General features: G+C 44.1%; 1 protein-coding gene across 1 annotated transcript; it reads right to left on the bottom strand.

Moving 5' to 3' along the window:
* Window positions 1-2,725: 2,725 nt before the first annotated feature.
* Window positions 2,726-31,136, bottom strand: runx3 (RUNX family transcription factor 3). Its single transcript, XM_085343644.1, has 6 exons — window positions 30,009-31,136; window positions 29,152-29,308; window positions 27,582-27,686; window positions 15,426-15,572; window positions 9,046-9,120; window positions 2,726-4,299 (listed from the first exon to the last, which is right to left on the bottom strand). The coding sequence occupies exons 1-6, from the start codon at window positions 30,264-30,266 to the stop codon at window positions 3,818-3,820; spliced, it is 1,224 nt and encodes a 407-aa protein (XP_085199770.1). The 5' UTR covers window positions 30,267-31,136; the 3' UTR covers window positions 2,726-3,817.
* Between the last annotated feature and the right edge of the window lie 40,953 nt (window positions 31,137-72,089).

Genomic DNA, 72,089 nt, shown 5'->3' on the forward strand with positions numbered 1-72,089 from the left:
TCTGCCAGCCATAGAAGGCCTGACACAGACACACGCATGCAGCAGAAGCCACACAAAGGCGAAGAAAGGTGAGAGCTGAACGAGAAGAAAGGATGAAAGAGGCAAAGAAAGAGAAAATGCAAGCGTCTAAACACAGGAAACAAAAGAGTGAAAAATTAGTGAAAAACAAAGTGAAAGCCTTTCATGGCACATCAACAGGTGGCATTAGTTAAAGAGCGAAGAATTGTGGGTATTTGGTGTCAGGATAACCACATCTGAAATCAGACCACCCCGCAAGGTGGCATCTCAAGTGTTTAATCTTATGGCTCGGCTTCAAATGGGGCAAACAGATGGCATCGGCGCGGTGTAAATTAACGACCGCGCCGTCGGTTAAAAAAGGCCGCCGACATTCCAAACTTCTGTATTGTTTTTAACAAGTGACGACTTGCCGACGTGCGCTAACATGGAGGCTGCCAGGGTGGTGTCGGATTCCTGAGCAGCGTTTTATTTACGCTCAGGGTACCACCGCGCTGACAGCTGAGGCATTTTCAAACCTCTGGGAAGCGAGAGGAATTGCCAGCGAGAGTTTCGCTAATGGGAGAGAGGAGGAGAATTATTAGAGGGTTACTGGGCACAACCCAGCAAATGTAAGGTTATGAGATGAAAACAGTGGCATTCGTGGTATTTTTTCTGTGTGAGCCGAAGAAGTTAGAAGTACAGAAATGTGCTGGCGTGGAATCGGGTCCCATGGATGTTTATGAGGGTTTTCTTTTTCCTTCTTCATTTCTCAGCTGATGTGATGGTGTGTTGGATTCTGGAGATGATTTAAAAATGTACCCCCCCCCCCCCGTGTTTTAACTCTCAACACCTCGCCCTGTTAAACTACAACACCTCACAAGCCTAGGAGTACTGCTACACTGTGCTATTGTTTTTATAATTAAGCAAATAAATTCAAAGAATGTGGCCATAAATCTGCAACTTTAATCTAACCTAGGTGTGATTTATTCATTTCACTCCAAGAGTTCCTTTGAAGGGGCTATAAGGGTTCATTCCTGGACTCTGCTGAAGTAGCTGTAGCCTGTCGGCTCTATTTTTATGTTCTCTTTGAGCCTTTTTTCTGATTGGCTGCTCCCTGTAAACAAAAGGTTTCACAAGTGGGTGGGCGGAGCCGTGAGCATGAAGTGTGGCCATGTTTTACAAATCTTATCCTTCAAAAGAAAACAGCTTTGGAGACAAAAGTGAGACACATTTTTTTTTAATTAAAATGAATAAAAACTACATTATCGCAAACTTTACAAGCACTCAGTATAGAAGCATTATCGATATCATTACATACATGGTGAAATTTTTTTTAAATTAACATACCAGTTTCAGATGTACATGCTTTGAGCATCAAAGAGATGGAGAGAGCAAGATGAAGGAACATTTTGCTGGAAAGGGATTGTTTAAAAAAAAGTAACATTGTGCTCTTTAATTAACACACAATAAAAATACGATTTACTCGCACACTTGGGCTTGTTTGCAGAAGAAAAACAAAAACAATATTTTTTGCCACACATTTTCTCCATCGAAAACATCCAAACAGTATTACAGGCAGTTGTGAAGATCTTTGGTTTTTTGTGTTTGAAGGAACCACACAAATCTCAGTACGTAGGTGGTTTCTCTAGCTGCATGATGTTTGCCTATAATGCAGTAAGGTTTTCAGGCACATCCAGGCCAAAGGGAGATGGGAATGAGACGCTGTCATTTAGAAAAAAACTAGGAATAAGGCAGAGGGCATACAAAACAGCTTGCATACTTTTTTTTCTTTACCTGAGCTGCAAATGCTAGCTTCTTTGGATCACTTCTCACTTTGACATTAAAGCTTACTTATTTATCACATGAGCCGCCAACTTTCAAAGTCATGAATCCTAATCATCTTCATTCTTGTGAAAGAGTTTCCTGGTAAATACTGGATACCTGATACTTCTTGTAGATATCTTTAGCACACCTCGTGCCAAGGTGATGTGTGCAGGCAGAGCTGGCGGAGCTACGACCCCCTGGCACTGACAGTAAATTAGACTGGGAGCCATAAAAGGTTTCAAAGCACTCACTGATTATTTAGAACAAAAGGACCGGTGCACAACAACAGAGGGTTTTTTTTCAACTGCCTCTGGTTTTGTAAGAAGATACCCCTTTTGACCCCACCTGTCTTCCTCCATCCCTTCATCCTCTCCTCCTAATTTATGGAAACACGGGATCACATGTGTAGCTAAAGGGGAAAGGCCCTCCCAGGACAGGGGGAATGCGCACACACACCTGTGGTGCAGGAATGTGTTTGTGTGTCTGATCACGAAATTATTTGGCGACTTAAGTTGATGTCTATATATCTATCCATGTTTAGTTCGGCACGCTTCTGGATATTTGTAAATGTATAAACCCAAAAATAAAGAGAGAAATGAAAGTTCAAACATAGTGCAAAAAATTCAGCAAATGGCTTTTTTGGTTTTTTTAAGCGCAGAAAGGCAATTTTGGAACTTTTTAAAAAGCTTACAGCTCTAGAAGATGCTGTTGGGCACTGTTCACTCAGGAATAAAAGTTTTAGTGCATCAAAGCTACATTGGAAGGCAAAAAATTACATTAAAGGTTTTGGTTTTTTTTATAATTTAGTAGCAATATATTACACAAATTCCAAATTTATACTTAACAACAAAACATGGTATATATACTGTATATATATTTATATAAAAAAAAAAGGAAAGGCAGAGAGAAATGCTTAAGGATTTGGGGTATATGCATACATTTCCTCAAATTTTGGCTCAAATAAATATGAAAGGTAAACTGTCTCATCCAGTTTAAAAATACCAGACTAGGACTTTTTTTTCTTTAGAAAAGGGCTTGAATAAGAACATCAAAGGAAAAGTAAAGAGTAGAGACAACAGGACTCCTACAGAAAAACAAAAAAACCAAGAAACCCTCCTCTGCTTTAGTCTTTATACATTCCTTGAAATATCAGCCACTGTCCTGTTGAAGCGTGATTGACTGATGACGCGGCAGAGGAGGAGTCATATCTAAAAACGTGACATGTAAAATGCTTTTGTTTCTCAATAATGCAGCAGTTGTGTCGAAACGTCCACTGCGCAGTGTGGCTCCAAACACTAATGTGTCCATTTGGATAATAAATTAGGCAATAAGGTACTGCATAACCACCGTGAGCGCACGAAACAGCCTTGGGTGCAACTGACAATGTTTTCACAACTGACTCAATAATTTTTTACAATGTTGAAATTTGACAGAAATTAAAGCTTTAAAAAGGAAGGATTGCTACAGCAGTGCAGCCATGCCTCGCAGGAGTCCAGCCCGACTTCTCTCCTCCACCCGCCGAGTGAGCTGGATCGGTCTGTTTGAGGGATTTCTGCTGCGGTTTTTCAGTTCGTCAGCTGTGCTGATTGATCACACCTCCGCCGCCTTTTGTTCATTTGTCTTTGATGAGTACCTGTTTGCACAAGACAAATGAGGCCGGCACATTACTGCGGCTTCACTCGTTTTACTCTCTCTTCTGTTTACAGTCTCTGCCAAGTAACGCGTCAGCTCGTATGGCTTTTCCGGTTCTTTGACGGTACCTCGGTACAGTGCAGGAGTTCAAGAATTTACAAAACAAATAGAAGTCTTGGGGGATTTGGTAAAAGCAGAAGGTCTTTAAAGCGAGTGCCGGAGAAATAAAAGACAAACATGCAGCATTTCTCTTTTTTTGTTTTTTTTTCTTCTTCTTTTCTTTCAGTGTTCAGCTTCTTTTTTCTTTGTTCATCATCCTCTTTACTTTGTTTTCTCCTTCTCTTCTTGTCTAGCTGTCTGTCAGTCAGTAAGGCCTCCAGACAGATTCATCCAAGCGACCCGAAGCGCTCATGGCTGTGGGGGAGTTGCTGTGGCTGCCGTCGGCTTCCACGCCCTCGCTCTGGGTGTTTAGGCCCGGGTTCATCAGGCTGTTGGTCCCGCCAGTGCCTGTAGCCCCCGAGCAGGACAGTAGGCGGGTGGGAGAGCGCTCGCCCCCGGTATTCCCTGGAGCCACCATGGAGAACTGGTAGGATCCAGAGCCTGTGCCATAATACAGGTAAGAGTTGGACTGGAAGTTTTGGGATTGGTTGTTTGAGTAGGGTGGTGGCAGGTAGGTGTGGTATCTAGTAGAGGCTGACATGCTAAGGCCACTAATGCCGGTGCTGGAGGTGTTGGTGGAGTAGGGGAAGGCCCCGGGGTAGTGCATGCGGGGATCTGAGAAGCGAGGGTCGGTCAGCGGTGACAGAGACGGGAAGGTGGTCCTCTGCGGGAAGAGCTCTGTAGTCGCTGTTATAAAAACAGAGAAACAAAAGGTTGGAAAGAGCCAGAAAACATTCAAACTGCTCTTGCAATTATGAAACCAGCGACTCAGAGATCTCTCTTTTCTATTATTCGCAAGAAAAAAAAGACCCACATTTCCAGAGCAGCAAATCTCCCCAGACCCCCAATTCTGAGCTCAAGTTTCTTGCGATATACCGGTCCATGGAAATGTTTGCTCAAAGTAATGAACTGAGACATTTCTTTGCTTAATAACAGTCATCAAGCACTGACAGCACATCATCCCACAGCCCCGTGCACAAGACTGAAGTTATGAAAAGGCCCCCTTGCCACAGCCCTCCCACCACTGCTTCAAAAGACGCAACGCACAGTTTTCTATCTTTTTCAGAGCAATGAAAAGAGGCATTGTCTGTAGTGAGGGGTGCTTTGTATAAACACAGACAGCTCGCTGCACTGTTGTGCGGCTTGTCATAAATCATATTTAGGTGGCAGAGGCAGACGGTCGCACTCGGAGACGGTCAGAGAGAAAGAGAAGGGGAGGGGACGCAGGAAGAGAAATTGTGTTTCTGTGTATATCTAAACTAATGTGTATCACAGTGAATGACCTGTCAGAGTCGCTGCCAAGTGTAATCTCACAGGTAACGAAGCACAGTGGAACCAGGCTGCTATGTCTGCCATTTCACTGCACACCTTCTCATTTATTCAGCTGGCAAAAGGGAAATAGAAATATTGCTGAAGGGTTCGGCTTGGCGGTTTGCTGCTCTGAGATTTGATGCCACTACTGTCACCAAGGAACTCAAACACCATATTTCCCTCCTCGCTCAGCTAAGGAGTGCTATTGGCTGATCTTACACCACCCGAGCTTGGGAAACGAACCCATTCACAGATTTATGAAAGCTGCCGACTGACACCTCCGATAGTATTTGTGTTTCAGTCCAAGTACAGCACCAGTTATTTTCCAAGTTTCTGCTTAATGTACTTACGATACCTTTGATTTATTTTCACTTTGTTTTAATTGCATGTAAGCTAAATGCTAACACTGGGAAAATTACCTGCTACTGTTGTGGTTTTACTGGCTTCAGACACACTTTTAAATTCCCAGGTAAAGGTGTGAAATATTAAGTGTTGCTTGGCAAGTTGACCGCGCCGAGTCTTTGTGTTCATGATACTCCGATATTTTCCAAAGCAATAAGGTGGCCTTCAGCCAGAACAAACGCCCTTGACCTGGTTGTATGCCATAAAGACTAGTGAGTGTTCCTCACACCTGATGTCAGCCTACAGTATGCGCTCAGCCCACGCCTGTGTACGCCCGTGGTTATTTGTTTGTCTGCGTGTGGCTTCCATGGGTCCAGTGTGCCCACATGACTTCAAGTGTAAAATGTGGATTTGGATGGCAGAGAAAAGAAAGCTTGTATTTGTCAAATAGCAAGCGCTTGCACGCCACAGCCCCGAGGGGGGAGAATGCCAAACTTGCGTGCCACGGTCTTGTTGAAATGTCTTTTCCCTGTGTCTGGAGAAGAGGGTCCATTTTCAGCTGCAAAAAAATCAGTTCCTTTGCAATTTCCATGGCCCCAGCTTTACTCTTTGTTTTTTTTTCAGCAACACATTGCTGCTGTTGAATTTCCTTTTTTTTGGGAGGGGATGAGGGAGTTAGTAGTGGTGGTGGTGGTAGGGGGGGCTGTTTCTTTTTCCAGAGTCTACCAGGCACAGGAGTCGAGCTCCGTATCTGATTTCACGCGAGGAAAATCCAAGCCCTCAGCTGCTGTTGATTCGGGTGAAGTGGAGTCAGCCTACTAATTCCTACCGGACTCTCAAAAAGCTTTTGCTCCCTCTCTCTCTCTCTCTGTCTGTCCCTTCATCTGTCCCACTCTGTGCTAAATTTAGGCTTCGGGGTGAAACCGGGGAGGCGTTCTGTGGCTTGGGGACACGACAGCTCTTGCTGCTGCCGCCTACGCCGCCCACGCCGCCCACGATCTCCGCTTAATTGAAGTCGGTGGAAATGTGTGGGCCAAACTGCGGTGGGGATCGACTCCTGTGTTCCGTCAGGGGAAACTGGACTGGACGCTTATCACAACACCTTAATGGGCTTATGCAGTCTCAGGTTTTTGGCTGGGAGCCCTGAGGAGTCTGGTACAGTACAGTAGCTCCCTCTGGAGGAGAGGGCTAAACAAAGTGTCCTGTAATTGAGAAGCAAAGTTTGCAGTCTGCTTTTTCTCCCTCTTGACTGCGTTGCATACCTTCCTGCATCCCCACCCTCCCCCACCCAACATAAGTGCAGGGTTTGCTGCTGCGGCTGTGGTAACGGTGGTGTATCTTTGGCAGAGAGGGTCTTCCTAACTGAGCCGAGTACTCGCTGCCTGTAACCTCTACGGCACAAAACCACACATGATCTCCATTAGGCTCATCTGAAACGTGTTGACTAAATTGCAGGGACAGGATAAAGGATGGACCCCAGAGGCCTAGCTAGCACAGTGTGTGATGTTCTGAGTGTATGAAGCGGGTAGCTGGGAATCGGGGCTTTTATAGAGAACACGGTGTTCCAGCATGAGCTCTGAAGTGCAGCGCCATGCTCTTTTTGAATTCTGCAGTGCCAAGGGTGGAGCCCTCCTCCTTTCTGCTTAGGTCAAGAAGTCCTCTAGTCCACACTCAAGCGTGTAACCCAGATATGACAGGAGGTTTGTCTCGTTTGCATACGGGAGAAACTGATTTTGGTTGTTAACACAAGGGCAGGTTTGAGGCGGTCACGTCTCTGTGTGTAATTGTGCACGGGCTTATGTGTGTGTGTGTATGCACGTGTGCCTGAATGTGGTGGCTGACAATGGGGGGGATGCAAATCCAGGCGTTCACCTGTGAAATGTTTACTCAGGCTTGATGCAAACTGTGACAGCCAGCACCCAGGGAAGGGTGTCTCAGGCAAATACGTGAAAGGAGGAAAAAGAGAGAAGCCCGGGCTGGTGCGGCTACGTGGAAAGAGCCACTGTGCTGTGTAATAAGAATGTTTTCTAATCTTTTTCTCTGATATAATCCCTGAAAAGGCCCAGCTGCTCTGCATTGTGGACTCCCGAGAAGGGATTTAAGTCCTTTCACAAGCAGAAAGCGTCCGGTTGATTTATTGACTGGTTTGAACAGTGGATGCCATTAGCTTGAGAAGGCGCTGTTGATAATTGGCCGACGAGTACAGGGTAACGTAACGCCACGGCAGGGCCGGTGCTGCAGAATAGGAGACCCAAATGAACACAAATGATCTCCAGGTGTTTATTTAAGCGCCGAGGCTGTGGAGCCGGAGCATCATGTCGGATGCAAATACCGATCACCTCTGTACTGTGGCAACACGGTCGGCAGCCCCAAAGCCTCATCCACGTTAGCACTTTATCATGTGAGCGCGGAGGATTTTGCATGTTCTCAACTCGTGACATGCAACACAAGCAAGGGAAAAAGAAGTTTGTGATTATAAAAACCCTGAGATTTCCCTAATGCGTCGACACACGAGGTGACGCGATTAAAATATTTTTTTGTTAAGTAAATCTTTTTCTGCGAGAGATACGATACTCACTTGTAAAGTGACTGGTGTGATGTATTTGTTAACCAGTCATTGGGATTGTAGCTACATGAGAATCGCTGTTGTTAATTTTTTTTTCTCACTGCTGTTTCCAGTCTCTCACACAGCCCCGAGTGCCTTTGCACAGACGCCAACAAACACGTATAATTCTGCTGTGTCAGTGCTTAGACACATTTCTTTAGACATTGCGTTGTATCTGATAAAATGCAGAAAAGAGAGCAAGAGCGCAGTGCTAAATCTAAAAGTCATTTTGTGTCTGAATGCGGGACTTCGTCACAGCGTGAGCGTATGAGTCAGCACGTCCGGTGTGGAGTGGTGGGTTGTGCGTAGGAGAATGCAAGACTGAGAGGGCTTTTAATCAAAATCGCCAAGATACAAATGAAACAAAGGAGAAGGGGGAAAGGCAGCGGAAGACAATGAAGAAAAAAAAAGCGAGAAGGATGGTGGCATTACGGGAACGCCGTGTGATGTAGTTGGGCCCTACAGGCAAAATGAAACAGACTCTAATATCATTGGTACGCTGGCGCACCCTTTCCAGCTTGTTTCTTTCAGTTTGGAAAAACTACGTTTACTAATTAAAACAAAGCAGTGCGAGATGTTTTTAAAGACTTATATTCAAAGCGATCTTCATTGTGTTTTGCACGCTTGCTCACACAAGTCCTTACTAGTGACTTCACCCTTCAGGCTGTTTTTTCGCAACTAGCGAACACCCTCGGTTTCAAATTGAAACACACACACAAAGACACCGTCATGCATAAACAACATCCTAAAATAAATACAGAGTCTCATGCTTAGTTAAATTAGTTCTTTTATCAAGTATGAAGTGTAATAGTGAGACTTCTTGCAAGAACCAACCATGACCTACTAAACACATCAAAACGTCTCTCCCCTTACCAACCAGTCTGCAGTCTGAGACACTCAGACAGGTTTCTGATTTGATTTTGACTTAAATATGTTTAATTTAATTTGCTTATATTTTATCTATAACTGTTGATTGCCTTTTAGTATTTCAGAGACTGCACGAACTGTTCTCGTATAATTTTCTGTATGACGGCATTTTATTGCATATAATGTGTTTTTAGAAACCTCCTTGTCAAGCTGGTTTTTGATGAGCGCTATAAAAATAACCTTGAAAGCCAAGAGACAAAAAGAGTGTGTGGGGTAAAAAAAAAAAGCAGTGCATTGCAGTGTCTCACCTGGCCATGGTCTCAGGTCCTCCTCCACCTTGCAGGTCTTCAGGGTGGGGGTGTCCATCTGCTCCTGCCACAGGGCTGCAAGAACACACACAAATACAAGCAATATGTGAGGATGTGGGCTTTATAAACAATCCAGTAGAGCAATTCTGGGAATTAATACGAGTTGTGTGCGTGTACAGGGTGAGGAGGTCACTGCCTGCGCCTTAGCAATCTAAAACACAATCCAAAAACGCCTTCTCGACAGACTGGGCAGAACCGTCTTGACATCTGGACATTTGGAGATGTTTTCCTGTCACAGGTCGGTCTCTGCTGACTGAGCAGTGAAGGCTGGGAAGAGGAGGGGTGGTTTTCTCACCACAGTGAGACCAAGCTTGGAAAAACATGCTCGATGGGTGCATATGAGATATTTTTGGGACTTTCAGGCGAGACACCGGAGAGACCTGTGAAGCTTATCCAGCCAAGCTGTCAGGAAGCCGAGGAGGGTCGAGGAGCTACTGGCCCAACGCGTGGGACCCTGCTTCACACTGGACGGTCACACCGCAGCACAAACAGCTGGCTGTTTGCTCTCGGTCTGAGACGGCGCAGTTGTTACACGACAACGTGCACGAAGCTGCGTGGAGCGCCTCGGCACATGTGCTGCGTGACAGCCCAGTCTGCGCGCCTCCGGATAGTGCTACGTCTCGTTTAAAACTTTTTCATCAAATGTGCGTAAATATTTTCAACATGCAGGCAGAAAAACGTGTATTACATTTTTCTCGTGTCGTCTCCCTTTAACGACAGCATCAATCAGCCGTCTAACCTCAGCGTGACTCTGCACACCCTCCCTCTCCCAGCCTCCTGTAGCGGCAATTAGGATGGAGAGGGGATGCCAGAGGCAGAGAGGAGGGCGGTGCTGGGTTGTTCACCTATAGCCACACTGGGCTTAACTAGTGTACGATCTCTGCTTCCCCTGGAGCTCCTCCACTTCCTTTGCAAAGACCCAAATCAGCACTCAGTCACTGAGAGGTCCTGCACTATGCCTCACAATGGCAAATTCTTAAACATAAATGGCCTTATTCAGAAAGGCTTGCAAGCAGCTGGTGCGATTCGCTCAAGAAAATAAACATTTCCTTCAAATATTTTGATTGGCCAGCAGACAACGTCAATACCAGAGGCACAGATTACCCCTGTTAATAAGACGGCCGGCCGCCCCTCAGCCCTGGGCGGAGCCGAGGAGTGAGGAAGGCGGTGGCTGAGCAGGGAAGAAGCGGCGACCGCGTCACTAATGAGAAGCTTTTGGGGTGGTGCCAGTGTAGTTTTGGAGAGGACTCGCATATAAACACACACATGTGCTGCTTTTTGAAGTGCATGTGTACATGAAAGGAGGAGGCTGAGAAGATGTTAGAGCCAAAATGGCGTCCATCCTCGTGACTCCGGATCTAGCGACGCCTCTGAGACATGTAACGCGCCTGCCGTAATGAAGCGTGTCATTGAGACACAGTGAATGCTGGTCCTTGTGCTGGCTTCCTGTTTCGCTCAGGCCTTAGGCGTCGCAGCAGGGAGAGAATGTGAGAGAGCGAGCAAGACAGAAAGAAAGACGCCAGCGAGGGAAGGGGAGAGAAAGAGAGCGTGTTAGAGAGGGGAGGAACACGGCCTTGGCTCAGCTATGTGGGACATTTGATATGTCTTTTGAGCCCTCACTTATAACGTGAGCAAAAACAAACACATGGGCTGAAAAATCCTATGTTCTCCTTCAGGGCTCGTTGTCCGCCCGCCCTTCCCCTCTCCCCAGACTCAATAGAGACTGTTCATGGCACACATGTAGTTTCTGTAATTGCTGAAATGTAAAACTGGGTCCGGCTCTGATGTGAAATTATAACTTACACAAACAGTTGAGTCTGGTAAAAAACATCTCGCTCTCACTTCTCCTTTTCTTTGTTTTTTTTTTTTGTGTTTTTTTCCCCACCAGGGCTTCAAAAGAGCTTTTTTTTTCTCAGTTGAAGAAAAGAAACATTTTCAGTTTGAATTATTCATCTCAGGGTCACAAAAAGAGACTAACCACAAGTGAAGCTTTCAGGCACCATAACAAATAAACTCTGTGGTGGCCATTGACATATTATGTAAATAGTGGAGTGCAGAAGTAAAACAGAGTGTCTAAAGGACTGTTCCAGTTCCTGCTCGTTTTAGTTGCATTTACCTCAGAGGGCCAGCTTCCTGCTCGGGTTTGGCACAAGTCTGCATGAAACCCAACGAGCGCGGTGGCTATACTCTAAAGCCTACACCACAGCTACCTGACGGCGCTAATTTCCTGTCTCGCTCTTGCTTCTAATTGGCTGATCGTGTCGTTCGGGATGTGTGAATTAGCTCGAGCCTCTCAGTTTGCGGCAGTAGCAGAGCGCTGCCTCGAATCTGGGGGGCCGGCCGGCTTGTTTATGTGGAGTAAACAGTGTGGTCACTGTGGACGAGGCAGGAGGGGCTGAATCAGGCCGGTCCTCCATCAAATGGGACTTTTTCGAGTCAATTCCAACTCAGAGGCCACAGCCTGAACGCACTGAGCGAGCGCGCCAGAGCCGAGCTGCAGCAGATGTGCGCCAGTTGTGCAGCGTGACGCCAGCGGTACCAACATTTGTAGAAGAGTTATTAACGGGCAAGAGCTTTCCGGGTAAAAGCTGAATACGGCAAAAAAAAAAAAAAAAAATTTAGTGAGTAATATAGTAGATCTGAAAGATTACGCCGAGTTTTTCAGCAACATCACCACATGACTCAGACACACACACACGCACACACTTTTGGGCCGTCATCAAAGCCCTGAGCACTTGACTTGATGGTGGAACGTTATGCTAGTATCTGATATTCATCTTCAGAGAGGAACACACAGGTGTTGGAACAAATAACATGTTAAGTGATACCACCTCAAAAGTGCCAGGACTTTCTTTTTGGATGATTAAATTGGTGCTCCATTTCTTTTCTCCCCCTCCTGCCTCTCTAACTGTTAAAACACATTTAAAGTTAAAAGAGCGTCTTTCTTCTCGGCTGTCTGTTAGAGGCTCTGCCAAGGGCTTGTTGAGTTTTGTCCGCTTTTAAAACGGATTAGGGTAAAACTGGAATCTGTTTTCCACTTTTAACTTTGATATAAATCAAATTTTCAATCAGCTGCTTGCTTCCCTTAAGACTGTAAATGCTGTCGAATACATTGTGTATCAGAGGAAGGGAAGAAAAAAAACTGCCACCCACAGATACACATAGTATACACATGTAGCTCACTTGAGGTTTTGAAAACCAGAATAACAATTTAGTACTTGATTGTCTGAGTGTCAGATTTGCTTGACTGCACGAGTTGAACCATGCATTTTTCAACCACACACACGCGCACACACACACACACACACACACACACACACACACACACACACACACACACACACACACACACACACACACACAGTCCCTCCACCCTAGCTGAGAATCATTCCACATGTCTATAGGCTTACCTGTGGACACAGAAGAACAAAAACAAGCAGCGAGTGTAGCGTCTGCCAGCGCGCAGGAATCCTGTCACTGCATGCACTGTAATGAGCTCTTAATTACCCTGTCTGTCTGGGACACTAGCGGAGAACTTGCAACACTAGAATGAAACTACGTGTGTGCGTGTGCGTGTTTTATTTTCAGTGTGCTTATGGTGCAATCATCTTTGTCTCGGTGTGATTTAAGAATCCAGCGGTAGCTGATGTCTGCAGACGTGTCCTGTTGACGAGCAAACTGAGACAGAATTTCACGGCTCAGACAACAATATGAAGCAAGGAGGCTTTAGGAGGAGGAGGAGGGTGACACTATGCTTTCCTTTTTGTAGCCATCTTCAGAGGGGACGGGGTTGGAGGGGGGGGGAGGTTCCAGCCTCGGATAATGGAAAACATCTTTTGTAACAGCAAGAAGGGAATCCATTTAATTATAACATGTTGATGGGCGATCTATCACCCGGCAATTCTCAAACAAACAGGCTTCGGGACTTAAAGTATCTGCAAAGTACAACAGCGTCTGGCAGGGATTGTCAAAAGCAGAGACGTGTGTGTTGTTGATATGTAAACACCTCCCTGTGTCTCTGGATGGGATTTATTACAACAAGTCTATTTTTGTTTGAGCTTTGCTCGTAATGCTGTTGTGCTGTTGTCTGTGCGCGATTCCTGCGCATACGGGACCGCTCTGCGGGACCCGTGCCACAACATACATCCACGGGCTGCCGCTCAGCCAGCGGATAGACGAGGTGGGAGGGAGAAAGGCTCTCTCCTCTGTTATTTAATTATTTTACCACTCTTGCCCTGCGGTGTGCCGTCACGATGGTAATACCACAGATTAAGGTGTGTGGTTTTTACAGCCCTTCCCCTCGTCTGTCTCACTCACATGCGCTTCTTATAGACAGCCTCGAGTCACCGGCAGCTGTAACTTGAAGCTCAAGGCCTTTAACTTATCTTGACACTTCCAAGAGATGTTAGCGTGTTATGTCTGCTCTCCGACTACATGTGTGTGTTGCCACATTGCAGGCCTTTGAAGCCAGGCAAGTCTAATTCCTGCCCTAATCCTGCGTGAGGCAGACGAGAGCCGAGCGCTTCGTCTGCTGTCTGGACCGTGTCTGTACACCTCCCCGCCGATTGGCGTGCATCCCCACCGGCCCGCCCATGCGCTCCCCCCGCCCACTTTTCAAGTCAGAAACCTAAAGTGTGAGCTTTGCTGCAGGGGTCTTTTTATTGGCAGGCAGCCTGCGGTGCGCACGGCAAACCCTGAGCCGTCAAAAAATGATCATCACAGTGACTGTATTGTGTCGAAGAGCCGCACCGTTTAGTTTCAGCATAACCTGTCGCTGGTGTTTCTAAAATGGCTGACGTGTTTTCATCTGGGTACACGCCGTACAGGGGAACAAAAGCGATATCAACAGTAAGTAAGGACAGGGGAGAGAAGGGTGAAAGACCCCGTGTTCTCTGCAGTCAGCTGTAAGATAGCCCCATACTGGTGAGTCAGCGCTGGCTAAGCTAAGCACAAGGCCAAACAGTGTGCACACTGATAGTGTTCCACCCACACACGGCTCAGAGGTTCCAAACAAGCCCTCCTGTACACAGCAGCATGCTGATACAAAGGTAATGAGATTCATTAGCCAGCATGAGAACCAGAGAGTGGGCCGAAGTTTGCGTTCAGGCATGTGTGCTTCCTGTTAAAGAGGCTCCAACAGAGAGGGAAGAGTCATCCTCACCCACGCAGCTGTCCACAGCTGACACACAGCCTCCTCCCCTCCAGTCGCACCACCTCTGTCTGACTCTCAGCTCTCCCCCCAGCTTCCCCCGCACCCCTACACATTCGGACAGTCTCAGACTGACGTGATTGCCAAGGTAGCGGAAGGCTGCTACATTCCTGAGGCTGTAGTTGCACGGTGTGCGGAGGCCAGCTTCGGCAACTTGGCCAAGCTCGGCTGGCAGCGGCGGCCGTGCCACCTGGCTGCAGATTCTACCCCGCGCACTGTGGGGCCCAGACCCACCAGCGCAGGGCATCCGGGGACAAAGCTGACATGAGCTTCCCCTCGAACGGCCAACACATAACAGCTCTCAGATTAGTGGAACAGACCTCAGGAAAGTTTGCGGAGAACATGAAAGTCTCTTGGCTTAGCTCAGGGTGAGGTGAACAGCGTGTGCTGTGCTGACATATGAACAGATTCAATTACTTCAGCCAAATTAAACCAAATATGTTCGGCTTATTAAAGGAGATTTTCAGTTCTAAGTCATTAAAGGGCCAAATTAAAGTGTACATATTCTTCCTTCTAACTCATTTTTGAAAATATGGGCTGTAGATGACTTTCTTCTCTTAAATATGTTTGTGGAAAATTAGATAAACACGGTTAAAAATATGCACACTTTGTTTTGTCTACAGTATCGCGATAGTAGGAGCAGGAAGTCGTTTCTTTCAGCTGATCTAAGTCTGTCATGAAGCTAAATAATGTGGGTCGCCATTAATGTTTACGAGCTTCCCGTCACAGGTAGATGCACAGTGATGCTTTGTGGGTGTAGCTCAGTAGAAGAAAATGGCTCCAACAAATAAAATTACTCACAACAACATTTGTGTATTTTTAGATGTAGCCATGTTGAGTTTTTCAGATGTGTGTGTGTGTGTGTGTGTGTGTGTGTGTGTGTGTGTGTGTGTGTGTGTGTGTGCTCAGAGTCAAGCAAAGGCCTAAAACTATCAATAAAAAGGGTCAAAGTTGAATCATAAATAAAGGTCAGCACGAAAGTAACAGCAAATTACGTTTGTGAATTTTCCCTACACACACTCATTCAGCGTCACAGTTTCACAACTAGTACTTTCGAAAGAGATGTGAAAGTTTGCTGGTTGTACTCGTATATGTCAGTGGACCTCCTTACCTGGTGTGGTGCCAAGGTGGGGTTGGTGGATTTGGCGAGGATTGGTGTTTCCTGGGCCTATCCTCATACTCCGCTGGTAGCGTTCGATCTCTGACAGCCTGTCTGAGAACTGCATCTTCTGGGTGTCTTCTAACTTCACCCTGTGCCCTGAAAGAAAGACATGAGGAGGAGAGAAAGTCAAGCACTTGCACATTTTACCTCCTACACAACCTGGAAAACTGGCACTTGTTGCCAGGCTTGTACAAAAATAGCAAACACAATAACAAGAGTCCTATTAGAAAATTCCCCTTCTCCCTAATTTCTTTCTGGAGCACAGCGGTTTGACACATCCTGGCAAAACAACTTTTCCTGTCTAAACTGTAATTAGTGTAAAATTAGTTTGGACTGTGACGAGCATCAGTATGCTTCAGTGCAATTCATTTATATATATATATATGTATATATATATATTCATATTTAAAAAAGAGAGAGAGAGCAAGAGACCGTCACCGTGTTTTCAGCTTCCACATACAAAAATATTATTAGAATGTCAGCAGACCTTGAAATACATTGGCTAGACACTAAATGTTATACAAGCTGCACCTGCTGCCACGTCATCCGCAGATAACGATAGCGTAAGTGGTCAAAAATAATTACTGGAGGAATTTTGTTTCCCTGAACCTAAAGTCTAAGAAACAACACACTACCAACTGCTGCAGGAGTGCAGCAGTGGACAAAAGTGCTTTTGTTGGTCTTTTTAACAAGATTAAAAGAAAAGAAAAAAAGTGAGTGCATCTATCCCCAATAACCACTCGTCTCTCACACCCACACCCACGCAAATTCAGGTCTGACTGACACAGCACTTAGTCAGAAGGAAACACCCAGACGAGGTTAGCAGACCATACAGTCATCGCTGTTAAACATAACGAAGAGAAGGGAAAGAGAAAGAGACTTTAGCGCGTGTCTGTGTGCAGGAGGTGAGACTTAACTCTAAGAAGCGAAGCAGCGCTTCTTTAATCCAACCGAGTACCTAACCCGCACACACTTAGCCCCCATATCACTTTGATGCCCTGTTCAGGGAAACGATGAGATGAGAAAAAACCTCTGATCATGCCTTTTATGCAGACGCACTCATGTACAAATACACATGTGAACACACCTTAAATGTCAGACGTGAGTGCGGATGAGGGCTGTGCCTCTAATGGGAGGAAGACATTTTAATGTAACTATCAATGCACCAAAACTGTGTGTGAACCGGCATGTATACATTCTGTGGTTTTCTCCCTGGCATCTCTACAGAGTGGCCTAATGTGAAGTAATGGCTGGATTTGAATATTTTATCACTATATAAACGGGGCAAGGCAGACGGACCAATATGGATTTTGCCCGTCCTTTCTCTGCACTGACCCATGGGCAATATATCTTCCCTCCGAGGCTGACCCATGGGTAAAGTTTCCTCTCGTTTACCGCTCTGTCCATTTGTTTGTGCCCACCGCCTCGCTTCCGGCCTCTCTTTACAAACTATATAGAAATATCAAGCTTTGAAGCCCCCTCCCCGTACGCACACGCAGGCAGCCACATACACGGAGGGGTGATGTTCCGACATAATGTGAACACAAGCAGGCACTCAAATCAAAATTGTCGCTCTTCATTCACTCATTAGGAGTTGGATGAAACTTTAAATGTGTGAGAAGAAAAAGAGTCAGTCATGACTAATCTGTAGGAGCAGAGACAGGAGTCGTGTTGCTGCTCTGCAGCTGTTTGTGTGAGTGTGTGTGACTGAGTCCACCCTCTGGCCTGCCACTTTGCTCTGTGCTGTTACTCAGAACAAATCCCGGATAGACTCGTATGCTCTTGCACACTCTGTAATATCATTTTTATTCACATGTGGCCTTCTTTTTAAACTTTGATGGAAGGTAGAAGCCAGAATACTTCTCTCTCTCTGCACACACACACACACACACACACACACACAGCGCCTGGTACAGGCTCCATAACCCACATAGACACTGTGGCTACTGTCTGTTCCAAGCCAGAGCAGGGGCGGCCAGGGGAAGCAGTCCTCCAAATATAGCCCCTATATGTGTCCTTGTGTAGTTATTAAGAGATTTACACCACCTCAAACGGCTGAGGTCGGGGAAATGATACATCCCACTGCTCTCTGGTTGGAAAAAAAGACAGGCAGCACGGGGGAAAAAAATGATAATTGGTCAGTTTTTCTGTGGCCACTGGTGGTCTGAGATGAATTGGCTGACTCTTTAGGGATGAAAGTGATCATTCAGTTACCCACAAACATGCACATGAACACACTTGAGCTGTGGATCCCGTGGCCCAGTTCCAGTTGGCAGGGATGCTTTAGCGACACACTGTTCGCAGCTTCCAGCAGGGGGTTTAGTGGCTTGTGAGAGGGCGATGTTTGGAAGGAGTGAGCGAGCGGTGGCATCATTAGAACAAGACCTGGCGCTCATTAACCCTGGCCTTGCAGTTGCTCTAAACATTGCACGTCGACTGGGAGGTGGCTTGAAGCTTTCGGCACCTCCTCTCAGTTTTACTCCTCGTCCCTTTTGTCTGTGTGAGCCTGTAAGCCTTACTGGGAAATTGTGATCAGAGGTGGTAGGGCATGAGCTTCGGACTGCCCGTGTAGCTTGAAGCAGGAATTTTGCCATTTCTGCACATGGCAAGTGTCTTAAAAAGAAAACTGTTGCTCCCTGTAGAAAAGTTTTAATAGCTGTCTAAATGATCCGCATAAGAGTCTCTTTGGCCAGCTGACCCCGGCTATAGCTGCTTTGTGTCAAGTCCAACCGCCAACATTTGACTTCTACTCTGCAGGGCTTGGAGGGCCAGAGGGGTGCCGGTGCTCCACACCAGCCCCATTTCAGAGGGGTTTCTGTGGTCAGATGAATATTTAATGTGTTAGTGTGCACTTAGGAAAGAATGCCTTTGTTTTTCTCTCTATGATATCATAACCACAAGATAGAGCTGGGAGATGGGAGGCAATGCACACATGAGGCCTAAACAGCAGCGCTCAATATGCATCCAGAGCTGAAAATGGATGCTAAAGGTTGTAGATTTACTAGCCTCCTCTCAGAGTAGTGGTCGCATCATCTGAAAGCATTATGGAAGTCTATGAAGAACAAATAAAATGCTTGATATAAAATGTCTGGTATTAACAATGTAGTGAAAGGCGATGGCTGTGTTTTGAAGAGATGGGTGTGCCGTTCCCAGCCCTGCTTTGTTTCGCGTGTGTATGTGTGTGTGTGTGCTTTTATTTCCTGATAGTGTTTTATCTTCACTGCAGCATTGCTTTGCTCTTTTGTGTCTGTGCTTTGAAGCATTTTGAGGTAAGTTCAGGTGTAAAACGTGCGAAAAGTGTAAAGTTATGTTCTTCCTCACACTGCACGTGGGCGTTTCGAAGACCAGACCGCACGAACAATCTCCACCGAGCGTTGCCCAGCCTTCCCTTCACAAAACCCGTATCAGCTCAACAGGGAGGCAGTGTTTGCTCAGCGAGGTGACTGCCAGGACTTTAACACGATGCCACAGCTGAACGATCACCCAGTGCGACCTGTTTCCTTCCTTCACCCTCGCACTTTTCTCTACTTCTCCTCTCGTTTTCTGTCTGTCTGTCTGTCTCTGCCTCCTTTAAAAGAAAGAAACATATGTTGCCGTCCAAAGGGAGACACATTAAACACAAGCCCTTTTTAGTTAAGGGCTGGGTTCTTTTTCAGGGACAAAGTGAAACTCTATCTGAACAGCAAAGGCCAATACGTGCTTTGGCTGTGACCCAGCTCTGCAGTGAATATATTTGAAGTGTAAATATTTGTTTTCGTCGTATAAATGGACTTGATAGGCCCCTGATAACAGACAAGAATTAATGTGGAGTGCATGTATCACAGTGAAAACTATGTCTGGACTGTCTATGTATGCATGGTATTGAATTGCATAAAAAAACAATGTTTGGGTAGTGTAAGGAGCACTCCCGAGTCCAGCGCAAAGTACACAAAATGGCAGCTGGGTGAGCTTTTTTTGTTGCATTATTGAATCATTTTAATAATACCACAAGTTTTAGGTCAGGGAAGCCCTTGTTTTTTGTGCTAGCGCACTGAAACTAAAGTCTTGAAAAGATATGAAAACAAGCTGCATCCTTATCTAACTTCTGAAACTCGACAGTGTACCGGGGTGACAGTTGAACACATGTTGCAGTGGGGCCTACTTGCCTGCGAGCAAACTTCCGTTTGCCCTCAACAGACACTGGGGACGTTTCAACATGTGTTGAGCAAAACCTTGTACACCTGTCTTCCTCTTCCTCCTCTCTAGTGGACCTGAACCCCCCCCCCCGTCACGTTCCCACCCTGCTTCTTTCTGCCACCCTTTTCGTTTACTTCCCTTTTCGTTCTATTATGAGCACAGCCCAAAACACTTTTCTGCAGCAGTGCATTTGGCTCTGTGCTTCCCAAGGCCACCAATCACACCATTGGGTATTTACAGTGGGGCAAATCAAAGTTCTTGTTTTGAGGCTGACCCTGAAGGATGTGGGTTTTACCCTTGGCTGGTGATTGTGGCTGTCTCGTCTGGGCCTAAATGAGTCGATGCTTGCCACACTCAGACATTACACTGCTTTAAACTCATTTACATAACGCTCCCGTACGTCCTTATGAATAAATGCGTAAAGTTTTACAACTCTGTGCGCTCACTTCATGATAATGACAAACTGTATCTCTGGATATAAGTGTGAGCTAAAGTGTCTATCATAAACACAGCAGCCCTTTTAGTTTTTTTTTTTTCTTTTTTTTTTTGCGGAAACATTATTTAGGCTTTCAGGGGGACGTCAACAAAAGTTGTGGCATGCTTTTATCATCCTCTACGGCCACAGCTGGGGGACCGTCTGGTCCCTGAGGCAGATGCATCAGCCTGTCTCTGGGGACATCAGCACTGTGAAAATCCCCCTCGTAGGCCTAACACAAGCTGCTCACAACGGAAGTTGCTACATGAGACTGTTTGAGCAAAGAGCGAAGCCTTCCTTTTCTGATAAGGGGATAAAGTGCTTTGCGTGTGTGTGTGTGTGTGTGTGTGTGTGTGTGTGTGTGTGTGGAACAGAAGCAGTGCCACACAAGGACAGCCCTGCAGCGAGGCAGGTTGAGGCAGGCAAAGAGGGTGAGGGGGTGCCAAAATAGTACCCAGATTCTAGAACAATACAGCAAGGCCCGTAGCACATTGAGAGCAATCATCCCTCTTTTGTCTGGCCTTTCTGTACTTTTGTGTGTGTGTGTGTGTGTGTAACTGTCTTCTGAGGCGTGTTGGGGGGTGATATGAGTGGAGCTGTTTTGCAGGCCTTTTGGCTGAATGCCTGCAGACTTTGCAGTGCTGCTGCTGCTTTGGCCTTGTTGTGCACAGAAGGCCTATTTGGCTCGGGTGACAGATCATATTAAAGCAATAAGCTGCTCTGAGTGTGTTATTTTAGCTCAAACGGTGAATGAGGTTGTTGTGCACATCTGTGTGTGTGTTTACGCTCGCGTCTGCGTGGTAGTCAGGTCGCTCTAAGTAGCGAGGTGCTGGGTGAAAGGTGGGGGCCTCGCAGAGCTGTGGGAAAGGAAGACAAGCTGCTGCTGTCACATACATCAATGCAACGCCAGCAGATGTGTCAAACGGCTATGGGTTCACACCTCCGTGCATAGTAGCTCACACACAATTATGTGCAAAAATGAGTGCATTTGCCCCTAAACACACACGCAAACACACAGAGTTCCACTGAATGACAAGATTAAGATTCCAGGTGGGTCAGAGCAAATGTGTGAAATGTAAAATGTGTGAATTTTCCATCATGTAGGCACGCATAAATTTTTTTATTTATTTTTTTTACTTTCAGTTCTTTCTCTGTGTGTCTGTTTTTTTTTTTTCTTTTTTTTTTTTTTTAATGCTCTTGGTGGACTGTTGCAGAAGTGTCAAGGTTACAAGACTGACCTCTCCTTTGCTCTGATGATTCCAGTCTGTGTTTACCTACAGAATTACAACTTTCTCCACTGCTGGAAGCAAAAGAAAAGTTCTTGCTGCACCTATTATTTGCTCACTGTTCCTAACCATTAAGGCCTGAAGAAATAAATATCCAAACCGCAGGGTGGTGGTACACAGCGTCTTTTCCAGTAACCAGCAGGTGCCTTCTTCCCACAAACCGCCCCCCCACCCACCCCTCGCACTCTTTGCCCCAACGCAGAAAACGGTTTATTGTCATAATCCAGCGGGGGAGAAAAATATTCCTCCACTCATGGGCCATTTATTTTTCTAAATGCAGATCGGAACTTTTATTGAATTACAGCTGAAAGGTCGTAATGGCTCCCTCCTGTATGGGTCAGTGTAAATAAGGAAGAGTGAGCACACACAGAGTGGGCATTTTACTTCAAGTCATAGGTAAGTAAACAGGAAAGACGCTTGGCTGCTGAGTTTGCAGGGGAGTGGGTAGGTGGAGAGAGCTGAGTGGAGATGTTGGCCCGACTTCTTATTTGATTATGAGAATGTGTCTTCTGCTTGCATCATAAGACTGAATTAAAAGTGCCGTCTGGGACCTCTGTAAATAATTTGGTAATTCCTGGGACGTCCTGCTGTTCTATTCGCCGTCAGTGAATATGGGGAGGAAATTTGTGTCTGAGTGGAAAAAGAAAGGGCATTTTACCCCAAAGCTTGTGTGTGTGTGTGTGTGTGTGTGTGTGTGTGTGTGTGTGCGTGCCTCCAACAGTCATCAGCAGGCCTGAAGGAGGAGGATTCACTGCACTGTTTCAAAATGTGGACAATGTTCTTCTTTTTCCTCATACAGCTGAAACTTGTGCATTGACACTGCAGCAACATGCCGAACAACAAACAGAGGCAGCAAAGGGAGAAGAGGAGAAAAAATGGTGCCCGTGATTGGCTAATGGCTGCAATTTCTTTGTTTATATCACAATTCGGCCGAGGTATTTAAACTAATTAGCTCTGCTTTCACAGGAAAGCCTAAGTGCAAAAGCTTAAGCAGGATTACCTACAACTGTGTGTGAATGCACGAGTGCGCGTCTCGTCCTCAAAGAGAATTGGCCTCAAAGCTTCTAGATGTGGTTAAGGTGGCAACAGTGGTCAGAGAGCTTCCATCTCAGTCCTTTATTTATCCTCCCACGACAAAATTTGATCATGTTACACTCACAACGAAAAAAGACATGAGAAAATAATTAGCAGCTGAGTGGCTGCTTCTAAAGCTTACGGATATGCATGATATGGCCCTCATCTGCTTCCCGTCACAAGTCTGAAAGCTCAAAATGCGGTGGATGGTTTGTCCCAGTACACGAGTTCCTCTCTGAAATCAGTTCAGAACTATTCAATATGTACCACTGCATTCCAGTGGATTTATCAGTTAGCCAATATTTGTTCTACGTCTAATCACTGAAGCCAAGTATGATGCATTTGGAGTGACCCCGGGGGGGAGAAAGACCACAGTCGACAGGCTCCAGTCAGTGCAGACGCCACTGAGTGTCATTTCTTCGAAAAGATATAAAATCTGCCCTTTATCAGTTCCCATCTGTCTCTGTGTGGTGTTGAGGCAGACTCTCGTCTCAACCAAATCATAAATTAGGTGGTCATGAGGTTGATCGTTGAGGCTCGCCACTATTTGTCTGTGTATGTGTGACTGTGTGCATGAGCAGGCTGCTATGTCTCCAGGTTATAACATCTCGTAGTCAGGAAAGCACCCGGCATCACGCATGCCGCTTCCCCCCCCTCCCGTGGCACTGATACACCTGTAGGCCTTTCTTTCAAAGACACCCATCTCCATTTTCAAACATCAAAGTTTTCTTTGAGAGAGCAATTCGCACCGAGGGGGATCCTTTCATGTGATCTGCGGAGCATGGGCGTGGCTGCACTTAAAGAGATGCACCTGGCAGGTGCATAAGCTGGGCACCCGCACACGCAAATGCATACGCAGCAGCATTCATGCTATCTCTTTGTTTACTTTGCAGAGCGACTGCAATATCACAGGAAAAATAACACAGCAAATGTCATTGTTTGTCTATTTGCATACTTTGTACAGTCTGTGTGCCAAATGCAAATAAAATCAACCCGCCAACTCTAACATGCACCCGACCCCCTCCCCTCCCTCCCTGACTACCTCCCTACGCCCACCATTCTCCTCATGGAGCTGTAGGAACACACCCAACCGAGTAAACACAGGCAACAAAACACGACAGTACTTGTGTGATTTTGGATGCGTGGGCCTGTGTTGGTGGGAAAGTGTGTCAGCTCTGGCTGTATGTATACAGGTACTGCACGTATGCTGTGTAATTCTGTTAGTGGTTACGATGTTTTCACGTGTATCATTCTCAAGTATCACAAGACAAATGAGCACTTTGACGTCGCTCAGGTATAACGAGCTGCCGCATCTTCAGCATTCAGCAAACAACAGTCTGTGCAAATCTCATCACCTCATACGTGCACAAAAAATAATGAGCCAATCTATCTAACAGTTCATATTCATCGTTTCGCTTCTAGTGTTATTTATCCGTCTTGATTATATTACTCTGATTAAATGAGATGGCACTCGAAAATTCATTTGAAAAACTCAACAGCAACCACGACACGGTTACTCAAAAAAAAAAATCCACAAACCTCATTGGGAGCGGTTTCACATAGGAACTATTTTGTTTCTACCGAAGCGCACCCGCCAACCAAAGGAAACACGCAGCTAGATAATATTACAGCTCAGTTGAGTTACAGCATTAATGTTTACACGCTGTCACAAGCGTGACCCTCCTATTGCAGGTAGAGAAGCATTTTCTTCTGCATACTGACATAGTTGGCAGGTGCAGTTCAGTTAAAGAGGAAATAGTTCCCACGTGAAACTGCTCACATCAAGGTTTTATGGATCATTTTGTTTGGTTTTAGTTTTTTAATATCTTGGTTATGATGTGCTACTAATAACGAAACATGGGGCACAGCACATATCTCCAAAAAATAGGGCGGGGGGGATCTCCACAGCAGGGCAAAGAGGCAGAGGCAGAGTTAAAACTAGATATTTAAGATTCAGCTGAAAATGTGTGGAAGCTATTTTCTAGTTAGTGACATTACAAACACACACTCATAGCTGAACTGATTTCTCACACACAGACAAGTCTCTAATCTGCTGTCAGATATTAAATTTATATAATTTTTTTGACACCATATACTTGTTATTTGTCAGCCTTAACGAAAGAGCTTTATTTTGTCTGAACTCTCTGCCTTGACCCACAGCAAGGTCTTTCGGGGAACTGATTCATTTCAGGTTGAGAGATACAGAAATACAAACGGGCCCTTCCCCCGGGGCTAAATAGGCAGCAGTTGATGTCATGTATAAGCGAGGTGGTGAGAAGGGCAACAAAAATATAGCTGAGGGATTAATCGGTGAGAATAACCCTGCTCGGGCGTATGAGCTGTTGTGTGGAGGCATCTGATAGCAGCGACAAACAGGGGAGGGACTCGACACTTCAGTCATCTGCTTTCCTTTTTTGCCTTTCTGTCTTTTTCTAGCTCAGCATGCCCTCTCTTGTTGCTGGATGTGATATTTTGTTAGAGCTCAGACGAAACTGGAGGGAGAGCTTTCATCAACAGTTGTGCTTCCAGTTTGGGCTCAGCAGAAGTTTGATATTAAAGTCTGACAGATAGATTGGGGGGTGGGGGTGGATTAGGATGACAAATGCCGGATGTTTGATGAGGAAATCAGCAGCAAGGGAGACAAAAATACTGTTCAGGAACAGAATTCTGTCTGTGTGCATTCATGACCGTGATGCTGTGTGTCTGGGCATGTGGATATACATTAGTGTACACAACTGTACTCATAGCGTAAGTGTTTCCTTTACTGCTCGAGCGCTTTCAAGCATAGCATTCTTTGTTACATTGCCGCAGGCGAGCCACCGCTGCAGTCCTGTCCATCAGGTTCTCTCGACTAGATCCGTAAACATTAAAATCCCTCCTTCCCTTCGCTGCCAGCTCCTGCCATGGCTCGACAGGCAGCAATGCAAATGCAGGCCGTACACAAACAGCCTGCAAAGCCCCGCACGGCCGGGCCTAGCGGCCTGCCAGCCTGCAGACAGGTGAGCCCGGCACTGACCAAGATGTACAGGCATCGTTGTGTGTAATCGTTGACTAACAACAACCAAAAGAAAAGCAGTTTTTGCATGTAAAACTGTCTCTGAGATGACATTCATAATTTTTAAAAAATGCAGTTTTGTGTGTTGGCAGAAGCGCCTCGCAACATTTGGCTCGACACGTTGCACAGTTGCAATGTGCTGCCCTGTGGTTAGAAAATGATCTGATTAATTTTATGGTCCTAATAATGTCTGAATGTTGGTGTGTGTTCCTGTTCTGTCTGATATAGTCTCAGAATGTGCTTCTTGTTTAAATAAGAGAGGCCCTTAATCTCATCTTGTGAGGTTTCTATTTTGAGGTTTTTTTTCTTTCTTTTTTTACGAACTAAGCTCATCTCGGCCTCAGATCAGACACACCACATTGAAACCAGCATAATGAACAATATAAATGTGCTGCGTTTCAAAATGCTCCCTCTATCCTGGTCTCCTCACAGAGTGCATTTTAACCTTTGCACAAAAGGCCACCAGTCTGTGTTTGAAATTGAGGGGGCTTTAGTTCGAGTTCATGAATATTGAAATCATATTCAGACGTTTCTTTTCTGTCATTCTGTGAATTTCCTCTCAGCACAGTGTAACAGAGTTTAATGGAGCTCTAAATTCCTCCTGCCCTAAATTAAACAGTGTTACTTTATAGCACCCAGCGCCAGTGTAAAAGTAGCACGGCCTCTCTGACGCCTCAGCTGAAGCCGTAACTTGTTGACAGACAGACAGGAGACAGCATTAACGTACACAGTTATTTCACACCGACACACTTGCAGATGAACCAGAGAATGCACTTGATGCACTCGCACACACATTCAGCTTCTTTTTTTTCTATTTGAACAGAATACAATCAAATTGAAACCATGCCCGCACACACACACAGCGTTTATTATTATCTACTCGCTGTTCTCTTTTATACCTCTGCAAATAGACGGCACTTAGTTTGGCAGGGTGAGGAGTGGGGGTGGGGGGCTTGATGCTTCTCACTCCATGCCCCCTGAGCTCCCTTTGCTAACCGTGTCCTTTCATGTGGCTCTCGCTGCCACTCTCTCTGTCCCCTGTGTGCTCCATGTTCACCGGTTCTAAAGAACCCACTTCCGCATAAGCCGCAGTTATCCACCTCTAAGCAACCCTGATAAGTAAGATTCCTCCATAGAAACTATCAGAAAATCCTATTTCTCATATCTATCTCAACTTGAGCTCATTAAAAAATAAAAATGCACGCATACAGCTCTAACCGTCAGTGACTGAGTCATCTGAGTACCTCTGCTTTCACCATCCCTCGCACTAGAAGCATCAAACCACAAGAGCATGTAGCTGTGGCTGAAGGATGGCGCTAACAGCTTTAGCATGCCGTGCCTTCCTGCCAGGGCTAACGGTGGCTGGAGTCTGCCCTGTGTTAAATCAACGAGCCACTTATGTGGTTGTGCAGGCAGGTACAGTACGACCCCTCTGACCAGCGCTGAAGAAGGTAGGAGTGAGGAGGAGGAGGAGGAGGGTTCCACTGAGCTGAGCCACCTGCGGCTTGGAGACTCACTCAGCTCCTCTTAGTGGTCTTGGGTTTTGCCTTAATATGCTTTACAGTTTCCTCTGACAGGGCCCTTCCCTGTGCCCCTGCTGCACACACACACAGACACACAAGCCTACCCTACTATTTAAGTGAGGACAATATATTGCCCTACATTCATTCTCTAGAGGCTTACCATAACCCAAGCTTAACCCAAACTTCACTCTAATCTTAACCCCAAAACCCAAGCCTTAACCCCAAAAGAAATCTAGGGGAAACTGGATTTTCTAGCACATCTTGATCGTGTGAACTGATTCTCTAGCTCTCCCTTCACCAAGGCACTGCACACCCACGAATGCACTTGCACTTGCTTTCAGGCCTGCTCAGTGTAAGACTCTCATCTACATTCAAGAAGCCAGTGGGTTTACTGACACCCACACTTAGAGAATCGGGAGTCGACGCTGACAGTGCTGTGCAGCATCGCACCTCAATGCATTTTAGCAATAATGCTAGTGTGAGTGGGTCTCTTTGTGCGTGTGCGTGTGCACTTACTGCGTGGTTCGCGGGGTCCGTCCACGGTCACTTTGATGGCGCGGTGGTACGTGGCCACCTGAGGCGGTCCAGTGAACACGGTGATGGTCAGAGTGAAGCTCTTTCCTGCAGCACAGCAACCAAATCGCGTTCATGAGTGTTATTTATTCTTCTTTGTAAACGACCGTTTAGAATGATCTGCAAAACTTATTTTCTCTCTTCTCACAACAATACTTCGCTTGTTCAACCTCAAATCATCACCGGCTTTCGTCCCGCTGCTGCAGCCTTTGAATTCAAATTAAATAATAAGAAGAAGAAAGAGAAGAAGCCAAGGACCCTCTCTCTTAAGACGGTCTGGCTGCGGGTATGATTTGGATTATTGAGGGAATGTCTTCCAGATTGTGCCAAAGAGCTTACAGCAAGAGTTTATTGTTCAACAAGGCAGGCTCTCGCTCCCATTCTGCATCAAAGTGCAGAGAGAGGAAGGCTGGACCACGCAGGGAGTCCGGCGCTCGTCCCAGGCTCTGAGAATAGCGTCCCTTGTTAAATGGAGACTGAGTGGGAAGACAGACATAAAATCCTCATGTGGGTGGGCTAATTGGCTGCAGAAATAAAAGGTACGAACTACTTAAAAAAAATCATGGAAAAGACAATCAGATAAAAAATAGAAATATAAAATCCAGAAATGGCCTCACGGAGAGAAGCGAAATGACTCCGATGAGGCTTTTAAAATCGTTCTCTTTTATTATTTAAGTTGACCATATTTACTTGAACTTTGCGCTGTTTTGATTTTCTCAATATAGCATAAAATGGTACACGGTAGGCCTATGGTTTGACCACAACATCCTGGAAACGAGCCTGTTGACGTGGGAATTTTTATACAGCAATTAAACGCAATAACCGTGATAAATAGTGCGCAATAGTCCATAAGATGCACGCATCCTAAACGGTGGCGGGGATTATTTGACAAATTGCCCCGGGACATAAATTGCACGGTGGTTTCTCATCCATCCCTCCGACTTGCACCACGTCGATGATTATTTGTATTCCCTCGGATTAAGAAAATTATACAGCCACATTGCAGCTGCATACCGTGACGCAGGCCAGATGTTTCTGATGACACCCGTGGACGTCAGTTGGCAAGGTGTGGGCACTCGTCGTACCCAAACATAAACGCTTCCACATTTGCAGAATTATCTCAGCAACAGAAATCATCCCCAAAACTGACAGAAAAGTATTTATGCGCGAGCTGTATTTTAATACGCGCAGCGGTGCAGCCTGTGCAAAATATTTAGTTTCATATCATCCGAGTTCTCTCAAAAATAATATGTTGTCACTCGTTTTTTGTTTGTTTTTTTCTGTGCCCAGAAATATGATCTATTATTATGTGTTTTCAAATGCATTACACGCAGACATTCCCTCATCGTTTGTGTGCAGGCCGGTGTGTGTGTGTGTGTGTGTGTGTGTGTGTGTGTGTGTGTGTGTGTGTGAGAGAGAGAGAGAGAGAGAGAGAGAGAGAGAGAGCGAGAGAGAGAAAGAGAGAGAGAGAGCGAGAGAGAGAGAGAGAGAGAGTTTCAGAGGTTACGCTCACCTCGTCCGCTCCTGCCCACGAAGCGCAGGTCGTTGAAGCGAGCCACCTGGTTCTTCATTACAGCCGAGGCGTTCCTCAGCTCGGCCGAGTAGTTCTCGTCGTTTCCGGCCATCACGGTGACCAGAGTCCCGTCGGGGACGTCACCAAGAGCCACAACCTGAGCGCAGGAGAGGGAAAAAAAGATGTTGGTCACTCGGGTCATCAAAGCAAATGTGCTCAATGCGCGCGTAAAACCGCATCCGACTGTTTCGTAATATTAAGTTAGAAATCGTACATTGTACAATTTGAACACAATGTCAACAATAAACTGCTGATTGAATTATGCAGCTTGGAGATTTTTTTAAAGTAGACAATGTCATCACGTTAACAAAGAAATCATATAAATTTCACTACACGTTCTGTGACTGTGATGTCCTCATCCGAGCGGATCCGAACACATGACAAAGACAGTTAACTGATAAAAACACAAGAATTGACTCAGGAAGCGTCAACATTGCGTAATCCAGAAACACATAAAGGTACAAAATATTAATTCAGCTGCTCTTGCTACTTGCACTTAAATTTCTTATCCCTTATTGTGTAATTTAAAGCCTAAAAAAGCAAATGTTATTTTTACGATTTGATATTTAAAATTTCACTCAAAGCAAAAACTGAAAGTCACCCAAAAATCCCATCAGATAATTCTAAATAAAAGAAAATGGATTACTTCCTCAAGTCCCATTTGCTTGGTTTTAATTTATTTATTTTTTGTTCTTCTTTTTTTTCTTTACTCGTACATTTAAGGAAGTTAGAGGCCTGCAGTGGGAATTATTAAATGAAAAACATAACACATGATAATAAGGAGCGATGTGTCTTGCCTTGAAAGCCACGGGGAGCGTCTTGTTGCACCTCCAGTGAGACGGCAGCACAGAGCAGAGGAAGTTCGGGCTGTCGGTCCGGACCAGCTCGCCCGCGTGGTCCGCAAGGACGTCCACCACGTTCCTGGTGTCCGGTCTTGACCTGATGGGCCCTGCGGTGGCCATGGCCCCGTTGCTGTCTCCAATCTTGCTGCAGGGGAAGGATGTGGAGGGCGGCGTGAACCGTCTGGTGGTCGGCGGCTCTACGGGAATATGCATCACAACAGCTTGGGTCAGTGCCACCTGACTGGGTCGGATCAGAGGAGCAAAACTCTTTGGAGGGAAAAGTTTTTGTCTGTCTCTCCAGACGATGCTGGTGTCAAGAGTCCACTGTGTTGGCGCAAAGGTTGGAGGCGAGAGCGCAGAGTGGAAAGAGCCTCGCTACCTGAACAGAAACTACAAACTGGTGACTGTGTGGCTAGATCATCTGCACATAATGTGTCGGCTCGAGCAGCACCAGAGCCGACAAGGTTTGCTCTAATTTCAGCAAAGACGTGCAAATAAAAGCTCTGCGGCAGCGCTCAGCTTGTCTTATATCGGTGCTCGCGTCTGCCGCACACCGTGGATTTCTTTCTGCCGCGTGAGAACTGAATATAAGCACCACAAACTGCCCGAGATCTCACTCAAACTCGCAAATAAGTGAATGAATCTCCCAAATATTTTTCTGCAGATCGGTAAGAGTCTGTTGGCACAGGTAATCCAGGCGCGATATATTAAAAAAAAATTAATCCGCCTAACTAAAACCAAAAAAATGTCTCGACTAAACAGCGATTTTCTTTTTAAGCAGACGCCTCCCGCTGATTTCACCAGAAACTTTTTTCACCGCTGGTTTAAAAACAAAACAAAACAAAAAAGTCTAATTAAATTTCTCAAACTCGAATATCTACAGTCAAACTGCAGTTAAAGCACAGCGATGTCCTGTTTCTTGCGTAAAAGTTCTCGCAACCGTATCCCAGTTTAGGTGTTCCCACAAAAAAAAAAAAAAAACCCCAAAACCAACACAACTCTGGAATAATGGGAACGATCCTGTCGCTCCAGTTGGATTTCCTTTAAAAGTTATCCTTTAGGGCGCAAGAAGAAGCCGTGAGGATGAACAGGGTGCAGAGTGCCGCGATATTATTTTACCCTAGTCATTTTAGTGTTTAGTGGTTGGGAGTGTGGAGATGATTTCGACCAATGAATCTACTGGGCTGGGCTTTCATCAGACCAATCAAACTCGCCGGTGCTCCCTCTGCAGCTATGCACTGTTGTCACACACACGATCTAAATTATTGATACATATCTCTGCTTTTCTCTGTGTTTTTATGCGCTACACATGCTTTTTACATGAAACAGAAAGCAGGAGACAGCGTGCGTTAAGAGGAAATGTTTTATTTTTATTTTATTTTTTCAGAATAAGAGACGCCAGATATAACTTACGAAAACAAAACCAGCATGCAAGCAAATACTTTTGCTTAAATTATTATTTTTATTATGACTATTAATGAAATAAGCAGATGCTTTAAATGGTGAATTTGATGGACTATAGCGCTTAAGAATAAATCTTGCGTTTGGCTTCTGTGGAGATTTACTGTAAATCCCGAGTGTCACAGGGCACCACCTTAATCGTTAAAATATTATATAAGATCAAAGGTGTGCACCTTTATCTCCACGCTGGTTTATCACACAGCCTCCTCTGAACTCAGCTGTTTGGAAGTGATCTAAAGAAGGCCCGAGACTGCACAGGTCTGCGGTTTCAATCTCATTTATTCATTTTAGACGCTATTATATCTCGAGGCTTCGCACCATCTCTAAATTTTCATAAAGTGAAATTATGGGTTTAAGATAGATCCATATCATTTTAATTGACTGAGCGGAATTCAATAAAAAAAATTAAAGCAAACAAGCAAATGTGTTTTTTCCACATCAAAGAACATAACAGAGTCAATGCGTGTGTGCCAGAGGCTGAATTCATTAGAAATGTTGAGGGTTACATCAAATGACGGCACACCCTGCTAAAGCCTTCCGCCGTGCTACTTTTTGACACTAGTTGGCGCATTTGCCTTTTCAATCGCTGACAGCCCCGGCGGTCTGAGAAGCAGACATTTCACATCTGCAGAGGAAACTTTTATCTGCTCCCTGAGATGAGTCGGAAATCTGAATTAATTTCGACTTTAGGCCAAACGCTTAAACATATTTTTGATTTTTGGGGGGAATTTCTGTTTAGCTGGTGGGAGATTTGCTCCCCGGGCATTTTCATATTCACATCCACGTGTGAGATATTTGCCCGGATCACAATAAAATGTGTTATTGTCGGGAAATAAAAATTCTTATTAGAGCACGCACATTTATTCGTTTAAAAACTTCTCATTGAAGCCAACTGAATGAATAAAATGCGATATTTGCGCGTCTACATACATCATTTATAGATTCAATTCTCTGAGAGTTTTTTTGTGTGTGTGTGTCTGCTGTAATTCATTTTAAATGCACAGACAGGCTTTTAAACATCGCTTAAAAATACCGTGTGCACATTTTACTGAGTTTGGCGAGGAGTGATCGATTAGGAGAGAAAGCATTACGCTCTAGAAATTTGGTAGTTTTGATTTAAAAATGCCACAAAACGTAAAATAATAATTAATGAATTAAATTCAGCGAATATATGTTTTAGTAAAATTTTCATAGTGTGTGTGCAGTTTTTTAACGCTGTTTGTTTGCAAAATAATTAATTGAGAGCAGCTAAGTAGCTCGTCGGAGTGGTTTCCCTTAACCTTTCCTGCCGCAGTGATCAGAGCTGCAGTCACACAGCAGGATGCAGAGCTTAGACAGAAACATTATAAACAACATTCTAAAATTTTAAGATGTTAAAATCGTCTGAAAACTCAATTTTATTTCCTAATAGCTATCAGCAAACATCAGTTGATCATTGTTGGCGCATCTGTGCAACATTCATTAATATTTACAATGGTAACGTTGCACAACCGTGTGCGCAGAGTGCCAGCCAAGTGTTGCTAAACTTTAGTTCTCTAAATAAATTCTGTGAAATTCTACCTGCGTGCCGTTCTCTCTCTTTCCTTCTGGGCTGAATGCTGTGAGAAATATTAATGTGCAGGCTTGTTTTAACACTCTCACACTCCTTGTCTGTGGTTGCTTGTTTTTTGTAATGTAGGACAGCGGTTCAGAGGGTTTGAGCAAAGCTTTGAAAAAAATTACGCACTGAAAGCACATGAGAAAAAAAAAAGAAATATTTTATGGTAGCAAAGCCACCATCACACTTATCCCTGGTTCACAGAAGACAGCAGCATAAATAATTGCTTTATGTGTTGACACTGTTGGTATTTATTTTTTTTACCTGATGTGAGAAATCTCCAAATCACAGAAGCTTAGAGCTGTACAACCTGACCTCCCTGAATTAAAACAATAAATAAATCGGATCAGATTAGCTGTCACACTGCCTCTATTTTAAAAAAGCACAGCTGGACTGGGACAGTGACAATGCTGGTGGTATTTTAGTCATCCTCCTGCCCTAGTTCATTATTAATATGTGACCACACGCCCCAGCTATACTCCACTCAGCCTTAATGTGCGCTCCGGGCGCCTGTCACATTTAGACCTCCACATTTCAACATGCAGTTTCTACAGTTTCAGCCGCACAGGCATCGAGGATGGAGCCCGCCGTGCCCCTGAACGATTTTTAATGATCCGAGTGGGCTGAGCCTGAAATCAAGACAGAACTCCTGGAGGACATGTGAAACCCAGGACCCACCTCAAAAAGGCCTCAGCGTATAAGATTCTTGAGCATTCAGGGATGAAAAGAAAACAGATCCTTCAGATATAAATCAAGAAATCACATCATTGTTTACTGACGGTTGCTCTGTGAAAACCTGTGGTTGAGAAGTTGCCTTCATCTGTTTTCCTGGCCTGAATCAGAACAAAAGAAGGGGTCTCCTCAGCATCAGAAAGCATCACACAGTCTGTCTGAAGCACCGCAGTAAAACAAATCTGAAATGGGGCATTTTAGACACTCTGGACAAGTCGAATAAAAAAAAAAAAAAAGGAGTTCAAAGGTTTTGTGGAATCTTTACAAAGTCTTCTGTGAATTTAAAGCCAAAGGAAACCCTGCTTGCTTTGGGTTCTGTGTGCAATGAGTCAGATTGTAAAGACTAATATGAGTATGATCCCTATTAGTGGAGAAACAGCAAAGCCTTTGGGGTCTGTAAAGGTATACCTGGCTCTAAATGCCAACCACACTGCTTTCAGTGCCACTTAAAAGCCACTTTGAAGATGGGGACAGTCTCAGATATGTCGAGATCTCTTTAAAGTTTTTCTTTTTTTTCCCCCCTCGAATATGATCTATTAGCCTGTGTAAACTCCCAGGCTATTTTCAGACATGCACACATAAGCCTTTGGATGGGTAGCTATTCATTTGGAAAAGGGGGCTATGGGGGCAATTAGAAATAGTTTGAGGTTCAGCGATGACATAAGACAAAGATTTCTATCTTTAGAGGAGCTGCGGCGGTCACACATTTCTGTACATTCACAAATTACAGGGCAAGCTTTGGCCCTCAACCCACCGAATGCATTCCTTCCGAAAAGTGTCTGCTCGAATTTCAGCCGGGGGTTTCTGCTCAGTGGAAATCTGAGTGTTCTGAATGGACGACTTCTATGAAATGGAGTTTTATTCCTCTTGGATTAAATTAGCTCTACTTTGGGGCTTGGGGTATTTTTTTGTATGAATGATGAATTCTGTGGTGACTGTGGAACGCCAAGCTTGTTTACCCTTCCCTCCCTTTTTCCCCCTTTTTGCTTTTTTTCAAAATGCAGCTCGCTATGAAATGGACTTTTTCTGCTTGATATGACAAGAGTGTCTGTGATTAGACTTCTAAGCATGATGTAAGTCACCAAAGCCATTTGTGCTAGTCCCCTCAAAGCCAAATCATATTCTAGCGTCAGAGTGTTTATATACACAAGTATATGGAGAAACTTTTAAACAACAGTGAGTGGGTACAGACTGTTTGGGTTTGGGGCTCTTGCTGCTCTGATGCCTGATTCTTTCTCAAATCTTGATTACAGAATGTGTCAGCACATCACAATTGGCGGTCATTTTTGTCCATTTTGATGTTCGGGCAAGAAAATGGGAAACACATTGAACAATTTTGATCATGTAAATTTGCATGTTACTTTTTCTCCAGCAAGGTCGCCTGTGTTAGTTTTAATGATGGCTGGAATGCATCTGTGTACGTAAACTTTGTTTGAGCTCCTAATGACCCCAAAAGTCTTTATTTTCATTTTCATTTCTATAGTTTTCTTCAGCGTTCACCCCCCACCGCCTGCCGCCTTGTACTCGGGCCCCAGTTTCAGATCCTTGAAGGCATTTAGAGTATATTTGATTCCAGAGATGATGAAGAGGATGGTGACACTTCCAAACCCAGCAGCTAATTACTATGTAAGCATGATGAGCTGTGATCAGGCAGTCACCGGAGGAGACAATGAGCACATTCATCTCATGCATCTTTAATACGCTGCATACATTTAAAAAAAGGTGCAGAGTGGAGCCAAGGGCTTATTAAAGCCTCCTGAATCAATTTAGCAACGTAATGGCTGTTGGGGGAACGACTGCAGCTACGTTTTTATTTCTGTCTGCTGAATGTAAATGGCCTTCTTAAAGACTGCATTCATCTTCAGACCCACCAAACGGTGCTTCATCACTTCATCCCATATTGACTGCATTATGAGTTTGGTAGCGTCGATTTTGACCAGCCCGGTGCTGCAACGCTGGAAAGACGCAACAGTGCGTTTGTTCGACGAATGCAGGAAATCTTCTGAGTGATTATGGCAGAAAAACTAAAATCACACTTTAATGGCAACCAAACAACTGACATGATGACTCTGTAATGCTAATATTTTATAAATCTAAACAGTTTGCGTTGATTACAGGGACTGAAATTATCATAATATAATGGAAATATTTGGCACAGCATGTAGTTGTCAAATTAAGATTTTATGTTCAAAATACTTAAGTCTAACAAATACACCCAATTAAACTCCAACCAAATCATTATTTAGGTTATTAAATAATTTCTTGTTATGCCAAACTTCTGAAACGGCTTCACTCTAAACCTGTAATTAAATATTTGAATTCTATATGTAATTATTTAAAGCAACACAACTCAAACTAGTGCAGAAACCAACGTGTACCCATTTATAATACAGCCATTATAATACTCACTGGGGCAAAATTAGGAGCAAAAATAACACAACTGCACTGCAAGTGTTCGTACTTTGCACACAATGCAGAATCATTTTGATTCGATAATCTGACAGGTGCTTGCACACCGTTTGCGATCAGCAGCCTGCCACGCCCATATAAGGTAACATCTTTGCTGCACCGTGTCATAGAGAAAGCAAGCTGTTCTAATTGAGAAGCCACTGAAGTAAGACAGAAATTGAAACCAATTGAAAGGTACACTTTCTATAATGTATCAACATAAGCGATTTTAGTAAAAACCGACAATGACAAGCAGACTCTGGGAACGGGAAATAAAATGATAAAAATGGGTGTGGAATTAATTGTGAAAAATAAAATCGACCACAAGACAAAGGAGGAAGTAGCCGCCTAACCTGTGAGCCCAAGACAAGAGACACTTATGTCCAAAAAATAAATGTTCAAGTGATGAAACCCAGCAAGGATGAAAGGCCACCGATTTCAGTGCATAACTAACTGCATTAAATATTGTTTTCTGTCAAGTACATTCTAATATTTAATAAGACGAGTGTTTAGATTTTCCCTAACAGCCAACAGAATGAACACATTTTGATGAATGAAACAGTCGCTGTTAACTTTGAAGTAACTGTGTGGGGTCACAGACGTCTTTGTGCCTCGGTGATGTTTTTAAATGCTTCTGAGCATAAATGTGTTAATGCTCCTCTACATATGGTATAAAGAGTGCAATGGAGATTATAAAGTTATATGGGGACTCGACTAATATAAGTATGTCTTTTAACATTCGAGGCTTTGATTTTATTATTGATGCTTTGCTGCTAAACTTGTGGCTAACAGCCTGAGAGCCGGAAGATTTACTGCTGCGAAGCCTGAATGCTCAACGTGACAACGACACCGGATCAACTGGCAGAGACCATCCTCGTTAAGTTATTTTTCCATAAAAAGTGATTAGGAACAACAATTAATGGAATCAGAAGATGATAAAGACAACAAGAGCCAATAAGAAGTAAAATAAGTGAGTTCTGTTGCTAAGCAGCTTGGTGAGTTGAGGGTTAAAAGATGATTCGTGCCTATGTAGTTTTTGCAAAACGGCAATTGTTTCTACTCCAAATAAAAATGTAAATTTACCATGAACAACGCGCGCATCTATTCTATTAAATGCTGCTTCAGCTTACGTCCTTAATGCCCACTAGCTTACGGAAACTAATGGTTGCGTAAAAAATGCCACTTTATTGTCAGTTTCTCACTTTGGTATTTGTTAATAATACTCCAGTTTTTTCATTTGAGTAGAATTTGACTTGTCATGGAGCATTTTTGGATTGTTGTGGCTGTTTTAAAGAATCTGCTGCAAGTCAGTTTAGGTCCCCCTCCTCCCCACCCATCCTTTCAATGCCAGTTCACCCCACCCCCGAGCCAGGCGGGGGGGAACTCGCCGTAAACCTCGGTGTCACGGTCGCTCCGCCCTCACATCATCCGTCGGGTACACTCACCCAACGATGACAGTCAGAGGCCTGTGATGTGGTTGGCAGGCCTGTTTATTCTTTGGAAACCCACTAAAAGTAGCATTGGATGGTAAGCTCACCAAAAGGCCCCAGTGCTATTATAGGAGCACTTTTGGGTTGAGTTTTGATCTGGTGGGTTTGTAAATAGGGCCCTGCCTTGCTGCGGGGCACCACTTTTGGGCTATATTGTTTAGTATGACCTGAAGAAGCTTTTTGATATTCAGGGTGATTTGTAACGTGGAACAAAATGCAAAGCCTTAAACTGGAGGCATATAGGCTTGTATACTCTACAAGAGCACCAGTATACGTTTCTCATAATGTTGATGATGATGGACAAAAGGCCTTGAAAATGTGCCCTGCTCTACTTTTACTGAAGGACAGATTGCATTTTTTTCTTTCTTTATTTACCCGAGTAAGTCAGTATAACTTTTAAATCTAAATGAGACCCATAAATACGTCAACTCCCCTATTTTTTTCAGTTGTGGTTTTTAGTGTGAGCTATAATCATTTCTCATCTTTCTTTGTCTCCGTGTCTCTGTCTATTTGTGTGTAACGACACACACACACAAACACATATGCACACAAATGCACAGTGTTTCTCCTTTTCTGGCGAGAGCTTCTGATGCAAGGACGGCAATCTGTAATCTGTAGTAATTGCATGTTGCAGAAAAACATTTTTCCGCTGTGGTAATCGCTGCAATATGTGCAGTTGTGTTGCCAAAGTGACAGCACCCCCACCCCCTACAGTTTCTCTCTCTCACACACACATGCAGACACACACACGGACTGTCCTCAATCACTTTGACTTTGCCAAATGTGGCCGAAATTTTGGAGAGTGCTCCTCTCCTCACGGGCAGACAGGAAAAGAGACGAGCAAATGTAGTAGTGTGAGTGGTAAACACACACACGCACACACTTGTGTACACACCTGTGCCGCTGTCATGCTGCTGCATTCACCTTCTGCAAAAGATTTACAGTTCCTGACAGTGACAGTTTAACTGCCATGCAGCCCCGGTGCCAGAGCCGTGCCAGAGCCCAGCTGCCGCACACAGATCGGCAGACAAATCTTTCACAGGAGCCACATCAATTCACTTGCCTGTCTCCGTTTTACCAGGTATCGCACAGTGCGAGCAGGTGACATTAACACGAGTCCGACTCTAATCCCCTGATCTTGTTTGTAAAGTTGTCTCGGAGAGCCGAGTTCCTCCTGATTACTGGAAGTTGCAGCCGCATTAAATTCAGGCGGTGCAGTGACGGTCTGTGGCTGAACCAATGATGCGCGTTGATGCTAACCATCGTCTACCATTTTCAACACGCTGACACCAACATCTACTCGACTCTGTTGGACTGTGGCTCGGGTTTATGAGGTCATCACCACCGTGAGACCGAGGGCAAACTATGGTGTGTGTGCAGAAGAAAAAACCCAACACAGCTTAGTTGCTTCACTTCATACTGCCTCAGCAGAGAATCTCTCTCGCTCTCCGGCTGTCTGTCATTTCAGCCCAGCAAAGCAGCGACACACGTTTATGATATCATTACTCACCGCGTCATCGCCCCCTTTTGCCCAACAGAGCCCCCAAAGTATGTCAGCCCCGGCTGTGTCACCACACACACCTACTAGAAGGACAGCTAATACTCAGAGACATTTATAGATACACAGCACAGACACCAAGATTGCAACCAGACTGTGTGTGCAAACCTTTTCCTCTCTGGGCTGCTACTCTGACTGCTGAAGCCATCCAACCTCCCAGCAGTTGAACTTCCCTGTGTCTCTAATGGAGTCTCTCTGTCAGATCAAACAGCTCCCACTGGCGAGGAGAGGAGACAGATCGCAGCGCTGGAAGCCGTTCAGTCTGACAGCCCAAACACGTTTGACTGGCAACGCAGCCTGCGTCTACTCTTCCATCGCTGGAGATCCCACACAAATATAGTAGCGCCACCAGAGAGGGGAAAAGGGGGTGAAGAGTAGGGAGGGGGTAAAGGAGCCCGTCAGCTCAGAAAATAAGTTGTGAGGCGTCCTGCTCGCACAAAAGCAAAGCCCAAAAGCTCGGCTTTTTCTCAAAATGAAATCGCATGTGAGCCGAATATTAGGAAGTGCACATGGCTTCCAGCAACCACCAAGCCATTATAGCAGAGGCTGTAAACCACATTTTCACCAGCAGACAATGCCTCTTTGTGCGTGTTGTGTGGCGGTCCCCACTCGATGGCTCTCAAAGAGAAACGCTACATGTTTAAAAGCTAAAGAGAAGTATAGCTGATGAAGAGCAAGTGTCACTTTTAATATCTGGTTAATTAGTGGCAGTCGTGACAGGAGGGGCGAGCAAGACAGTCTGCCCTCGTTTAGCCCCATGGCGAGGGAAACCTTTGATGTGGTTGCACATGGAATGCTGTTGTTCATTCCTCTCTGCAACAAAAGCCACATGTTTTACTTTTTGAGACGAGGTTTCTGTTACTTTAAACTGTGAAGGAGCACGGCAAGGTATGTAACGTGTGACACGAACGGCACGAATGCTGACAGGCAAAACGCACGAATGTTTTGTTATTAGTGGTGTTGTGCATTTAAAATCAAAAGCCTTAGTCATCACTGCTCGCTGTGCATGTGCACACATTCAAAGTCGCTTTACGGGGACACACAAATCCAGACAATGTTCATGTTTTTGACTTTTAAGCTGTTGTCATCAGTGTTCGTCTCTTCCAGCTCCTCTCGTCGCTGAAGGGACTCTCTCTCGAGGGTCATTCCAGGTTCTGTCACACTCATTCAAGTGCAGAGAGACTTCAAAGAGCCCCCAAATATTGAATTTGCATTTATTTCCCTCTTCAGAGGGTCAGCCTCCCGAGCACCATCTGACTCACTGCAGAATTCGACCAGATTTGAACAGGAACCCGGCGCTGGTTTCCTGACAAGTGTCCATGCCACTTTCCTCTGCAGACGTGAGACAACTCTTGGAAAGTACTCGACTGGCCCTCTGGGCTTTTCATCGTAAGGAAACAAGGGTGTGGTGGCCCTCAGCCTGCAAGCCAAACAGTTTTGGAAAGCACTTAGATGCATAATACTGTCATCCCTCATAAATTTAATCTTTTGCACAGTAAATGATTATTGTCAATCACTGCGATTGATTACAAAGTAATCCAAAAGAAAGTGAATTATCTCCAAATGTCACTCAGTCTTGCATGTAGCCATGTGTCTGTGTGTCTTTTTTGGGTCGATTCCCAGTTTTAGATTAAGTAAACTCAATTGAAGGCAAAAACATATTTTCACTAGAGTCCTTCCATTCAAATCATTACGCCAGTCAAATACTAGGTATAATTGTACTCCAGGAAACCATCCGCGGGTCTGAAGTGACTGAATGTTTCCTCTCATCATCTCCATCACTAATCAGCAGTGGCATTGCCCGAGTACAGTTAGCACCCCGGCCACGTGGAGCTTGCATAGTAAGGCAGGACTTTCCCTTCTTTGACTCAGAGCCTGAGGCGTCCATCGAGGCTTTGCTGTAACTGCACTCTAATCCCCTGATTGCTGTGTTTACGCCCGGCATGTCGCTGCTCCACGTCAAGGCGGCCACAGCTAACGACGAGCTAATGACACAACGATGACAAGGAGCGTTTGTAAACCCAATCAGTAGCCTCGAGTCTGGCTGCCTGGTGATTAGGTTAATCAAACTTTATACTGGCTGAAAGACTGGCTTGCTGTCTGCCTCTTATGTCATCACGCTGATTAAAGGGGAAAAGCTGTGTTCACGTCCATCAGGCTCGTCTGACACACACATACACACACACGTCTTTCTGCCAGGTTGGCAGTGTTAACAGATTCGGCTGTCTTACTATAAAAGTGGAAAGATGAATGCCTCCATTTAGCTGAGAACTTCATCTAACGTAGCCTTAACCAATCAGCTAGATAACCATGTAGCAAGAAACTAGATTAGCTATTTTAAAAAAAGTTAACAAATGAACAGATGACCAAAATAAAGATGCTAAATATATAACAAATAGTCAAAAAGGGCTAAAAAACACTTGAAATCGCTTACTACAAGTACACATACATAAGATGAAACTGTTACCTAACATTGTGGCTAATTAGAGGCTAACCATGTTGAAAGAGCTAGCTAAAATTCTAAATAACAATTTGGAAAATTCTTAGCTACCGGTATGGATTCGTGGTTGAAAGGGCTAGACAGAAGAAACCATCTTGAAATGTTGCCTAAAATAATTGATAAGAATCTGAAATTGATGACTAAACATAAAGAGTAGCAACTAAAAGTAAGTAAACCAGTTCCTGTTGATACCTGAGACAGTGGTTTAGGCGTTGTCTCAATTTCACTGCCTCTTACCCGAATTCAGCCGAAATAGTCTTCAGCTCATGGATGGATAGATGTAAATGGTAAATGGTCTGTATTTGTAAAGCGCTTTCCTAGTCCTTAAGGACCCTAAAGCGCTTTACACACTCAGTCATCCACCCATTCACACACACATTCACACACTGGTGATGGAAAGCTACATTGTAGCCACAGCCACCCTGGGGCGCACTGACAGAGGCGAGGCTGCCGGACACTGGCGCCACCGGGCCCTCTGACCACCACCAGTAGAATGAGACATTTTGATAACTGAAAGCACACATCGTGATGAAGATGTAGTTTAACATTTCTTGAAAAGGTTTCTTGACTCCTTCTTACTGAGCTTTAGGGGCAGCCCAACTCCAGATGTTCGGGACCACTTCTACAACACTTCATATCTAACAGGATAAAATAAATTGAGTCTCTTTCCAAGTCACAAGATTTTCAAAGTTTTACAGTCTCACAGGAAATGCTTATTTGGTTACCACCATCTCAGTCCCGACATTACAGTAGTAACCACAGTACACAGTAGTCGGTTAAATATTTTTTTAAGCTTGCAACACCTTATAAAATCATTGCTGATATTTTCCTGTTAAGTCCTGTGTGTGTTTAGTCACCATGTGGGTAATTCTGCTGGACTAAGGCATCAGGAGACCATATGTTAGTCCTGACCAGCTATTATGGTGAGGTCAGACAGCATTTACAGCGGGGAAAACGTCAAAGTCATCATGTTGACATGCACGGTCCTCTCTGAGTCAGCACGGGGAGGAGTCTGGCGGTGGACTTGGATATGTGCGTGCACGCAGCCTATACACATCACCGCCGGTCTGTACGTTTACGCTCGTGACGGCTGCGATCGTGAGAACGGTATTTGCAGCAGACAGAGTGACCTCAGTGCAGACAGACTAAGGAGAAGAAATGGAGGGGCCACTTCTGCTGCACAGCTGAGGGGGAATCCCTGGCATGGTGTTTCCTACTGAAATAATACAGAAGTGAGCAGCTGCAGAGAAAGTACAGGCTCCCTGAGTTTACTTTAGGGCAAAAACCTGCTGCAGCACAGGGACAGGAGATCGTTATCTTAATTCTGCATGAAGTTTCACAATGTAGACAAATACGGGAATAATATACGGGCAGCATTTGTGGAGGAAGTAGATAGTAATTTTAAATTAATTTAAGGAAACATCTTTTTTTAAACGAGTAGTCAGACATTTTGGGAAATATACTGGAAGAAAAAACTTAATTGAGAAACAAAGCGTAAAACTAATTTTGGCTTTTACAAGGGGGGGAGGGGGGCAAGTGTCAGACTGTTTCTTATCCAGACGCTGCGACTTCCTCGTCGCTGAGCGCTTCAAAAGACACAGAATCTGACCACAGAGCCGTCAGACACATGATGCCAATTGTCATTATTATTCTTTAGCTTTTGTAGCTATGAAATAAAACTGTTAAAGCCAGACGCAGGTTTGCCACACTTGCTAAGCTAAGCTAACTGGCAGTATCAATACTATGTGAGAGTGATATCAGTCATTACATCTCAGACAGTACGTTTTTCCCACGATGTCTGACTAATTCCTCAGTAATATGTTGGTCATAGTAATACGTCTTTGTTTTGGGTTTTTTTCCCAATTTGCCCACCCCCACCCTCTTCAGTGCTAAAGACAAAAAGCACATTTAGTTGGCGCGTTACTGCAGCATCGTTACTCATCCGTTTCCCCCGATGAGCCTGAGAGAAAACTAAAATCCCATTTTTGAAATGCTCTTTCCACAAAAATCAATTCCCTGTGGTTAAAGTTATGTTTGAGGGGAGGGAAGAAGCAACCCAAAAAACATGTTTTATTGCAGCAATGACAATTAGCTGTATGTAAACAAGTCAAGAAAAAAAATTCTGGGAAAATGGAGGAAAATAGAGAATCAGAAAACATTTCATTGCCTGCAGCCGCTCACATCCTATCATTATCTTCATTTTTCCTCCACCGTAATTAAGTGTTTTCTTTATTGCTTATGGGAAGGAGGATAGGCTATAAGGATGTTTTGAGCATGATTAAAGTTGGTCATACTGAAGTGAAGATTCAGTGTGGAGGAAGGATTTTTGTCTGTGAAAAACACTGCCTTTAATCCTTCTGATGGTGACAGAATGAGTTGCTCTGAGCCTTAGATCTTTGTTAACCTTTCACACATGATAAAGTACTCTTTCTTTGCTCGCCATTTCATTTAAAAAAAAAAATTAGAAGTTTCTGCCTGCTGATATGTTTCTGAACATGTGGGATCTCCATAAGTTTGAGTCAGTTTATGTGCCGCGGCGCAGACCCATGCCTGCCCATTAAAGTAATTTGTGGGTTAGAATGCGACTGTAATGTCAAAAACAAAAGTGCGCAGGAATCGGCGTTGTGCTTAGTCACAGGCAGTTTTTGCTTCACCTCTTTTACTGCCGCAGAAGAGATGCTGTCGACAACATCAGCCTAACGACAAAGGGAGGGGTCCGAACAACAAGTCCTCTTCATCTGAGTCAAGCGCAGGACACGGCTCTCTAATTGTAGCCAAATCCCTGAAAGCAAACTAAGCCTGTGATGAAACAAATGCTTATTTCAGGTTTTACTAAGAATTGTTTATCTTATTTCCAGTTTTGCCGAAAATTGCAAGCAAATTCCATGCACCGGCATAATTGCTGCATAAATTTAGGTTAATAATACATAAATTAGCTAACAATAATACTCCTGTTTTTTCTGCAATCCCAGCCTTACCATGTAATAAGCTGTGAGGCCGGCCTGTGGTTTAGGGCGTAGGTTTAAAACAAAATTAAATAGCCAAATTGCAAGAGGAGCTTTTCCTTAATTTAGCTGTCCGCTGTGCAGGATGAATGAGATCATGAAGAGTCTAATAACAGTTTGGATTTAATCATTTTAACGTATGAAATATCATCAGCTCGTAAGCGAAGCAAATTAACCGTAAAGAGATGACTCACCAAAGTTGAAGAGACTCATCCGGTATGGGCATTACTTTTTAGAAATAAAGCTCGAGAGTTTTATATTGTGATCATTTCCACCTCATTATCCAATTACAAGTCTGCATATTTTCCTCCAGACATACAGTTTGTTCCCGAAGAAGTTGGTCTAGACATCATAAATTCCTCTGACATCGCTTGCATCATATCAGGAAATTTTTCAGTCATTTTTTAAAAAAACGCTCTGTAATTCTTATGTAAGACTATAGTGCATTTTCAGTTCTCTTGCTTCAAACGTCAGATTTCTCTCGGTAACACACCCGCAGGAAGTTTATTGCTTTCACAGCAGCAATGCATGGTCAGATTAGAGTTTAACGTGCGAGGAGCCGAGTCGCGCAGCAGCCTCGGATCGTTTGCACCCTTCGCAGGATGCCGGTTCGCAGCCAGCACACCTCCAGTTTACTTTCCAGCAGATTCACAGAAACATGCCGGGAGTGTTTATTGAAAGAAGTTGCTCAACCTTTCAGAGCGCTTTTTTATTTTTTTAAAGTCGGAGAAACCTTTAAAAACAAAAATCCATATTATCAGATTGGCTGCAAAGAATTTGGCCCCTGTGGTCGCTTGCTAACCACCAGAAAATTGTATTTACTACTACACTTAACACAGCTTTAACCTTGACCAGTGCAGAGCCGCTGTTTTCAGCCAAAAGTCTGCAAGGGCGGAGGCACGTTTAGGATTAGTCGACCACATAATCAGCACGCCCCTCTGCATGCTCTACCTGGAAGCCATCTTACTGGCAACCCTCCCGCTCCCCACCCCCTCCCACTAAAAGTGTGCCCCATAACGTTGTGTTGACAGCCGGTGAAAGCAGCGAGACGGACCAAAAAGTAAATAAGTACCTCCAAAAACATTTACAGCCCTAATCAAGTCCAGAGCGCTGCTTCCATCCAATATGCCTTCAGAGTTTTATAAATAGATATTACACTGGGCTAAATTGGAGACAGGATTTCGCCGCTCTGTGGCTGTCATGCGTTTTCTATTATTTGCTTTCACTTTAAAATATTGGAACTCTTAATATCTTGTTACAGATTTCAGCCAGCTCAGCCAGTCTTTTTGTTTTGGCGTCACTCGGGGGCCTCGCACAATTTAAGAGAGGAGAAAAAAACATTCACCATGTGACTTGTTATTAATAAATTCAGCAGAGGCCGGCTATGTGTTCAGTTAAATTTATAGCCATTTTTTTGAGCTACTGTATAAGGCCTTTTTATTTGTCAGTGGTTCTGAGGCAGAAATTCATCGTAAGTTTTATCCTCTGTGAATGATTCATTTTGATGCATATAAAGGGTATTTTTCTCATACTGCCTTTTCCCCCTTTCTAACACTTGTAGAGCAAACAAGACCACCTCCCAGAAGCCTCGAAAATACAACTCATTCTCACATACGAGCCTTCACTTCAATTCACGCAGCTCAATAAGCCAAACATATAAAACCATTCCCACCCTAATAAACTGAGGCCTTTTTCTCCGCCACAAAGGGAGCTGGCTCCCAAGAGTGTTAAAAAAAATCAAATGGGACTCTTGAATGTAAAACAGCCTGCAGGGAACACAGCGGCCCTTCCAAGTGGAGGGAAATGTGGTGACAGCTACTGAGCCAAGGAAATGACCCAGCACACAGCTGCTGTAAGGCAGGTACCCCACCTGATGCAAACGCTGCCAGCACTAAGGATCGGAAAAGTCAGTAAAGTTTATACAACCCTGCTTCACGGGGGGAAAGTCCAGTGTTTTTTTTAGGAGCTACCGAGTTTTTTGTTTTTTTTTTGTTTTTTCAAAAGGTCTCAGAAATGCTGCTTTCTGATTAAATAGTGGTGCTGATGTGTAAGGGTTAGCAGGTGTAGCCTCATTGTGGTTTTTATCAGCAAACTGCAGCAGCTCTGCGAGTCTGCATCAGATTACCATGTCGCAAAGCTCTCCCCGTTGCTGCCTGTTTCTTTCACAACGTGCTATCAGACTATTAGCTTTTTCTTGTGATCTATACAAAGTTAAAGTTGACGAGAGCAACGGTGTCTGTTCCCTTTGTGCGTGTGTTGTGCGCTCATGTGTGTCTCAGTGTGTGTTTGTGTCTCCATGAACTTTAGCGGAGGACTGAGGTTTCTGAGGTGAGGCGTCCTCTCGCTTCTCACGCGAAGTGCATCTGATGTTGCACATCACATGTGTCGTCTGTCTGCTCTGTGAGATCGGTTGAAATATCTAAAGTTACCGAAATAACACTTATAGACCGAAACCGTCTGTGTATGGTGCTGATATTTTTGTTACAGTCTTTGTTTCCTTTTAGCTCCAATGAAAATGTAACATGATTTGAAACAACAAGACATGTTAAAGATCAGAATGATCTTGGATGACTGTGTTTTTCTAAATGAATAAGATGCTAGTATTTCCTGACATCTGAGGAGATGAATGCAGTATTTCCATAAGCTTCACGTCACACTGCATTAAAGTCAGAACTCAGGAAGCCAGACATTTAACAGTCTTCTTGATTTTCTGTAACCGTTCCTCTTAATTTCAGTTTGATTTGAGTCTAAAAAAGAGAGCATTGGCCAAATTGCTTTGCCTGTGTAATGCAAGTTGTTAAACTAACCGCTGGGGTATTTTGCTTACATGAGGTAGTCCTGGTTGGAAATGCTTTCAGATTGAACTGGGGGATTTAATGAGTCTTGGCCTTTGTTCTCGTGCAGTTCGGTTTCAGTCTCCTGACAGAGCGAATTGTAAAAGGATATTGCATGTTCACTAATGATTTCCAATGGTTGATCACCATTTTAAATGCTCGTCTCTTCTTTTCCCCACCCTTCTGACCTACTGTCTCCTTCTGCCACCTCAGTGCTCTGCTAGGGTTCAAAAACAAAAAGAAAATCAGGTCCCCCGAAAGCACATTACGTTAGAGGTTAAAAGACAGCAGGCGTGAACCCTGAAGTTGGTGACACACTGATCTGTAAAACGGTGAGGAGATAAAGGGATGCAGATCCAGCGGTTAAAGAGAAGAAAAGGGGGGCCTGAGCTTGTCATGAGGAAACTATAAATGCCTGAGTGTGTGTAGAAGCTGTGAGAACACTAGAACATCATCTCCTGTCACTGCGGTTCCACTGAGGATATCAGAGGATTGCTCTCATGTGAGACACAGATGTACAGAGTGTGTGAGGCTCTGCAGATTTTAAGATATACTCTGCAAACAATTACCAACTGGTAGTGCTTCTCCTGTGGCTGTCTCTAATTAACACGGCAACAAGGCCTTAATTGGGGAGGCGGGGGTATCTCCTTTTTTTCCCTATTGCCTCTCAGCGGCTGTCTCGGTGGCTGTTTGAGGAACAGTAAGAAAAACTCGGCCACCGTCGGATTAACAACTCGAGTGTCAACGCTGCTTCGTCTCAGTGTTTTTCACGACTTACGGGAATAAACAGGATGAGGACTGAAATCAGGTAAACGTTGCGCTCTCGCTCTCCATCTCGAGAGCTTAACTGCAAATAAAAAGCCGCCTGATTGGAATTGCCATGGCAACAAATGGCTTCTTCACTGAGGCTCGTCACCGAGCATAGTGCACTCACCTCACCGCACAGACCAAAAGTACCTCCTGGAAGTAAAGCAGAGAGAGCCTAATATGTTTTTTCTTTTCTCTTTTATTGTATTGCCGTGTTCCAGTAAGGGGCCCAGTCACATGGAGCCTCTGAGCTCGTATTCTCACTGAGAGAGCGCCGAGTTTCACTTGATAATGAATGTCTGTGGTGAGAATCCCATTATGGCGCTACTCCATCAAGCCTACAGAAAACACAGGAGCTGAGAGGCCTTTATGGGACATATCAGATGAGAGCTACTGTGCAAATCACACCCTCCTTTATGAACCTATTTCACAGCACACGTGACAGACAGATAAATGCATTCAAACGCTACAAGAAGCAACTCTCACATTTCACTGTGGAACTGTCAGTGCTTTTTTTGTCAAACTGACAGCACTGCACGTTGAAAACAATGGTCAGAGGGTGAGCAGAGCAGAGTGGAGAGGGCAGGATCAGCACTTACCTCTTAGTAGACTGCTGCTGTAGTTGGAGAAGGAGTCAAAGATGCTGTTGGATGCCATGACAGAGAAGTCAGAATGGTGTGGAGCCCTCGCTGAAGTCAATCTCCACAGACTTCTGAGAGAGGGGGGCAAGAAACAGGAGGATTGAAACACAAAAATAAAAGTGTAGCATAAAAAGAAGTGAAGGGAGGAAGGAGAGCACAAGAGGACAAAACTCCTGGAGCTCCGAGACTCTTTGCAACCAAGAATCTAGGGTTTGTGACTACCACAGGAATCCCAAGCCACAAGCTTGCAGAGAGAGCAGCAGCATGTGTTAGCAGCAGCACCACAAGACATTTGAGAGAGAGAGAAGTGAAGAGAAGAGGGTCAGAGGCAGAAAGAAAGAAGAAACAGAAGAAACAGCAAATGTGGTTGAGAGAAAAACAGTTTAAACAAAGGCAGGCATCAACATTTGGGTCTCCAGGTGCGGAGGTGGACTCACCAGGGCTGGAGATAAGAGGGGGCCCCACCTAACGGTGCCCGGGTGGCGTAAGCAGGCTGACGGGGGCGGGGGGCCGCTTTTGTGGTGGTCTGTCAGCGGCCTGAAGGTCTGAGGTTAGCCAGCTAGCTTGTTAGCGTGGTCTGTCTCTTTCTCTTCCACGATGGTGGCGGCCTGACTGGAGCGTCAGTGCTAGTAAAAGGCTAAAAGCCACAGTCTATCTGCATCCTCCTCGCCATCCTCCACACAGACACACACTCCCCTCCGTGAGTGGTGGAGCCCACGTCACATGTCACGTGAGGTCACCGGGCCTTTCCCTCCCACCCTCCTTCCCCTCCCTCCCGTCTTCTCCTATCGTCTTTGCCTTTTCTCTGGTTTCTCTTTTCGGGTTGTACTTTCCATGGTTCTTCTTCTCTGACTCGCCGTCTTCATTCTCACTTTTCATTGGTCGTCCAAGTTTTGGAAATATTCTATTTTCTTTTGAGTTCAAACCAGGCAGCGGCCTGCGTCGCTGTGGCTCACTGAGGTTTGCAGAAAGAGCACTAAAAACCACTGCAGAGGAGCTGAAGAGACATTCAGATGTATTAAGCCCAAGACAAACACAGGAGAGAGAAAAAGACAGGACTGAATCAGATGAGGAGAAATAGAAAATGAGAGATAGCTGTGGCTTGAGGAGACAGGAAAGTGTTGTCTCTAACTGCCGAACAACACTGAGCATGCTGTGTATACTGTGTATGTGTGTCCTGTGCTAGTTTTATGTTTGTCTGACTCACGGCACATCTGTGTTTGTAAGAACCGGTGGTTTTGGGCCTGCAAAACCTCCACCCTCACTTACCACTTGATAGTATCATAATCTTAGTCTCATCAGAAGCCGAACGGCTCGACTCTGCCCGGGTTCTCTCCTCTGCCATCAGCCTTTGAAGTTCCCTTTTTTTCTCTCTTTATTTTGCCCTCTTTTATATTCATGTACATTTAATTCTCACACAGCTGAACCTGCATAATGCAAAAATAAAACTTTGTGTCCACGTCACAAAATCTTTAAATATTAATTATATGCGTCCCTTTTTTTTTCTAACCTGAACTTCCTTATGCAATACAAAAGATATTTTTATAAAACTTTAGTATTTGCGGGCAACTGAAGTCTCTTTCCCCTGTGAAAGTGCAAAGCGATTTAACCTGATTGTGGTTTTCACACTTTTTCATTTTCTGGGTTGAATTTAAGAACGGAAAAGTGTTCACTGATGTGGCTGCTTGTACTACCCGAACGGCGTGAGCCCAATATGTGATAGCATATCACATATTGTGTTATTTTTGGAGATTTTGAACTATTTATTTGGAAGTTTCATCTGTAGTTATGAGCAAAACAGGAAATGGTTCATGTAGTTTCAGACTGCGAGAGAAATTAAGGCGCGGCACGACAGGCAAAAAGATAGTTAACAGAGATTTTGTTTCTACGGTATATTTTGTTTCAGACCGGTGGGAAGAAGATATCAAAATAAACCATCAGGTGATATTGATGCAAATTAGAGCATAATTAATGAGATAGAATCATCACTGAGTAAATTCTCATGGTGTTATCTGTCACTTCATTTCTATTGAAGATGCATGTGCATATCTCCATATCTAAGCTGTGTTCTCAAAATGACTTTGTTCACATGCACTTGGCTGTGCATCACCTCGACTGTAATACACCAAACGTTCTTTTATTTGGTCTATAGCCTCAAACTTTCTGTTTTGTTGTTGACAGTGTTTTATTATTTATGAAGGAAAGATAAAATATTTTCTATGTCTTTTTTCTTTTTACACCTTAGACTGTACCAAAAAAAGAAACCGTGCTCTAAAATGAAAGTTTCAGAATGAACTTTGCACCTTATTCACTGTTTACATCTCCTGGGAAAACTATGCAAATCGTGCTTACTTAGACAGATAGCTCTTCATGTGCGTATTGGAAATACTCAAACTATTTTTAATATTTCCATGTGAGTTCGTTTTTTTTTACCCGTGGTGGCTCTCGTTAGCAGAGTTACTGTGTGCAGCCATACTGTTAGGCTGCGATCTTGCAGCACAGCATCTGCATGTGTGTGCAAATAACTGGCATTTGCAGACCTCTGGGATGCTCACTTCCTCTCTCCTTTCTCCTGTCTCCCAGTGACACACTGACCATGTCTGGCCATGGGACAACAGACCCAAACCACCGTCTGGTCACTCATGTGACCCACTCGCTTTCCCTGGAAACCTGTGTGTGTGTGCGCGCGCGTGTGCGTGTGTGTGCGCATGTTTCTGTTCTGTTTCTGCTTCACACCTTGTTGTGTATGGATGTCAGCCCACATCTGCTAATTGCTGGACAAACCTGCTGCATGGACCACAGCATGTGTTTGTATGTGTATATACAGTACCATGTTCTGAACGTGTGTGTGTGTGTGTGAGAGAGAGAGAGAGAGGGAGAGCTTGCCGCTCTTCCTGGTAGGCCGCACTGCCCTGTAAATGAGCAGTTGCCGTTGAGTTAGGCGGCAGCGCGGGCTAAATGACACGGCGTGTCAGCGAGTGTGGCCGAACGCTGAGGCCACAGCCGTGGCCCCAGGGCTTTTATCAGTCCGTCCATGCGGCCACTATAGGCCTCTGACTTAACCTCACACACAGCGGAGCTTCCTCTTCTAACACCTCTCCTGCCTCCCGACATGGCCTCGGCCCTGGCCTGCCAGCCCTGACAGATTACAGCTCTATGTCTCCCTGCTGAACAAGAGGTAGTGTTGTCACACAGGCCCGGAGGGCAAAACCTGCAAGTCCACAGACGGGGTTTCCAGACCTTAATGCTGTATTATACTTTAGAGTCTTGAGCTTCAGCCCAAGGAGGTTGGACCCCAACCCATCTCCAAACCCTAACCTTAAATGTTGTTTTGTGTCTTTAAAAAAAAGAATAACTTTTGATGAGTGTCAGTTAGAATTTTTAGCTTCTTTGGGGTCACAGGCGGGGGTTCGGTTTGGTTGGTTTGGAGCCGGGGGTCTCCCGCCTTCTGCGTTGGTCTCGTCCGTGTTTGCTGGAGTGCAGCGTACTGGTTTCACAGTACAGAGCCTCGTGGTTGTTTCGGTTTATAATCATTTTATGTGGCTGTATTTGTGCAAGCGAGACATGCTGCTGGTAATAAGTCATGTTTTCTTCTTCAGATTTCATTAAAGTGAGAAATATATTTTTCTGCTATTTGTTTCCAAAAAGGCAGACTGCTTTAGATTATTGTCAATTTCCTTGTTTTTGTCCGCTTGTGGAAACAAAGACACTGCATCTGGATTTTTACTGAGAAATAAAGGAAAAGCTAAAAAAACGAAAACACACACACACACACACATATATATGCAAAGAGCCATCCCACAGCATTGTGCAAGAATGGGAACTAGCTCCTGCTGTCCAAACTTGACATTTGAAGAAAGCGCCGGAGTCGAGGCCTCAGTCTACTGTGTGTTTTTTCTTCTTTGTCTAGGTAAACATCTGCTTCATGTTTTGAAATGTATCTCATGGCTTTGCACTGCCCATGACCGTGAGGGGAAAATAGTCTCAAGATCATTGTGGCCGTCTTCCTCTCAATTCTTTTTTTCCCCTGCCCAGGCCTTGTTTATCAAGCCCCTGTATTTAAGCTTAATATAACTCCTGTTTTGCTGAGAAAACTGTGGTGGTTTAATCACTGTCAGTGGTCCTACGCCTCTCGGGTGTGGCTCGCAAGCAAAAAGGACTCAGTGCGGTCGTGCGTCCAGCTGCAAAGGGGCTTATTTTGTGGTCTAAAAATTGCAGGCTTCCCCATATGTTCCCCATAAACGTGGAATGCAGCGTGGGACTTGAGGAGGCTTTTATAATGAAGTGGCCGTCATTGCATCAAACACCATGATCCTGCCTGCGCTCTAGGATAGGCCATGGGAGCCCATTTTTGGGCTGCGTACACGGGTCCAATGTCCTGACTTCTCACTCACACCTCATTTCCCTGATTTTCTTTTAATTATGTTACAATGCTCATTCCACCTACCAGTGTCCCAGTTTGCTTTCAGTACTCAGAGTCAAAATTCCCCGTCAAATTACAGTAAAGTAGTGGTGGTGTCATTTGACAGCATTAAACTGGTATTTTACAGTGTGTCTACCGTAATAACAAGTTTCGTACTTTTTGTTTTGTATTCTGCGTGAATAATGTGTTACGATGGGGTGTTATGCTGTAAATTAACAGTTTTTTTAATTATTAGTGTAAAGACACTGAATGTTCTCAACCTTAAATGCTGTTTTTAAACACAAAATAACTGAAATAACTTCACAGCATTTCCAAATTAATTATTTGAACTCGAGCAGTTACATTTCCATGACTCCCAGGCCGTCAACAAGGAAAAAAACTTTGTTATATTGTAAAATGTAAAGTGTCTTCCTGTTAATCTTCTATTTCCCTGCAAAGAACAGGGAATTATCGTAAAAAAAATCCTTTCTTTTTACAGAAAGTTAGTAAAACGTGAGCTTGATCTGCTTAAACGTTTAAGTTAGAGTGCTTTTGGTGTACAGCGGTTTTTTACAGTGTGTCATTTATTAACTTGCCCATATTTCATGTAAAAATAGCCTCCGAGACAAAACCTTTTACATATAACTCCAAACACTTCTGGAAATTCTCAAGCACTGGCACTCCAAAGAGGAAGTGGGCATCGGACCTTGTAAGAGACAAATAAAAAAAAGTAAAACATTCCTAACGTGTCACACTTCAAATAAACCGGGAAGCAGCTGAGCAGCCCGAGCTGTTATTCTAGAGAGTTCTTAGAAAAGAAAGTTGCAGCTGTGTGAGAAATTAGTTCAGTGTTACCAGCTCAGCATTAATCTGTAGTGTCTCTCTGTGTGTCTACATGCGTGTGTGCGCGCATGCTTGTGTTGTTGTTTTCACTGTCAGCGAGGCACTCCCAGATGCAGCGGTTTCAGCATGCAGTATCACCGTTGGAAGCGATCGCCAGGCCCATTATTTATTTATTGGCTCCAGCAGACATGGAGACTGTGGTAACCGCACTGAGAGGAGGGGCAGCGGGGGCGCCGTGTCGCCACACACGGTGCAGCAGGCCGTATCCCAGAGATCCCGAGGAGCGCTGCGCGTACAGTATACGGTAACCCGTGGCTGCTAAATAAAGGAGAACTGTGCCACTCCAATGTGGATATTTCTGGAGAAAGCTGACCCTGCATTAGGTCACGATCAGCAACGATAAGCTGAGTGAGGAGATTAAAGCTTAACTTTGTTCCAGCTGCCAGGTGAGGGATGTGGCTGAATTCATTCAGTGTAGTTTTGGGCCCCTGGCACCTGCTGCGACCCTTTAGGACATATTTACCATGTTTGCAAGTAGTAAAGTCTCCATCCGACCCCCTTAACCAAAGCTCTTCCTGTTATTCAGAAACTGTGCCAACGCAAAGACTGCGCATCCACCTCCCTTTACACCAGGTTGATTCAAAGGCTTCACGCAACTTCTGGCAAAGAGCCGTGCAGGCTGAACGTCAGACAGGTGCCCCTGTGTATTTAATGAAAGTGCAAAAACAGTGCATTTTGTCCCAATAAGTTATTTTTGAAGTCGTAATCTGATTTGCTTTTATTAATTTTCAACTCAATTCCGTTTGATTTCCAAATCTCAACAACAGTCACCTCACGGAGCTTTATGTAGTAAGGTAAAGACCGTACAATCATTGAGAGAAAAAATACCAACAATCAGGCGGCCACCTATGACAGGGGTGTCAAACATAAGGCCTGGGGGCCAGAATCGGCCCACTGAAAGAGGACAGAAACTTTAAACTGTATTAACTTTGTTTTACAGCTTTCCACTTTTATAAAGTGACAGGCAAGGGAAAACACCCTTTTAACAGGAAGACACCTCAGAACCTTCAGTGTAATAGGTAGCACTACATACTTGTATTAATTAGTGCTTCAGCTAAAGAGGAATCTGTTGAGAAAATTGTCCAAGTTGGTTCAACTTTAAATAATTTGGAACCTGTCATGGCTACTGAACGGACTCACGCGCAGACAGTTCTTTCAAGGAAACAAAAAGGGGATTTATTTACAATAGGGATCACCTTAGTGCAAAATATATGTACAGTGAGTTGGGAGGGGGTCCAGGGCTCCAGGGAGAGAAGGGGGGGGGAATCCACACACACGCTTCCTCTTCCACTCAGGCACCGCCACCGCTCCTCCGCACACACGCACTCCTCTTCAGCCGCACTCGCTCCAACACTCCACACACTGCCCCACTTGGACAGGTCCGGTGATTCGGTCCAGAATTCAGGTGGTTCAACGTTCCAGCGGTGAGCTGCTCTGTGCCACTGCCTTAAATAGCAGCTGGGGAAATCAGCCAGATCAGCCGCAGGTGGACACCATCACACGGGTGCGTGGGCCAAGAGTGAGAGCCCGTAATGAGCTCCACCCAGGCAGAGAGGAGGAGGAGAGACAAAAAACCAAAACTAACAACAACAAAACCTGTAGCCAGCGTGGGCCAACCAGAGAGACACGGGGACCGTGACAGAACCTATACATTTGCTCTCTTTAGGTGCTGGGATAACTCGTCAGGTTGAGTCTTGGCCAAAAGGCCATCGCCGGGGCTTAGGTTTGAGTCCCCCGAGACCACTTCCTGTTTGCGTCGTTCCCCCCCGTCCGCTTTCTCTCTCTCTCTGACTTCCTGTCTAGTCTACTGCCCTCACAAAGGATAACCAGTTGGTTAATCTTTTGTGTTTATTGCAACAGTCTGGATGGTAGCTGAGACGTAAAAGTAGTTCAAGAAAAAGTAAATTTAACATTTTACAGTCTAGTAGTGTGCACCCACTATATAACCAAGCCTATTAAAAGCACTCTAACAGGTATGGAAAGGTAAGGAAGTTATAGGACTTTAAATAGAGGCGATTTATGTATTTTAGAATGATGTTTGGGGCTTAAAATGGGGTTAAAAAGGTTTTAAAAAATGTGTTAAGTACTGGATGTTTAATCAACGTGTTGTTTTCATCATCAAATTTAATATTCTAAGATTTTAGGATCCTAACCCCAACCCTGTATTATTAAATAAATAATAAAGAGCGTGTCTTATTCTAGGCCAGGTTTGTCCTGGCCAAGGTTCAAGCCCAGATTCTTCTGCAGCTTCTAGCTGATCAAGTCAATTTCTTTACTCCCATAATTAATGAATGTATACTGTATGCATCATATCATATTACTGTTCATTATATTTTCATATATAAGAGCAAATAAAAGAGCTACTTCTGGATGTATAAATCAAAATTCTGCTAAATCTGAACTAGTTAAACTCTAAAACTGTTTTTTATTTAAGTATTTATATCAGGCAAATATGAGCAAATATTTAAGAAAAATGCCGAGCTAACCCAATTTGTAAAGTCTTTGAAGAGAATCTTCAATCAGATTTCCAGCCGGTGTAGATGTTATTTCCTGAAGGTTGTATGCCGGCTAAAAGATGTCAGGCTTACCAAAAATTTGACGAACTTATCCCAGAAATAATTAATTTAATTTGATTTAGTTTAATTGAATTTAATTTCTTGGCAAAATCGTCAGCTTTTGGCAGATTCTCTGACACACAACATCACAACTCGGCAGCTTTTGGAGCTAACGCCTACACACACAGTGACCGGAGTTAGTTTAGAAAGCGTGCAAACCTCTATCCCAAGTTTCCTCCAAGTATTTCTCATTGTGTTCATAAATAGAGAATTGTGAGCACTGCAGTGGTTTCCTTTCTGTGTTTGCGACATGACATAATGCTGCCTTTGCTTGTTTTAAACATTAGTGGCTATTACTTTGAAAATCAGATGAGGAAGAGGAGTGATAGAAAAGACAACACTAAACACCCCACCGAGCGCCTCCTAATTTTATGATGTTTTGCTTGAGAGTGCTTATCACATTGTGCCTGTGTGTTCTGCGAACCGCTCGTATTCACCAGAGTGGTAAATTTACGTTCAGCTTTGAGGTACACAGAGGCACCACATCATGGCAACAGAGCAGCTGGAGGGCTGAAGAGCTGCAGCCTCACATAAAAGCACCCGTAAACCCGAGACCTCATTTACCCCAAATGCCCCAACTCTCAACACACACGCACACATCTCAGCCCCAGTCAGACCAGAATAGAGCAGGCCACGGTCTTGCCACAAACCCAATTCATCCCATTGACCTCAATGCATCATCGGGATCACCTGCACTAACGCAGGTGGAATGCTCTCATACTTTTTTGTTCTGTTTCACGTCACCATTTCATGGTTACCGCTAAAATCTAACTCCTGTGTAATTTGTGCATTTTCTGCACATCTGCATGTTTTTCTTTGCAGAGCTGCAGCAAGTATGTCAAACTGGTATCAGCATGTTTTATTACGTGTGCGTGTATGCACGCATGAGTCTATGTTTATGTGTGTGCGTGTTTTACGTATTTCCTGTGGTTCAGACATGGGTTTTGAATGTGACAGACAAGCTTGCGAGCATGCTAGTCTGTGTGGGGCAGGATGTTCCTCTACAGCAGATGCATAGTGGTTTAGTTGTGTGCGTGTGAGCGTATGCCCCTGCATAGCTACATGAAACAGTCGCTTTAATCCTGCAGCTTGTTTAAGAAAAGTTCAAAGCAAATAGGTCCAGTGTGCACGCATTTCACTCTATAAAAAGTGACGTGCATTTTCGTCTCCATTAAAGCGCCTCTGTAGCAATGTTAGATGTAAAATAAGTTCTCATTTGCGTGGTGGAGGAAATAGTGAGCGCCTTAGCTTGTGCCAAAATTGCTTTGACACAATATGAAAAAGCTGTCTTGCAAGTTAAAATTACAAGTATAGGAACAAAATGTAGTTGCCGGTTTTGAGGCCAAATTGTTATGTTCTTACTCCCTCTTCTAGGTCTATCAGCATTATTGTTATTTACTATAAACATTTTTTTGTATTAAAATTTCCCCTCTCGCCCCTGCCTGTCTTTATCCTTCAAGCAACCGTGGTTCTGACACTCACGAGTCCTCGGCCTCCTTCCTTCCGCTCAGCGTACAGCCTCAGGGTGCTGGACTTGGGGTGAAACCTTCCATACGTGGTAAGGTTTCTTGTCTTGATGTCAGTGGCTGCTCTCGCCTCCTTTGGCCAGCTTATTTACCCCATCAGGGAATCTTGTTCGTCCCATTCAGCTGACTCCTCAGGACTTGCCTGACGCTCTGCAGGTATTTGGTGGTTACAGCTTTCCTTGCGGCCTCTTCATGGGTCTGATTTGCCTGTGGGATCCCCAGGTACATGTAGCTGTCCTCCATGTCTGCAATATTGCCTTCAGTTCTGACTACCTTCCCTCTCTTCGTTACCATCCGACTACACTTCTCAGATCCGAATGACATTCCGATATCGTTGCTGTAGATCCTAGTGGTGTGGATCAGTGAATCGATGTTCACTCATGGCATTCAGCTTGATGTCATCCATGTAGAGGAGGTGGCAGACGATTGCTGATGATCTCCCTGAGGGGCTTCAGGCCTATGCAGAACAGTAGTGCAACATTATGCACTCCACACTGTATATAAATGCCACTTGTTTTGCACATATTCAACTCTGTATATTTTATATATTTTATTATTATTATTATTATTATTATTATTATTATTATTATTATTATTTTATTTTATTTTTTTACTATTTAATTTGTAAAAATGTGTATACACACACACACACACACACACACACACACACACACACACACACACGTAGGAAAATATTTAGTATACACATCCAGAAATGCATACACTATTATATATTGTACATATATTTATTAGTTTCAGGTTGGCCATTCTTGTATTTTGCTCGTTTGTGTTGTTGTGTTTGCACATCTCTGTTGCTTGTGGGGCTCGCACACAAGAATTTCACTCGCATGTGCTGTGCCAGTGTGCCTGCACATGTGATGTGACAATAAAAAAGTGATTTGATTTGATTAGTGGGGACAGATCGTCTCCTTGGTAGATCCCAAGCTTGATGATGACTTGTACTGTAGGCTTGAAGTGTGTGTATATATAAATGTATAAGTTAAGCATATATTTTGACATCATAAATGCCTAAAGTATTTTTTTTGGAAAGTAAATGTAACTACAGCTGTAAAATCAAAGTTAATATTTGGATCCAAAGAGTTCCATAGCTTGTACCTGATGGAGTATTTATTATGCCATCTGATTTAACCGGAGCATGTGAGCGATTACGTGAGAGTTTGCAGTATGATAACACATGACTGACTGTTTGTAAGCGATGGTTTAACCAAATTAGTGTGATTTATTATTTCCTCCCCACACATCCGAAACTAAAAACAAATCATCTTTAATGGTGGAATTATTATTTTTCTCAGTTATTTAAACTCCCGCTCTCCTCAGAAATATGTTTTGCTTATTGTTAAATCCTCGGCTGTTTGGCCTTCACTGTATAATATGATAAATGCTTATAAACCGAACGTCTGTTTTCAAATTCATCTGCTGAAAGCGTTCAGTGATGTGGGAGAAATTTTGCGGCCGATGAATGAAAATTGTCTTTTGAACAAAGTCAAGTCAATAGAGCGTATTTCATAGGACAGACAGAGGGCTAATGTGCTTAAATAATGAAATAAGATTGATAACAACTGTCTTACTTTTGTTTACATGATAAAAAGTTATTAATAGAACTTCACATTATCAGCATGATTATGCATCTGTATTATGGAGAGCAAACAAATCAAGATATTTACTTCATAATCAGCAAAGAAGAGGATGTTAGATCACAGCTCATGGTGAAATTAAAAGCAGCATGTTTGCATTACCAAGAATTTTGAGACTCAGTGTGATGGGTAATGGCCAGTGCTGACACCATACCCTTCACATAACTCCACTGATTTTGTATGCATGCATGCATGCGTGTGTTTGTAGCTGTGACCTGCTTTCATATCGCAGCTAACTCATCTCAGAAACTCGGTGGTTTTACTGACCTAGAACGGGATTTTGGGGGGGGGGGGCGCTCAGGAAATCCACGGCTGCGTTTTTGTGTGTGTGCTTGTATGTGTGTGTGTCTGTGCAAACTGTGAATGTAGGCATATGTGCATAAGCTTTTTACAGTCTTTTGAAAGCCGGTAACATAATAGCACGCACCATTATTCTCCATAATGTCGTTCTCACTTTCACCCCCCGACAGCCTCGCTTTCATTTGTCTCCTGCTTTGACAAATAGGACTGACGTCCATTACGATGCTTTATGAGGTGATGGTAACACGGGGCACTCTCATAACACTGCCTCGACTCCCCAAACACGCGCACACACACACAGTCTGAAGTCTCCCTGTGTTTCTCTGCCTCCTCGTTCATCCTTTGTGCTCTTTAATATCGGAGCTCATTGCTCTTTGTCATCCATTGCAATGCATCCTCGTGCTGTCTCCTAGTGTGTGTGTGTGTGTCTGAATCCTCGCTGGTCGAGGTGCTGCACACGTCTGATCTGTGATCCAAGGCTGGCTTTTTTTCAGAGGGAAACATGTTGTGTTTCCTTTGTGGGTGAGGAGTGTGTCTGTGGAGGGGGATTCCTAACGAAGGCCACTCACAGTGGCCTCTCTCCTGGTCTCTAATGCATCCCAGGCCCCCCAAGACTGGCTGACTAGCAGGCTGTATGACAGCTTGGACTCACGGGTGCACGACGATATAGTAGGCGTGCTACAGCGTAAACCTGCTTCACTCCCCTGTGCTCCACTCTGCTGATGGTGTCAAAGACCACCGTCAGGCTTCTTTTAATGACTCTCCTGGTCTCACTATTATTTAATATAGAAGGAGCACCTCGCTGATAGTTCCAGTCCACTGATTTTTCACCTCACAGGCACAATACACTCTCAGGAAATAAAGTACAGCTGTTGTACCCTTGACTGCGTACTGTGAGTTCATGTTTTTTTTAACATACATATGCATAGAAATGGACTAGCATTTGTATTTTTATTTAGATTTAGAGGTTTGAGGAAACCAGAACACCCACAGGTCCCTAAAGACAATCAAACCCAGACCCTCAGCGAGCTCTACGACTAGTTTATTTTACGTAAACAATTATATGAATAGTAAAACCTTAAAATGTTACCAATTTTCTTTTTGCATTTAGCTGAGCACACACTGTCTTCTGATATTGCTCCTGACATGAAGTGTCAGCCCACCAAAGGGTCCAATCCAAACCACTGGATGGCTCTGAAATATGTGAAAACTGCATATTTGAATTTTTCAGCTGCGATCGCCTCATCTTTAAAGTTATTTGAATCATAAAAATAGTCAAATGTATTCAGTTGGAAACACTTTTGTGCCTTTTTTAGGCACTGCGAGCTGTAGATTGTACTGCACATGTAACAAATAAATGTACTTTACAATAGAAGACTCAGTTTGTGTAATAGATATGTGTAAAGCATTTTTCTGGTCTGGCCCACTTGCACTCTGATTGGATCACATGAACAAAAAAAATGACATCCCCGATTTAGGTGGACATCACAGGCCCAATAACTTTGCATCCCTGTGCTCTTTCATGTAGAACAATACACGTACTTTTACTGTTCCGCCATTTCTGTGAGACAACATGCTAAACCACGGCCGTGGGCAGATTGTGATGCGAATGACTGCCTCGCTATGTCTTTTTAAGGTCATAAACTTCCCTATTAAAAGCAGCAGAAAATGCCACTTGCTGTATCCATAACTTTCAACATGGAGAAGTCACACAACAGCTGTTTCATTCTGGGAGTTGACTCAAGCTTTGTCACCACAGATAGAGCTCACAATAGAGGCTCAAAATATGTCACCATGATGATATAATTCAGCCTACAGTGAAGGAAAAAAAATCCCCTAAAATGACCACAAGTAAGTATGACCTGACCTTACTTACACATATTGTGTGTGTATATAAGTGAAGCCTGATAAAGTTGATTCCTCTCCGTGACCGAGCTGCGTTATTGTCCAGTCATCGCTATTAAAATCATACCAAAAAGCCACACTGCTGAAAAGGCTGTTCCCATACACGCCATTCTGCTGGTCAGTAGAGCAAGAAAACATATTCTTCCTTATTTAACAATGCATTTCTGCAAGACGTTTTTTTTAACCAATTAAAAATTTGCAGTATTGTAGTGTAGCATAGTTCACAACTACTGATAATGAACCACTTCCGCAGCAGCCATAGAGCTATATCTATAAGAATTTACCTCAAATGATCTGAAAACAACAAAAACTAGAGGCCAGTGTGAAAGGAGCGAATGGAGCTAAATGACTTAAACAGTTATTTATAAGCGCTCTTAAACAAAGAAGCAAAAACCATATCGATCATATGTCAGAACGGTCTTTCTCTTAGAGGGAAGCTTCTCCATTTTCTCCTACAGTAAGCCGAGGGCCAAATGCTAGCCTTCAGGTAAAGCCTGCTGACTGGTCAATTAGGATTTTATGGCAGGACGTCCTCTCTCCGTGGCACCTGTTTCAAACAAAAACAACAGACATTAGGAACATTGTGAGAACACAACCGAAACTTTGATGTTTGTGTCCAGAGGAGCTGTTTGCGGTGGTGGATGGTAACTGCTATCAGGAAGCTGCAGCTACAAATGTTCTGCTTCCGCTCACTTCTTACCCAGCATGTGAGTCGTGGTGCTGTATTCTACAAAAATAAAATGAAATATCACCTTTGCCTCCAACGTCTTATCAAAAACCTGAACATGAATCAAATTTAAGCCATGAAATTTACATTTCTGGACTACAGCGCTTTACGGTTGGACTCTCTCATGCTGATGTCGATGTTGAGTATGTATAGTATATGCAGTATAAGACACGTACAGTAATGATAATAGTAGTATTTTATTTTTTGGATTAAAGGAATATAAAGGCATAATAACAATGACGGCTCGCTAGCTGGGCTTCTGGTGGTGCAGACCAATGTAGAAATGAGAAAGCTGTGAATATATATTCACCAGCACTGTGGTTTTAACACCTTGGTACGAGAATATAAACTCTACAGAGTTATAGGGAACTATATGATGATGCTTTTTTCCCCCAACAACAACAACAGACAAATTTTTTCCAAATTTACTGAAATAGCTGAGTCAAATTCAGACCTCAGGAGCAAGGTCTGCAGAGATCAGCGATGGAGGCACCATCTGCGACATTCCAGTTTTAGTGTTTGCATGTGTGGAGCGAAGGTGCACAAGAACCAGTATGACTTTTAAAAAGATGTTAATCAGAACTGGCATTCACTTTCTCACACCCTCTCACAGCTTTGGCTTTAGGCTGTAAATTAGGCTTATGTTCAGGTTAGGAGAAGCGTTGGGGTTACACACGTCATTTTGATGGTTAGTGTTAGGGATCGTGTATTAACAATCAATGTTCCCACAAAGCCATCCAAGCGTGTCTTTGCGCGTGTGTGCGTGTGTGTGGGTGGATGGGTGCGTGTTTGTGTCATTTCCTCAGTATTTACTGATCTTCTGCATCTCCTATCTTACATCTGTCTTCAACTTTGGTTCTGTGCAGACTTTCATGGAAATTTGCCTTTATTTATTTTTTTATATACAAATAAAAATAAACAAATATTCAAGATATGTGTCACTAGTAATGTATGTAAAATATTAAAAGGGAGATTTTATATAAAATAAATGTATATATGTGTGTGGGGGGGATATATTGATTTATTTATGTATTTCATGCATATATATCGCTTGTTGCTTATGTGCGATCTCTCGGTTTTGAAGACGGGTTTTGAAGTTGTTTCCCACGCTCATTGCTGTAAATAGGTCTAGAGGCTGCTGGGTAAAAAGACACGCACGCATACAAAAATACACACAGAGAAACTTCCACTGCGATCCATGCATCGCTTCACCTATATAAAATATATGGCGCTGCTTTGACAGGAGCAGGTGCTTTTTGCATGTTCTTCCTTGGAAGGCACAAAAAAAGCCAAAGTGTGCATCTTAAGGTGCTCATATGTAAATTTCTGCTTGTGTGTGTGAGTATTTGTGTGTGTCTGCTGACTGTCTGGGAGCGGGTATATAGCCAGGTGCTTGCTGACATACTGGGGCTTTGTGGTTGTGGTTGGTGGCTTGCTTGCTGTGCAGACAACCGAGAAGGAACTGCCTATTTTTTCTGTATTTCTATCTGCTTGTGTGTGTGTGTGTGTGTGTGTGTGTGTGTGTGTGTGTGTGTGTGTGTGTGTGTGTGTGTGTGTGTGTGTGTGTGTGTGTATTTATTTTTGAGTATAGATCCTATTCTATATCGTTCGCACTCTGTTTCGTGACTAGACTCGGGGCATATGGTTTCCGCTGCAGTGCTACTTGAGTGCATGTGAGTTTGCTGCAGTCTGCCAGTTTGTGTCTGCAGTTGTAGTGATGTTAACATTTTTATTCCATTTTTCCTATCTTGCTTTGAGCTGTGGATGTGTCATACGCAGGGGTACCTGCTGCAGGCAACAAATGCCGTCGGCCGTCCCACTTTACAGTGAATCTCTGTGTTCGCCATCTTCAAAATGGAGCTGCGCCGTATAAACACACCAGCAGGCAGTTTTAGAGGCAGCAGGTGATAGATCAGAGGATATAGAAACATTGGCTTTATCAAAGGCCCCGTTCAAACCCACATAAGGGAGTTTATTGCGGGCTCACTACAAAGGGAAACAATGGTTGGAGTAGGAGTAGATAAAGCTCTGCCATTCCCGCAGCCTTGGCTCAGGAACCCTGGTGTCACATGATGCCCGAGGTGAATACGATTGTGGCCTATAGGCTTGAAAGCAGCAGCGTTTGGTCTGTGGGCACATGACATCGGTACTGTATGGCAGTGAGCCTGCCTAACTGTGAGTGTGTCAGAAGCTGCTTTTATCATGTGGTTAAAATGGCAGATTAGTTAACTAGATAAAATTGATTCTAACTATTTTCAGCTCATCATGATGCATTAGTGGCTAATCAGGAATGATTTCGTGTCACATGTATCTGATGAGTGGCTCCGCCTGGGATCTCAGTCGCACTATGTTAGGTGCTCTGGTAAATTAAGGCTGGTGACTGATGCGCCGCCACACCCACAACATCAAATTAGATCTTACCTCATTCTTTAGATAAAATTCAACTTCAGATGTTGTTCTTTGTAAGTGTAGTGTAACACCATTTTTGATGTCTTATAGCATGAACTAGGCTGATGTTGCCACAGAACAGGACATATGTTGCCACATTCTCACGGTTTTGGTTAGCCAAACCTCCCTACCCAGAACTCTTGGCTAGGTTCTGCTAAGTTGAGTCATCTCAACACAGCTAAAGGCTTCAGCTTCACCCACACACAAACCACCAAGTATTATCTGAGTCAGAGAAGAAGTACTTAAACCTGTATGCATTAAAAACACAGATTTAGCCATTTTCAGTGTCCTGATTTGGCCTCATTCCATTGAGGATTGGTTGATTGGAAAATTAAATTTCCCCCTTCGTGCAGAACCATCAGGGTTTACAAGAAAAACTCTTTTTGTTTTTAGCACAACCACAGCTGTTGTTCAGTGGTAGTGTACAATTAGCCAAAAGCTCAGAGTGGTTTCTCCAACCCACACACACATACACAATTTTCCACTGCAACGTCAACCTGATCTGCTTTACCTGATATTTCACTGATGTGCCACTGTTGTGATTCATGTGTGTAGAGGAATGAGTCACCAAGTTGCGATACTGTGAGGCTCGTTCCATGCAGTGAGATTTGACTTTTGAAAAAGCAATGTTTGGAGTGTCAAATGCTAAAAATTTGCATTTTTCATCTACAGAGAATAAGCGTCTTTTTACAAGTGTGCTAGACCTTCTTATTCTGCAGCTTCTAATATCTTAAACAGGGGTTAGCTGTGGCCAATTTTATAATCACAAAGAAATGATCGCCTCCTTCCATCCATTTTTATCAGCTTTACAATCACGAAAAGTTGCAGTCAGCAACCAGTTACTACTGTAACTGGTTGCTGACTGCAGCTCGCAGTACTGGTCCTTGTACTTATCGTCAGCCTGAAGAGGCACATGATCCAGAACAAGGGCCGCCATTATCTGGAGTTTGAGAATCATAGTCGGAGACTCAGTGGAGCACTTGGCGCACGGCCGCAGCGCAGGCCTGGTCACCTGCATTCAGGGAAACCTCAATGCAGGTTTCCAAAGTTTTTATTATTAAAGTTCGGTCAGCAGACCGAACTTTCACAATAAAATGCTTTCATAGTGCTGCTTTATGAGGCTCCAGCACCAGAGTGACTCTGAATAGGACAAAGGGAAGAGGATGGATGGATGGATGCTTGCGTTAGAGCCTTTAAGAAAAAATGAAATTGGGAAGCATTTTGGATTTTTTTTCTTCTGTTTTTGCTGAAAGGTTAAGATATGTGTCCTGTTGTAGATAAAAAAGACTTTACGACTAAAAAGACTTGTTGCTGTTGTTGTTGTAGATATTTTATTTTTAAAAAGATACTTTATAAAGAATTTATCTAAAGCTGTTACTCTTCTATAGTCGCCCAAATGAATAGCAGTTTAAAAACGATTGTTATTGTTGTTGATGCGGTCTTTGTTTAAAGTAAAGATGTGGTGTGAAATGTAAATCATGTAATTTTACAGATTCCTTCAAAGAGAGTATTTTGAAACAAGCTCCACCTTTTCATGCCAATCTTTAAATAAAACCTTACTGAGTAATCACGCTAACAAAAGAAAAAACAAACAAAAATGGTAGAAATGCAGAAAAAGCAACATGAAAAATACATTTGAATTTTTTTTTGTTTGACTGAAATATTCATCATCTGAAACCTAAACCCTCTTTTAAAATAAACCATAATAGGGAAAAAAATGCCAGCGACTTTTCGTTACTCAAACCTTTTGCTTATAAAAGAGAAAAACGCTGAAGGATAAACTTTCTTTTCTGAAGTGATTTTTTTAGAGCTTGCTGAAAGGTTTCAGTGTGTGTGAATGTGTTTCTGTTCTGTTTGTTATGTGCAGAGAGCAGACCTGCCTGCTGTAGCTGAGTGAAATCAGAGACAGGTTGGCATGGGTAAGACTTGCATTGGCACAACTCAGGCCGCAGACGGGTTCCGGTATGAGTTTACAATATAGTGTGCCTCTCTGTGGCTTGACAACTCTGTGCTCTGAGAAAGACTTAACCATGCGACAGACATGCTATGCACTTTCCCACAGCCGCTGAGCAGCTAAGGCTACTCTTATGGTTGTTTAACATTTACACTTGGCTACCTACTTGGCACTGTGATATTGCAGGAGTTTCATTTTTTCTTCCTCATAACAGAAGTGCAAACATTGATGTGTGTGTGAAACGCGGCTTTCTGTCAAGTTTGCTGGCAGCTGGTTTTGACACTTCTAGTCAGTGTCAATCAGTTGTTTTACATATATTTGTTTTTTAAATCAGACATTGCCCTGTTTTATATCCGAGATCTGTGTACACTCTTCAGTGAGAAAGCATGATTACTGCAATGACAAAGCAAAAGATAAATTCAGTATTTTTCATTGTTTTTCCTTTGGGCTGTGCAAGTATTGCAGAGTGACTCATGGTTTACATAAGCAATGTCAAAGCCAACGGTCAACAGCCTCAAAATAAACGGCAGATATGAATCATCTCATCCAACACTTTGGTTGTCACAACGTCTCCCTCATTAGCTGTTTCCATTATGTTAATGAGGAAAGTAGACCTGCTCCCAAACCCACGTCTGTCATTGGTGTCAGACGCAACCTCCCCTAGACCTGCACACCCGGGCAAGGAGCATTCAAAGTGCAATAACAACCTGAAGTGTCTTAATTAAATAAGGAATGCATTTAGCATCTCTGCGCATTTTCGACATAAACCACACTTTGCCTGCAGACTTGTTACTTTCAGTTTAGCCCAAAAATCCTGAGGAAACGGAATCATCATCACTATGCATCACACCCGCTGCATCAGCGTTAATATCACAATCCCGTAGACAGATTTTTTTTTTTTTTTTTATGAAAGGGGGGGAGGGAGATCACTGTGGGAAGATCGGCTGCTCGCCGTGCATTGTGTCTGCACGTCTCCCCAGCCTTCCCTAAATCAAGAAGGCAGAAGTGAGAAACGGTTGAGAAGTACGACCAGCGTCTTCCTGTTATGTGTGCGTGAAACCCCAGACGGCTGTCTAAGCTGCTCGCACGCAAAAGCCGGCCCAGGAACCATGGTAACGGCAGGTCCCCACACGCAGAAGGCGGAAGTGAGCCAACGTGCTGAGGAAGTTATTGGTTTTTTGATGGCCATTGCCGTGGTTTCATGAGAAAGACCGTGACTCTGCCCTTGTGCTGTGCTGACGGTCAGCCAGCGTGGGAATGTAGCCTCCTGAGTGATGACACCTATGACTAGACACTGTCTGTGACACTGATGCAAACGTGAATTTATACAGGAATTGGAATGGAAATAGATAACATCAGTTTTTTTAAAGTCACTCAGCAGCAGTGAGACGCTTCTTGATAAATCTCCTGCAGCGCCTCCAAGCTGCAGCTTTTCCTCCTCCATTATGCACGGTGTTCTGAGAAACACTTTATTCCTGCAAACTGCAAAGCGCGTCTGCATTGTCTGACGTTTCTTCAGCTCACGAGGATGTTTTTCCTGACGTGAGAAGAGCGGGCCGCCGTTTCTGCCTTTACTGTATTCCTGCTGCCGTAGAAATGGTGACGTATGTCTCACCTGCTCTCAGCCAACCACAACAACCTCACCCTGTCTTCTTACCCTGCAGTCATGTGTGTTTCAGGAGGTGGGGGGGATACTCAGAAAATGTATTTTTGATAAATTCTTGTCAGGCGTTACGAGGCAGCCACACTGGTTTAACACGCATCTGAGGCCTCCCAGAGTGGCTTTAGTAAAGTAACTCTGCAATGATTTAATGCGGCCTGTTTTTGTCAGGCCCTCAATGAGGTTTTAATGGTCAGTTTTCTCTTTCTAATCGCTAGTTTGCCTGACGATACACGATCATTACCAAATATTGGGTAAATAAGCGCAGAGTCACTGCAAAGTCCTGCTCTGCGTGTCCGAACAAGAAGACCACGAAACGAGGATGGAATTTCATCCTGGCCTCTGCAGTTCTCTTTTGTTTTTTTCCAGGATGTCGCGAGTGTATAGTCATGTATACAGGTTATGAATTAAGTGGGTAATAAATGCAGCTTGGATATAATTCACTGATTTGCATGCAGCAACATTTAAGGACAGGCTCAGAAGGGCACTAATGCTTTCATTTTCTGTAATTTATAAAGCAATTGACAGCTTCCCTGCACACAGTTTCTATGTGTTTTTGAATCATATCAGTGTATAACTTGCAGAGCACAGGAGGTATTTTATCTTTCAGAAGAGATGTGTGGCTATAGATGTGGCTGTTTCCTCTCATATCCCATAGCCACACCTGCCACAGCCTGGCTTCTACTTGGCCTCAAGCCTCCTGTGAGCTGCGCCTAGGTTGACCAAGCATGCCACCAAGCACCCTTAGGGGAAAGGGTTCCCCTCAGCCAGAACCCTGCAACCCCAAGGTCTCATCCTACCCGAGAGCCTTAGAGGGAGTGAGTCTGAGGCGACTGGGGTAGAAACCACTCTCGCCTATAACTTGTTTCTGTGGTGCTAAGACACCAGAGGCTGAGAGCTGTGCTGGGACAAACACAAAACTGGAAACCAATTACATGAAAACAAGCACCTGATACTGACTGCAGTAATTTTTGTGTGCACACGACTTAGAGAGAGAGAGTGAGAGTGAAAGAGAGGGGAGTGGGGGGGGGTGTTTATGGGCTGCTAAATGCCAGACTCACCACAGGTGGGAGCTCCTCTGGTGACCCCGTTAAAAACAAGCAGAATGTAGGGTCTGTTCAACTACTCTGTGACTTGGCATTCGGCAGTACCTCGAGCAGTGGTCACAGGCGACACAGAACAACAGCTCAGCAAGAAGGTCGTTTTTTTGTTTTTTTGTTAGTGTGCTGACACAGTTGTAAATGCCGTGTGGTTTGGTTAGAGGGGGGGGGCAAGCTGCTACTAGGGTCTTCTGGGAAGTCCCCCCGCTTTTATAGATGTGACTGCACTCATGTAGCAACATCTTCCATGTGCAAGCACCCCAAAGGTGAATCACTCGCTCACTGACAAAGGGAAAACCAAATGTTGTTGACCTAGAATAAGAAATATATTTCTTTCTTGGACTTTTAGAGCCTGAAAAAAATCCCCCTCTAAAGGTCAAACAAGCCCGCGCACAATTCTCTGCTGTATTACTTTTTTTTTTTTTGAAAACAAACAAAATGTCACGTTTACCTGAGATGCTCCTCGGAGATTTCGACGGATAAATTCTTTCAGTATTTCCAATATCTTCTGTCTTTTCACAGCCTGTGATAGGCGAGCGGATCCTACACAGATCAATTACACAGTCCAGCAAACGGCCGTTCTTGTGCGGCCAGGTTTAAGGGCCCTGGTTAAAAACACAAAACCAAGCCAGGCTTTTAGGGTTGGTGCTAAGGAAAACCACCACTCCACGACAATGAATATTTTACCTTGCTACTGGCAGTCCAGCAGCATTTAGTGACCACAGGCAATGTTAAGTGTTCCTGACCAGAGGCAAAGGGGGCACTTAACAAATGATAATGCCCACTATCTGTCAGTGGTCTGGGCTGCCACTGCTGCCTGAGAGCCGGAGCCAGACCACTCTACGCCCACCGCTGACCTGCCTGCTAACCACATACTCCACAGCCTCCAGCACACGCACCTTCTATTTCCTGGTGGGAAGTGGGACTCTGGTCATTAGTTAAATGACAGCTGCCACTCTGGTGGCTCCCTGACCCCCTGACCTCAGCCATCAGTATAGAATGACACCCGCCTGAGCTTCTTAAGAGGCTTTTTACAGTAGCCGAAAACCACAATTGCTTTTAAAGACTTGGAGGTTGAGAATGGGTTTATATGGGGTTACCTTAACCTGCTAGATCTGAAGATGCAAAACATTTCACCTGAGCCTGAATACATCTCCGGCTTACATGATCAGAATGCGTAAATAAAGACCAACACGCCTTACACGACAGCATCAAACACACTGTAGTTAAAACATTTCCCCACATTATGCGGAAAAGCTTTTCAGGCCAATGCGATTAGAGCCAGAGCAAATCAGAGCTGCTTCAAGTGTGTTTTAGGGCTTGTTGGGACCTCCAATATCAGCCAGTGTGATGAGAGGCAGAAACAGGACAGCCAGCGATAACTCTCATCTGATTGGATTTGCCACCCAGGGGGACCTACAATGTGAGTTAATTGTTGACCGGCGATGTGCTAGATGCCCACTCTGATGGGTTCACATGACGTGATAACAGTGCGGGGTCCCTGGAGGGTGGTGTGAGGGCCAGGGTGGAAACACGGGGCTCTGAATGAACCAGCTGTGTGTGTGTCGTCTTCAGCGCGAATCCTGCGTCACCTTTGCAATTTTATTTAATTTAAAGAAGAAAGTGTTTAATTTGCTGCGACTTAAAAGCGAGAAGGGAAAAAGGAAGGAGGACTGTAACTACACATCTCACTTTCCTCCAAACTGTGCCTGACGAGCAGCCAACAAAACTGCAAGAGCAGCCCAAGTAGTGAGTGAGGGGAAAAGGG

Source organism: Diplotaxodon limnothrissa, linkage group LG19 (genome assembly GCF_057381915.1).
Source record: "Diplotaxodon limnothrissa isolate DT_005_m linkage group LG19, D_limnothrissa_male_GT1.1, whole genome shotgun sequence".
In the NCBI taxonomy this organism is placed as follows: domain Eukaryota; kingdom Metazoa; phylum Chordata; class Actinopteri; order Cichliformes; family Cichlidae; genus Diplotaxodon; species Diplotaxodon limnothrissa.

Excerpts from the sequence above, each read along its gene's own strand:
- runx3 (XM_085343644.1), bottom strand. The coding sequence starts at position 30,266 with ATGCATATTCCCGTAGAGCCGCCGACCACCAGACGGTTCACGCCGCCC. Across the intron at positions 29,309-30,008 it reads CGCTCCCCGTGGCTTTCAAG|GTTGTGGCTCTTGGTGACGT; the intron begins GCAAGACACATC and ends TCCTGCGCTCAG. Across the intron at positions 27,687-29,151 it reads CGTGGGCAGGAGCGGACGAG|GAAAGAGCTTCACTCTGACC; the intron begins GTGAGCGTAACC and ends GCTGTGCTGCAG.